Raw genomic sequence first — 70,235 nt, 5'->3', positions numbered from 1 at the left:
GGTCATCAGTATCAGATCTGTAGGGGTGCGACACCACAGACCCCCGCCTATCAGCTGTTAGAAAAGGCATTTAAAGGGGTTTTGCCATCTCAGACAATGGGGGCATATTGCTAGGATATGCCCCATTGTCTGATGGGTGAGGGTCCCACCTCTAAAACCTGCATCTACAATGAGACCGGAGCGGGTAAATGAACGGAGGGAGCACTGCGCATCTGCAGCCGCCCTCCATTCATTTCTATGGGGCCACCAAAAATAGCCGAGCGCTGGCTCGGCTATTTCCGTCTGCCCCATAGAAATGAATAGGAACAGGGGCCGCGCGTGCACGGTACGCTCCCATTCACTTCTATGGGAGCAGCGGAGAGCAGCACTTGGTGGTGGATGGACCCGGGAAATCTGGGGTCCTCTAGCCATAGCTCTCCCCGCTCCGTTCTCGTTGTAGGTGCGGGTCCCAATGGTGGGACCCACACCTATCAGACAATGGCATTGTATGTAATGGGAATACCCCTTTTAAGCGCCACAGCCTCTTCCTAGGTAATGTGACATCACTGTACATCAGTCGCATGGATTAGTAGCGTATCAATAAAGGCTGAGCTGCAATACCAAGTACTGCCACTATAAGATTTTACAGGTTTTAGAAGAGGGGAAAAAAATCAAATAAAATATATTTTTAATTAGACTGCAGATCAGACCCGTATATCAAAGACCCCCCATGTCAGACCTCAGCTCAGACCCCCATACCAGATCAGACCTCCGATCAGAACCCCCATATCAGAGGCCCATCAGAAATAAAATAAATAAATTCACTTACCTCTCCTCCTCCGCTGCTACTCTCCAGGGCCAGCGATCTCTCCGCTGCTACTCTCCAGGTCCAGCGATCTCTCCGCTGCTACTCTCCAGGTCCAGCGATCTCTCCGCTGCTACTCTCCAGGTCCAGCGATCTCTCCGCTGCTACTCTCCAGGTCCAGCGATCTCTCCGCTGCTACTCTCCAGGTCCAGCGATCTCTCCGCTGCTACTCTCCAGGTCCAGCGATCTCTCCGCTGCTACTCTCCAGGTCCAGCGATCTCTCCGCTGCTACTCTCCAGGTCCAGCGATCTCTCCGCTGCTACTCTCCAGGTCCAGCGATCTCTCCGCTGCTACTCTCCAGGTCCAGCGATCTCTCCGCTGCTACTCTCCAGGTCCAGCGATCTCTCCGCTGCTACTCTCCAGGTCCAGCGATCTCTCCGCTGCTACTCTCCAGGTCCAGCGATCTCTCCGCTGCTACTCTCCAGGTCCAGCGATCTCTCCGCTGCTACTCTCCAGGTCCAGCGATCTCTCCGCTGCTACTCTCCAGATCCAGCGATCTCTCCGCTGCTACTCTCCAGGTCCAGTGATTTCTCCTGCAGTCACACTCCCTGATCTTCTCTGGGCTCATGCCGCATGCAGCCTCAGGTCATAGCGCGCACACTACTTTCTGGCGATGTACGCAGTCAGGACACAGCAGCGCAGCCCAGAAAAGACCAAGTAGGAGGGGGAGTACAGCGCTTCACTGACTGCTCCCCTCGACTCCTGCATACTAGTGAGCTCTTCTATAATAAAGCACTCACTAGTATTCGCTTTATAAGATGCACATACATTTTCACTGACAAGTTGGGTGAAAAAAGTGCATCTGATAAAGCAGAAAATATGCTATAAATTTGGTATCGCCAAGATTGTACTGATCCGAGTAAGGCCTCCTGCACACGACCGTTGTGTGCACCCATAGCCGTTGTGCCGTTTTCCGTTTTTTTTTTGCGGACCCATTGACTTTCAATGGGTCCGTGGAAAAATCGGAAAATGCACCGTTTTGCAGCCGCATCCGTGATCCGTGTTTCCTGGCCGTGAAAAAAATATGACCTGTCCTATTTTTTTCACCGCCAACGGCTCACGGACCCATTCAAGTCAATGGGTCCGTGAAAGAACACGGATGCACACAAGATTGGCATCCGTGTCCGTGATCCGTGGCCGTAGGTTACTTTTTATACAGACGGATCCGAAGATCCGTCTGCATAAAAGCTTTTTCATAGCTGAGTTTTCACTTTGTGAAAATTCAGAACCGACAGTATATTCTAACACAGAGGCGTCCCCATGGTAATGGGGACGCTTCAGGTTAGAATATACTAAAAGAACTGTGTACATGACTGCCCCCTGCTGCCTGGCAGGTGCTGCCAGGCAGCAGGGGGCAACCCCCCCCCCCCTGTAGTTAACACATTGGTGGCCAGTGGGCCCCCCGTAGTTAACACATTGGTGGCCAGTGCGGCCGCCCCCCCCCTCCCTCCCTTGTAGTTAACTCGTTGGTGGCCAGTGGGCCCCCCTCCCTCCCCTGTAGTTAACTCGTTGGTGGCCAGTGGGCCCTCTCCCCTCCCTCCCCCTCCTAATTAAAATCTCCCCCCCTATCATTGGTGGCTCCGATCGGTAACCATGGCAACCAGGACGCTACTGCTGTCCCGGTTGCCATGGTTACTTAGCAATTTGTAGAACCATTATACTTACCTGCGAGCTGCGATCTCTGCGTCCGGCCGGGAGCTCCTCCTACTGGTAAGTGACATGACCTGTCACTTACCAATAGGAGGAGCTCCCGACCGGACGCAGAGATCGCAGCTCGCAGGTAAGTATAATGGTTCTACAAATTGCTAAGTAACCATGGCAACCGGGACAGCAGTAGCGTCCTGGTTGCCATGGTTACCGATCGGAGCCCCAGCGATTAAACTGGGACTCCGATCGGTACTCTCCGCTGCCACCAATGATAGGGGGGGAGATTTTAATTAGGAGGGGGAGGGAGGGGAGAGGGCCCACTGGCCACCAACGAGTTAACTACAGGGGAGGGAGGGGGGCCCACTGGCGACCAATGAGTTAACTACAAGGGAGCGAGGGGGGGGGGGCGGCCGCACTGGCCACCAATGTGTTAACTACAGGGGGGGGGGGGCTGCCCCCTGCTGCCTGGCAGCACCTGCCAGGCAGCAGGGGGCAGTCATGTACACAGTTCTTTTAGTATATTCTAACCTGAAGCGTCCCCATCACCATGGGAACGCCTCTGTGTTAGAATATACTGTCGGATTTGAGTTTCACGATGTAACTCAAATCCGACGGTATATTCTAACATAGAGGCATTCCCATGGTAATGGGGACGCTTCAAGTTAAAATATACCATCGGATTGGAGAAAACTCCGATCCTATGGTATATTAACTCCTGACTTTACATTGAAAGTCAATGGGGGACGGATCCGTTTGCAATTGCACCATATTGTGTCAACGTCAAACGGATCCGTCCCCATTGACTTGCATTGTAATTCAGGACGGATCCGTTTGGCTCCGCACGGCCAGTCGGACACCAAAACGACTTTTTTTTCATGTCCGTGGATCTTCCAAAAATCAAGGAAGACCCACGGACGAAAAAACGGTCACGGATCACGGAAAAACGGGACCCGTTTTTGCGGACCGCAAAAAAATACGGTCGTGTGCAGGAGGCCTAAGGTTACTTTCACACCAGCATTTTTGCTGGATCCGTCATGGATCAGTAAAAACACTTGTCATGATAATACAACCATCTGCATCTGTTATGAACGGATCCAGTTGTATTATCTTTAAAATAGCCAAGACGGATCCGTCATGAACTTCATTGAAAGTAAATGGGGGACGGATCAATTTTCTATTGTCTCTGAGAAAACAGATCCATCCTTATTGACTTACATCCGTCTTGCTTTGCATCTCAAGACGCACTCAAAAATGCCGCTTGCTGAACGCAATGAAACAGAACGGAATGCATTCTGGTGCACTCAAATCCCTTCAATTCAGTTTTGTCCCCATTAACAATGAATGGGGACAAAACTGAAGTGTTTTCCTCCGGTATTGAGATGTGCGAAAGTAGGCTATTAAAGCCACCTAGTGGCATATTAAACTATTAACATAGCAATGTTCAATAAACTACCTTCATTCCAGCAAGGGTCTTCTTTGTTTTATTCAAGTTGTCATTTTGATAAAAAAGCTATTTTCCAGATATGCTAATTAACCTTCAAGTTGCCCAGAGGGGCGTTATTTCTCTCCTCTAGTGCACAGTAACGCCCCCTGCAGTGCCCACCCCGCCTTTATTTCAAGCCCAGCATGCCTCCTTATAAATAAATGTACTTCCACATCTGAGCCGAACAGCGCCGCCCCCTCCGCTACGTCATGTAATTTATTCACCCCACGATCCTTGCATCCTCCTTCCATGCCCATGAAATCTCGCGCAGCTGCAGTATCGCCGACTGCCTGGACCTGTCCTTGAGGGCAACAGCCTCAATAGTGTCACTGGGCATGCTCAGAGCCCAGTAACCTAATCAGAGCGCTGTTGCCTCTGCGGCTGCGCGAGATTTCATGGGCATGGAAGGAGGACGCAAGGATCGTGGGGTGAATAAATTACATGACGTTGTGGAGGGGGCAGCGCCGTTCGGCTCAGATGTGGGAGTACATTTATTTATGAGGAGGCGTGCAGGGCTTGAAATAAAGGCGGGCTGGGCACTGCAGGGGGGCCTTACTGGGCACTAGAGGAGAGGAAAATAGCCCCTCTGGGCACCTTGAAGGTTAATTAGCATATCTGAAAAATCGCTTTTTTTATCAAAATGACAACTTGAATAAAAGAAAAGACACATGCTGGAATGAAGGTAGTTTATTGAACATTGCTATGTTAACAGTTTAATATGCTCAAACTAGGTGACAGATTCCCTAGTTAAAGGATATCATGTCATTAATTAGTGCACAGTTAAACCTTATTTGAAAGTTTAAAATGTAACTGTCATTTTATTTTTGTAATGTATCGGGGCAGTGATACTGACCATTTTTGTAATATAATTTAAATTGTACATTTCTATTAGAAAATTAGCTCTAAAGTGGCCCTTTCTCAGCCTTAGCAGCGCTCCTCTGTCTTCTGCTTACATAACACAGTCAGTGTTGAGCGCGTCTCCACAGTTATATAAACAGAAGACAGAGGAGCGCTGCTAAGGCTCAAAATGGGCCACTTTAGAGCTATTTTTCTAATAGACAATTTCAGTAATTAAAGTATATTATAAAAATGGTCAATATAACTGCCCTGATACATTACAAAAAAAAATAAAAAATGACAGTTACATTATAAATTTTCCTGTTCCTCAACCTATATGTGATATGTTTTTCACAGATCTGAGACAGCTAAGGGTCTTTGCTGCACATACCTAAAATGGATGCTGCAGGCAGTGCAAAGAAGAGAAAAATTACAGATGAGAACAGGAAATTTAATGAGACCTGGACAGAAAAGTTCTTCTTTATTGAAGAAAGAGGAAAGCTAGTTTGCTTAATTTGCAAAAGTGTAGTTGCAGTGCCGAAGGAATTCAATGTTAAGCGGCACTACGAAACCAAACATTCCAATTTTGAGCAATTTAAGGGAGAATTGCGCAAACAGAAGATCTTATCTTTACAGCGCAGCTTAACTGTACAGCAGACTATGTTCACCAAGATATCTAAAGAAAGTGAAATGGCTATGGAAGTTAGTTATGAAATATCAGAATTGATTGCAAAGTCTTCCAGACCATTCACAGATGGTGACTTTGTAAAAAAGTGCCTCGTTGTTTCTTCACAGAAACTATGCCCAGAGTCTGTTAAAAAATTTGAATCTATTAGCCTCAGTCGTATGACTGTTCAACGCAGGATTGCTGATATGGCTGCAGATGTTTCAGGACAGACAGAAGAAAAGGCAAAAAAATTTATTTTCTTTTCTCTGGCAGCAGATGAGTCAACAGATATCAGTTCCACTGCTCAACTACTGGTTTTTATTCGGGGGATCACCACAGATTTTCATATTTTTGAGGGATTACTTGGAATGATCTCATTTCAAGGGCAAACAAAGGGAAGTGATTTGTTAAGCGGTATATTGGAATTATGTGCCAAGATGGATCTAGATTTAAGTAAGCTAGTTGGAATTGTTACTGATGGAGCTCCAGCCATGATAGGCTCCAAAAGTGGTATGGTTTCTTTGTTAAGGCAACACCTCGGAGAGCACAAGCACCATCTGATTCAGTTTCATTGCATCATCCACCAACAATCCCTGTGTGGAAAAGAGCTTGGATTTGAAAATGTAATGAAAGTTGTTGTCAACGTTGTCAACTTCATAAAATCGCGAGGACTTAACCATCGGCAGTTTAAATCTTTTCTAGAAGAGATTGATGCTGAATATCAGGACCTAGTTTTTTATACAGAAGTAAGGTGGATGAGCCGGGGGAAAACATTGCAACGTTTTTTTGAATTGTTGGAAGAAATAAAATTATTTCTTGTTTGGAAGGATAAAATAGTTGAAGAACTACAAGATGACAAGTGGCTGTGTGACCTTGCTTTCTTGGTAGACATCACACAACATCTGAATGCACTGAATGCAAAACTACAAGGGAAAAATCAGTTTGTTAGTAATCTTTGTAACTATATCTTTGCATTTCAATCCAAACTAAAATTGTTCCAATCTCACCTTGAAAATGGCAATCTTGTGCATTTCCCAGCATGCAGACAAAAATGTGTCAGTGGCGCAAACATGTCTGAGTATGTCGCAAAACTTGCACATCTCCAGTCCATATTTGAGCACCGCTTCACTGATTTTAAAAATGAGAAAAAGGGTTTTGAAATGTTTGCAGACCCATTTTCAGTTATTCCTGATGAAGCACCCCCAGAATTCCAACTGGAACTCATTGATCTTCAGTCATGTGACAGTCTACGAAACAAGTTTAAGGAAGGGGATTTACTTACCTTCTATAAATGTGTGCCAGGAGATGAATATCCCAAATTGTGTGAAAGAGCAGCTATTTATGCCTGCCTGTTTGGGTCAACATACTCTTGCGAGCAGGCATTTTCTATTATGAACATTAGCAAATCAAAATTTAGGAGTAGACTTACTAATGAGAATCTTCAGTCAATTCTGCAACTAGCCACAACTGAACTGAGACCTAACATCCAAAAACTTGCGAAAAATATGCAACCCCAGAAATCACACTAACTCCTCTTTCACAAACTAAAATTTGGTGAAATCAACACCCAGTTGGTTTTATATTTGCAGTTCTAAAGTTTATTTTACTAATCTCTAATTAACATTTAATTAGTACTGTACTGTGCAGTATATGTTATTTAACTGTTACTGGTATGTAAACCTTGTTCTGTTTATTGTGAGCAGGATACATAAATAAACTGCATAACACAGCATATATTTGTACTCCCAATCCTGTTATGAGGAATTTTCTCATATTTTTCATGGCTTTTTAGTAGGCCTCTGTGCCATTCAAAACATGCAGTGGTGCATGAAAATTGTAGTATGAATTAATTGGCAATCCAATGGCGGGTTTACACAGCCTGATTGTAGGTTATCAGGTACGAATGTTACTATGAATGCTTGTTCCTGATAATCGGCCTATGTAAGTGTGCTGCCGATTGGGTGAATTGATCTGTCATGCAGCACATTAAATCTGTGAACAAAGCTCTGCTGTCCAGAAACAATGAATCTGTATGAGGATGAGAGATGGTAGTAGCAATGTAAATGAAGCTTTTCACCTCAACTGATGAGCAGGCAGTTATTGGGAAGGAACCGTTCATAATCAACTGCTCCATCTGCTCCTGTGTGGTATTGCTATATGAATGCATCAATGTATACTAAATATTAATGATGCAAAACAAGTTATAGTTTTCATGCAGTAAACTTTTACAGTTTAAGCAGCTCAATTTTTTTTTGTGGCCCCAGGAGACAGAACAATGCGACAATGCGGCCCTCAGACCAAAATAGGTTGTGCACCCCTGGTCTAGAGTCTAGACAGACGGAGGGAATGGCCTTTGGACAATCCGTTTTAAGTGCCGCCCTCTCCTGAGAGGGGAGTAGGGAGCCCTCCCAATTTGGGTGAGGTTCTTGCTACTTCCCCACTTGTGCTGCTGGTTAGGACGTAAGGGAAGCGTCAATTTTGACGTAAATTTGTTTTCCCTTAGTCCTAACAGCAGCACACAAATTTCCCTCCCCTTGTATGATTTCTTTGTCATTTACTTGTTATAAAGCAACCCCGTCCAGTTGGGGCCGGGTTATATGGGGTAGGGGCTTAATTGGCTAATTGTTAATTAAGATACTTAGGCAGAAATTTTTGTTCATTAAAATTCCGCCTGTCCTGACCAGCTTCACAGGGGCAAATACCCCACTTGTGCTGCTGTTAGGACTAAGGGAAAACAAATTTACGTCAAAATTGACGCTTCCTCTACACTATGAGTGACAGGTCCAGCCAGAAAAAACCTCATCACACCTGGACCTGTCAATCAAAGTGCAGAGGACGCGTCAGTTGCAGAGAGAGCAGAGCCTCTAGGAGGTGTAATGGTAACGCCCCCGTTGCACCTAGAGGCTCATTTGCATATGTTAAAATATCACTTTCTCAGCAATGCGGGCACATATGAACACAGGACCAACACAGATGCCTTCAGCTGCTAAGTGCACATGTAACAGGTCAGCCGGTGTCATAGGGACAAAACTGCTGACAGATGCCCTTTAACCCCAGGATCCTGCTTTCCCAGCAGCGTGCGCACAAGTGGTCCAAGAAGCTGAGATAGGAGGATTTGTTTGCAGCCTCCTCACAATGTAGATCTGCTTTATCTGTTAATGTCATGGAGATAACTCCTCATGTCCCAGCTTCCTAGACCCAGGTAAGTGAGACACTCAATGTCGTATTGCCCCCTAGTAGAGACAATCTGCAGGAGATGTCTGCAGCAGATCTCACCCAGCCAGCGCAGAGCCGCCTTCTCTCGATGCATGGCGCTGACTATATCTCCTCTTCCCAGAGACTTCAGCTGTTGTGCCAGTTTCCGCAGATGCTGGCAATGATCCGGATCACTCTCGAAGGCCACTAAGAAATCCTTCACACCTACGGGCAGGCTGGTCTGCGGGTAGATGTGAAATCTTTAGATATATTGCAGTGACATGTTCTGTAATGTAGAGATTCACACTGAACTGTGTCCCCAGTTTGAGTCACTTTTATGGGCCTAATGCCCCTGGCAAAGTGGGTCTGTGGAGCGTATAGGGTGGCACATGCAGTCCCGGACTATGGAGCCATGTCTCGCTCTGCAACCGCAGTTTCATCCTCCCCTCTAGTTTACCGCAGTATGCCCAACCTGCGACCCTCCAGCTGTTGCAAAACTACAACTCCCAACATGCCCTGATAGCTGTAGGCTGTCCTGGCATGCTGGGAGTTGTAGTTCTGCAACAGCTGGAGGGCTGCAGGTTGTTGGGCTTCCCTGCTTTATAGTATCCGGTGTGGCCTGCTGCCATACGCCAACCATTTAATCCCAGGAAACCTGTGCCTACCACTGAGCCAATATCAACCAAGACGGGTACTCTGCCCGAAAATTAGGTCGTATTATAAGAATATCTGAATAGCATCAGGTTATGCGACTAATGTCAGCGCTGCACTGGTGGACTGGGAGTCCGGTCATGAGATGGATGTCAGTACACATACATCACTGTGTCACGCCCCATTACATGGTATACTATGGCATACGAATGCATTACTCCACCTTCAAGAGGAACCTATAGAGAACCGCTTACCGATGATAAACCAAGGAGAGAGCCAAAAGTCTTCACGTCTTCAGACTTCAAAGCGGGAAGTTTGTCACAGGCAAAAAGAACATCTGGAGACCAGCGAAAATCTGAAGAGAAACTGCTCGAGTTATAAGGTGCCAAGCAAGCCAAGAGGCATACGTCACAGGGTGCCAATCGGCAGAGCAGCAGAGTTTTATACATAGTAACATATTACATAAGGCCGAAAAAAGACATTTGTCCGTCCAGTTTAGCCTGTCATCCTGCAAGTTGATCCAGAGGAAGGCAAAAAAAAAAACCCTGTGAGGTAGAAGCCAATTTTCCTCACTTTAGGGGAATAAAAATTCCTTCCCGACTCCAATCAGGCATCAGAATATCTCCCTGGATCAACGACCCCTCTCTAGTAGCTATAGCCTTGAGAAGTCCTCTTTAGGTCTCATGCCCCCGGCTGTGCCCGTATTGCGGCCCGCAAACATCGGGTCTGCAATATAAGAGTACCAGCCATGTGCGCTCCGTATTATGGATGTGGCCCCATTCACCTGAATGGGTCCCCAATCCCGATGGTGCGGGATCGGAAGCACTACGGAGTGCTTACGTGGGTTTTCTGTCTGCGCCTCCGCAGCGCAAAAAAGGAGTGCGGACCTTCAAATGTGGATCGCGGACCCCATTCAGGTGAATGGGTCTGCGTCCACAGACGGTGGGCACACAGTCAGTGCAAATGCATTGTGGACCGCAAAAGAAGGGGCATTGGGGCACTAATGGAGGAATTAATATTACTGGGGGGACACTAATGGGGGCATTATAAATTCTGGGGAGCACTAATGAAGGCATTAATATTACTGGGGGCACTAATAGGGGCATTATTAATACTGGGGGCACTAATGGGGGTATTAGTATTACTGGGGGCACTAATGGGGGTATTAGTATTACTGGGGGGACTAATAAGGGCATTATTAATACTGGGGGCACTAATGGGGGTATTAGTATTACTGGGGGGCACTAATAGGGGCATTATTAATACTGGAGGCACTAATGGGGGTATTAGTATTACTGGGGGCACTAATAGGGGCATTATTAATACTGTGGGCACTAATGGGGGTATTAGTATTACTGGGGGGCACTAATATGGGCATTATTAATACTGGGGGCACTAATGGGGGTATTAGTATTACTGGGGGCACTAATAGGGGCATTATTAATACTGGGGGCACTAATAAGGGTATTAGTATTACTGGGGGGCACTAATAGGGGCATTGTTAATACTGGGGGCACTAATGGGGGTATTAGTATTACTGGGGGCACTAATGGGGGTATTAGTATTACTGGGGGCACTAATAGGGGCATTATTAATACTGGGGGCACTAATGGGGGTATTAGTATTACTGGGGGGCCCTAATAGGGGCATTATTAATACTGGGGGCACTAATGGGGGTATTAGTATTACTGGGGGGCACTAATAGGGGCATTATTAATACTGGGGGGCACTAATGGGGGTATTAGTATTACTGGGGGGCACTAATAGGGGCATTATTAATACTGGGGGGCACTAATGGGGGTATTAGTATTACTGGGGGGCACTAATAGGGGCATTATTAATACTGGGGGTACTAATGGAGGCATTAATGATACTGGGGGGCACTAATGGGGGCATTATCAATACTGGGAGCCACATTATGACATAGCAACATTGTGCAGAAAAAGAAAAAAAAAACATCCTTTCTTTATACGTGAAATCTTTTATTTTTGATGGGAGAAAAAGTTCTCCTCACAGGACTTTTTCTTTGACAGAACTGACACAAATGGTTGCAAAATAAGCATAACGGATGCTCAAAATAAAAAAATTAAAAAATGTATTTTTATGTTCTTTTGACGGATCAGAAGAACGGAAAACAAATCGGTGATGTGATTGTGACCTAAGGCTACATGTAACGACTGCACCAATAAAAGTCTGTCGGGCTATTGACATGGCTGTTTTGTCAGCGCTCAGACAATGTCAGTACTGCTGTGCATGCGCTTAGAAGTCCTCTCCATTATGTTATCACAGCACAGCACCTTTTTTGGCCATTCTGTGTCTTACCGGCTTCCTCGGGAGGGATAGACAATGAAATTTGTAGACTTGTAGAAAGACTCGATTCATAAGAAATCAATGGACCGATGGTGAGGATACCCTGTGTGGGATCTTCATGCTCTTCAGCTATATTCCTGGCAGCTCCATAGTCCCCCGTCTCGTCATCCTCCACTGGACCACCTCTCACTGCGAGAAGAAGAATATATAGCATTACAGTCCATAGGGGCAGCTTACCTTAAAGGGGTTGTCTCGTCTCAGACAATGGGGGCATATAGGCATAGGATATGCCCCCATTGTCTTATAGGTGCGGTTTGGTGGTGGCCGGACCGGAGTCCTCCAGCCACCACTTTGCTGGGCTCTATTCCCAATATAGGTCCTAGCTATATGCCCCCATTATCTGAGATGAGACAACCGCTTTATAGGTTTCTCCCCACACAATATCCTAATAGCTAACCTATGGCGGAAGTAACTATAGGCGAAGAAGCTTCGCTTCAGTTTCCCTATGACAACACTTCCTGCCCTCTATATCGCTATGCATATAATGTACAATCTCTCACTGTCTGCCCATTGACTTACCTTGTCTGTAGAGATCCATGTCTTTCGTCTGCGCTGACTTCGCAGATTTGGGCTCTTCCTTACAAAAGTGAAACTAAGCCCTTGTATGTTCCTCATACCAGAACTGATGTTGTATGGGCGTGCAGACATCCCAACCTGCAAAAACTCATTTCAGGGAGGTGCACTTCTCAGTTCAGGGAGGTTTTCTTTTTTTTTTTCTTTCACAAACTTTTTATTACATTTTCCAAACATATGCAGTATCTGCACACTTTGCTCCATGGTGTGGAGGACGAGGCTCATTACCCTGCCCCAAATTATCCTATTTATGTATATGATTAAAGGGATTCTGTCACCACCTATAAGCCCTGTGAGCTAAACATCTGCTCATGTCCAGGGTGGCATTCAGATTTCTAAGGTGGCCTTATAAAAACTATTTGTGGCTTTATTCTGCGGAAAAACAGGTTTTACTAACCTGTCAATCATTGAATTGAGGTGCCCAAGCAGGGGAGGTCTGTGGATGCATGGTGCCCGGCCGCACGCATCGCCGTTCGTGCCCAGCGCCGCCTTCTACTCCTCAGTGCCGCCTCTCCCTCCCTCCCCCTCCTCCCGCTTTGAGATCCCGCGCGTTGCGCACAGGCTCAGCCTGATGCGCCGTTTGCAGACTGCTGGCATCGGCTTCTTCTTGCACTGTGCGCACGCGCCGAGAAGGGGACGCTGCTACAGGTTGCCGGAAAGGTTTACTGCGAGTAAACTAGAGATGGGAAGTTCGGATCTTTCACATGAATCGGTTCATTTGAATCAGTTAATTCAAATGAACCGAATCATGAATCGAATCTTCGGTTCACTCGCTGAGCTGACAAGAAGCAAGTGAACCGAAGCTTAGGTAGCGCAATGCGCATGCGCGGATGCTTCCATTCACTTGCTGAGTCGGCTCTTGGTCTGAGTCAGGAAGTTTATTCTTTAAAACCCTGTGTGTAATTATCTACCCCACTGTAGGAAAAATACAAGCATCCAGGGGGGGTGAATTTAACACTGGGGTAAATAATATAATTAAAATGGAAGGTTAAATGTGTAAATGTATTAAAAAAAAATTAATCTCTCTCAATAGTCATATAGCTACTGAATGAGACAGAAGGAGGGATGCCTTTAACATATATATCTCCTTGAGAAGCCAATTTGACCCTAAAGGGTTAATTCAACCTGTACTCTAAACTCTGTCCTGTCACTTCTCTTCTCTCTCTGCTCTGCTATCAGTGAACCTTTCCGGGATATATTGTCTCACATGCGGGTGTCAGGGAGCCGCTATCTAATAGCGGGAGACTCCCTGAACGTCCGGGAGACTTGAGATCCCTGGGCGTGTGTCCGCCTGTAAACTCTGCTTCATCAACCTCATTATGTATTTAAAGGGCACATGTACTATGATGGGCCCCTTTCATACAGACTAGTGGGTTCAATCCTTTAAATGGTGCTCCCATAGTGCCAGTCAGGGGCTGGGAAATAACTACCCGTTTACAACCTTCCCCGTTTTTAGGGCCTTTATAGGAGGGTCACTTGACACGCTTCCTTGTGCAGCGAGACCCTGAGGAAGGCAGAGCAGAGGATGAGAGTGGTGGTGGCCCGATGGTAATGCACCACAGTGTACTCTCTCAGGCCATTGCTCCCTGGGGTCAGTGCAGTAAAGGAGAGGCACGCTGTGTTACCTCGGGCGATCTCTGTAGTTGCGGGCTCCCTGGCTGATGGTAGCTTGGGGTCCATGTGGGTGCTAGGCAGGGCACGTGATTGAAATGTAATGGCCAGCTTGTGGTTTTAGGAGAGTTAGAGACTAGTCCAGATTAACCAAATTAAAGTCTCTCTTTACTGTGTGCAAACTAGGAGCTGTAGCAGGGGCGTAGCTATAGGGGGTGCAGAGGTAGCAGTTGCTACCAGGCCCAGGAGCCTGAGGGGGCCCAAAGACCCTGGTTCCACATAAGAAGACACTGGTATTAAAGACAGTGCATGCTGGTCAAGTTACACCTCTGGCTGGAGGGAAGGGGTTAGATCAAGAATTTGGCATTTCAATTTTTGCCTCAGGCAGCACAAAATATGTGCTCCCCTGCCCCTGGCCACAAAGCACTGAGAGAAGGGGGGCCCAAGCTGAACTCTTGCACCAGGGCCCATGAGCCTTTAGCTACGCCCCTGAGGTGTAGTACATCCAGTAGTTATCTGTACACAGTGCAAATTCCACCCAGATGTCCCAGCAGTTTGCAGCAATAGTCCTGTAATCACTTCTTCTCTGACTAAAGTCTCTGAGTCTGGGATCTTTGGCTAGCAATTACAATCTAGCACCTGTGGCTGTAGTGTCCCCTATTCTGGGATACGCAGGGTGTCTTAACATGCTATTCCTTTGTAGCAACAGGATCTGGATTGCTGAGTTTTACCTTGCTCACTATCATGCTGTGGCTAGGGCTGCAGTAAACGATTATTTTAGTAATCGAGTATTCTATCGATTATTTTATAATATAAGAAATAAATAATTAATAGACTGTTTTCCTTTATAAAAACTCATCAGACCCCAACACCCTTCGTTCCCCACTGTGCGATCAGCCCAAGTGCATCAGTTCCCCCCAGTGCCATCAGCTCTGTTCCCCCCAGTGCCATCAGCTCTGTTCCCCCCAGTGCCATCAGGTCCGTTCCCCCCAGTGCCATCAGCTCTCTCCCACCAAGTGTCATCAGCTGTCCCCATTCAGTGCCTTTAGCTGTCCCGACCCCAGTGCCATCAGCTCTCCTTCACCCCAGTGCCATCAGCTCTCCTTCACCCCAGTGCCATCAGCTCATCCCCACCCCATAGCAATCAGCTCTGCTCCCCCAGTGCCATCATCTCTCCCCCTTGTGCCATCACTCCCCTCCCTTGTGCAATCAGCTTTACTCCCCCAGTGCCATCATCTCTCACCCCTTGTGCCATCATCATTAACCCCCTTGTGCCATCATCATTAACCCCCTTGTGCCATCATCCCTAACCCCCTTGTGCCATCAGCTTTACTCCCCCATTGTGCCATCAGCTTTACTCCCCCATTGTGCCATCAGCTCTCCCCCCATTGTGCCATCAGCTCTGCTGCCATGCTCCTCCTGACGCCCGGATTGCACAGTGTCATTGGTTACTATGACGCTGTGCACTCCAGGCGCCCGGCCTTAGTCGCGCCCCCGCCCCCTCGGTTTTACTAACTTACCTTTCCAGCAGGGGCGCTGCAGACACTCCATCGTTCCGCGCTGCTCTGCGCCTGACGTCACACAGTGCGTCAGGTCATGGCGTGCGTACGTCAGGAGGTCAGAGCAGCGCGGGACCATGGACGTGCTGTAAAGTGTCCGGAGGCCCCCTGCTGGAAAGGTGAGTATTCCAAGCGCAGCGGGAAACCACGGAGCGGGAGTAATAGCAAGCGCTTTACTCCCGCTCCGTGGTCACATGACACAAACGAATCTTCGATGCAAAAAATTTGCATCGAGGATTTTTTTGTGTCGAATTACTCGATTTAATCGAGTAATCGTTTCAGCCCTAGCTGTGGCTATGCATTACAGTACAAACCAATTGCAGATACCCCCTGGTGTACTCGGGTACTGAACTTGTAGCCCTGAGTCATGTTAACTAAAGGCTGTATTACACTGGCCGATATTTCGGCCACTAATCGCTAACGGGCGTTCGCACGAACGCTCGTTAGCTATAATCTTGAAGTGTAGTACTGCCGTTGATTGCCCGATGAACAAGCAACATTCATCGGGCAATTCAGATTTTTATGAATTCTGAATTCTTATAGTTCCAGTCCAGTTTTCTCATGCTGTCTTGTTTCTAGTCTGTTTCTTGCCGGATCGCTGGTGTTCAGGTCTGCTTAGTTTGGTCTTTTTGTCTACGGGTCCTTCTGCCTACCTGTAGTAAGTCAGGGTCAGTATGGTAGATTGGGATGTCTATTAGGGACAGATTTAGGGTCGGCGTGTAGGGACAGATTTAGGGCAAGATTCTGGGAAAGCTAGAGTCCGGGTCAGTTATCCGCTCAACATCAGTGATGAGCGGCAGGGTCAATATTCGAATTCGTGATATTTTGTGAATATTTGGGCAAATATTCGTCATATATTCGCGAATTTGAGAATTCGTAAACTCCAGTCATTATTTTCTTGATTGCGAAAAATCGGCAATCAGAAGATTCGGGATATGAAAATTTGCGATCAACACTATTTCTTAGTTTTTTTTGGTTATTTTTAAACTAGATGGAGGCTAGGAGGACACTCTTTTGTTCTCCATTTAGCTAAGGTAACCCTATGGACATGTTTGGTGTGTATGTTGAGAGCTTCCTCAGCATACATGCTAAGTTTAATGTGATGCTAAAAAACTGTTTGGACATCATGATGGCGGCTGGACACAAAGCGGCAGAACGGACCTCAGCTATAGCAATCACTTTTCCTGGGTGCTAACAGTGTCTCCTGATTCTCAGTAATCCCCAGACTTACAGTAGGGCCAAACTGTGTACCAGCCGGACAAGAAATATGACAAATCACAGAGTTAGCAGAGAAGTGAAGGAAATACGAACTCACCGACCGATGACTGGTGATGGTAGTCAGAAGATGGAAGAAACGGATGTTGTGGATGATATGGTAACTGCCAACTTTCCTATTGGTTGCTAGGGATGTTGCTAAGGGCCGATATTCGCAATAAATTTGCGATAAATTTGCGATTAGAATATTCGTGAATACGAATATATAGCACTATATTCAAAATATTCGCGAATTCTCGAAGTGGCGATATTCGCGATTCGAATATTCGCACTCAACACTTGTAAGAAATAGTGTGGGGGACTATGCTACGCCATACAACCGTATCCAGTAAAAAATAAAAATATATATATCTATACAGTATATATAATGATCATTGTTGTTGTTTTTACTGCGGTACCCTATGAGTGACGTTGGTACTGTATGGCATCCATTGGGGCATTTTTTACTGTGGGACCCTATGAGTGACGGTTGGTACTGTATACTGCACGGTATTAATTTCTTAACATGGAAGCCTATGGGTGATGGACCTTCCAGTATGGCACTTGTCACAGACGTCCATTGGATGTATACGTCAGGAACATATACCTCTGATGGAAGGCTGCCTATACAGAGCCTGGCCCCTACAGATCTGCTCTATTGGCAGCATAGGATGGGATTTTGTCTTACCCCCTATTATCATGTCGAATTTCCAGATCCATTTTCCATAACCTTCCCGATGTGTGCACAGACGGTAATAATGACAGGCACTGGATACGACGGAGAAAACTTTAATAAACTATGCAAAACAGAAATAAACCCACTCAAGGATTATTAACCCTTATGTTGTTCTCTGCCTGGAGAATGTGAATAGAATACTCCTGGGAAGGAGGGCGACCCCCTTACTGATCTTCGGTTGGGGCTCATCTGCAGGAGCCGGTGACACCAGAGGCAGCTTCCTTTCGGCATCTTCCAGCCACGATTTCAGCCTGTCATCCACAATACACACAGGACTGGTTATAGACAATGCAAAATATATAATTGATGCTAAAAACGGATTGACTTTAGGAAGCTGCTGTTTTTACAAAGGCTATACAGAATGAGTTGGGGGAAGGGGGGGGGGGGTCAGGGAAAAGCCTATGGTTTTGCACGCAAAGTTAATAAGTTTTGTCTGCGATTGTGTTCAGTGGTTCCGTTGTTTTCTTTTTGTGTGAATGCAATGAGTTATTGATGCGTGAAGAAAAATTGAAGAATAACCCCCAACATCTCCCAGCAACCATCAATGAAAAACACATTGCATCCGGATGCCTTCTGAACGTCCATTCATTTCTATAGGGCCCGGGCTGAGTGAGAAACGTACAATATAGAACATGCCGCGCAGAGATGATCAGTGATAAACGGCGCTCATGTGCACAGACCCGTTGATGCTAATTGTTTACAACACGCATTGCATCCAGAAAACTCGCTCGTGTGAAAGAGGCCTAACTGGGAAGACAGCTCTGGATGTGACAATGGGACTTAGAATTTGAGCAGCAATATGGTTGTGGTCATGACCTTACACCTAGAAAGCCTGATGATAAACTTGTGGGTTATATGTGATTATGAATTGTAAAGCAACATTCCTACATCTTAATAAAACCCGTCTGACAGGTCAGAAGACACAATAAAGCGCCTATAAGATGCTTTTTTTTTTTTTTATAATTTTTTCCCTTGCACATAACCTTGGTGCACTGCCACGGAGACGGGTTACTGCCTCATGCAAGTTACTTACCTGTTATATTTGTTTTCTACTTCCGTCTGCCGCGCTGTCGCCTCCTCCAGCATGACCTTGGCACGTTCGTTTTCTTCCTCAAATAGCTTTCTGTAAGGTCATGACAGATACACATCAGAGCCATGCAGGGGGATATTTAGTATAGGACAGACCACAAATTACTGTTCCCTTTTTTCATGGGCCTTCTGATGTAGGCACCAAAAATGCATAATTCAAGTGGCGCCTCCAGACGCCCTTCTCTGCCTCCAGCACAATGGGATATCTGTGTATATTTTTTAAGAATTCCCTATACAACACATTGCACTTCTAAGACCTCTAAAGTCTGATTTTCGGGACCCTAGAATCAGTTGTTCAACACAGTTATATCCTGTCATTTAGTGCAAACTGTCACGATTAAAATCCCGCGAGGGCGCTCTTCATGTCTTACATTGCACATTTCGCTTCTTCGCTATGCAGGAAGACGTTTTCTGCAGTCAGGACACCTTCCTCTCTCAGTTTGGCCTCAGATTCTTCAAGTTCTTTCAATTTGGCTAATTTCTCCTTCTCTATAATTAGAAATGATATATCCAGGAACTGATAAGATAGAAGACCACTTTTTGAATAGTAAGTTGCTGACCACTTACCTTCCTGTAGAAGCTCATTTTTCCGCTCCGTCATTTGATCAGTCTCTGCTTCAAGTCTTTTTGCATCCTGTAACCAACATATATGATTTTTGATGAAGTTGTCTTTACAAAGTGGTTTATAGTATGGGGAATCTGCAGCTGCATTTGTAATTGGGTCAATATACTGAGGGGCCCATAGGTCCCTACTAATACCAGTGCTATATGCTAGAATGATGGACCCAGCATGGTCACCCCATCCACCCTATATGGTGAAATTAGAATCTGAAAACCATTGCTTTAGCTAGGATTTCCTTGTCCCGCATCTCCTTACGTAAAACTCTGCCAGAGCCTTGTGCTTTTTCATCAGATCTTCCATTTGCTCCTGAAATTCCATCCTAAATCAGTACAGAAAACAATAAAATAAAAGTGATTCATTGTAAGGGTAAATCCGGCCACTATGGCGGAAAACAACAGGGATCTGCTCAATGCAGCCCTACATCCCTCACCGCTGGTCTCTCTGCTTCTGCTTCTCTTCCTTCATTTTGTTGGCCAGATTGTCAATCTTCTTTTTGATCTCCTCTACTTGCTCCTGCTGCCTGCAACGATTGAAGGCGATGGAGGGAGGCTTTAGATGTGTGTGCTAATAGCAATATTATTTTGTGTAATTGCTGTTGTGTCGGCTCTTAAATATCAGGTCACAACCTCTACTTACTTCTGTTCCTTCTTTAACTGATCCTCACGTCGTAGCTTCAGGATCTGGATGGTTTCTGAAAATACAACCGCATTCTGGTTCTTTCTGTGCCATTTTATGACATAATACAGTGGGTAACGATGCGCCCAAATAATAGCAATATAAGGTGTGCCCCGAGGATGCCACCATAAAGTGTCCGAATATTACCAACATAGGGAATGCCCCACAACGAAATACCTACAGTACCTATGTAATAATAACCTAATGTGCACTCAATGATATAACTATATGGTGCCCAGAAGTTACCACTTCACATGGTCCAAATAATACCGTCATGTGGTGCAGGTTTCTATAATTTGTCCATAGTTTTTCCTTAAAGGGATTATCCAGGCATTTGACATTGATGACCTGTCCTGAGGATAAGTCATCAGTATCCGATCGGTTGGGGTCCGATTATCGGGACCCCTGACGATCAGCTGTTTGAAGAGGCCACACATCGGTCAGTCCCACTTAAAGGGAACCTGTCATCAACTTTATGCTGCCCATACTAACGGCAGAATAAAGTAGAGATGGGTGAGTTGATTTCAGAGGTCTGTCATTTAATAGTTAAAAGTAAGTGGTTGCTGAGAACCAACATCACAATCATTGCAGACTGGGCCTGGAGAAGAGTCCCGGCCACCTGAGAAGAGTCCTGGTTACTCATGAAGTCCGGCTGATGACTGACCGGCTTCTACCTAGTTTTCTCCCTTTCTCTCTAGGAGAGAACTGCCAGTCATCAGCAGACGGGGGGAGAGCAGGAGATTATAATAACCAGGACTCTTCTCAGGTAGATCTGACTCTTTTCAAGGCCCGTGCTGCAATGATTATGATGCTGGTTCTCAGCAACCACTTACTTTTAGCTCATGAGTGACGCACCGCTGAGATCAGCATTTCAGTCACTACTTTATACTGCCCTCAGTGAGGTCAGCATAAAGGTGATGACAGGTTCCCTTTAAGTGAACGGGGCTGAACTGCAATACCAAGCACAGCCACTATACAACGGAGGGAGCTGTACTTGGTGAGCTATGAGAAGGCTGCGGCACTCACCGGAGCTCTGGTAACCGTAGCGGTCTCTTCGAACAGATGATTGGCGGTGGTCCCGGGTGTCGGACCCACGCTGATCTGATATTGATGACTTATCATGAGAATAGGCCATCAATATAAAATTCCTGGACATTTGTTTTGCATTAGAAGTGTTTCAAATATAGTAGAGCGCACAGTATCTTCCGTAAACCCATTCTCACCTTGCTTTTTCACGAGTATTTCTTTCAGCGACGCTTTTTCTGCATATACTGTAAGACAATAGGATAACACACAGCCCCATATACAATACATTCACAGAACGACGCACACCACGTCCAGTCCATCGCGGCCGCTCACATTTCTGTAGTTCACTCTGTGCCGCTTCTATCTCCTTGTCTAATTCCTGCTTCTCGGCCGCTACCTGCTCTCCATCTGCAGATGTAAAGATCCCGCAGTGAGCTGGAAATATAGGAATCACTATAGTCTTACATTGTGGTGCCAGATTATCAAATATTCCACACTGTCAGATGAACAGGGATGGCCAAGATGAATGTGTACTTTACTGCTCTAGGGTCAGCAGGTGACGCCCCCAAGGACCAGGCCAGGACTGTCGGAAGCAATACTTTGTAGCATGCCGGATTATCAGGACTATAATGGATGTAACAGGACGGACTCTCTACAGAATTTCTGCAGCGACATCTATCCGAGTGGGTGAGATTCTAACAAACCATTTATGCTGCACATTTGCTATACAGATGTCAGCCATAGCAATGTATAGGATGAAATCCGCCTGTAATGCCTGCATCTCAGAACACCTCTCGTCTCCTACTTACCTTTCTGGGCGGTGGTGATCTTCTTCAGGACATCGTCCATCTTTGGGCCCTTACTTCCAGCTGTGTAATAAGAGGATACATGAGGTCAGTACTCTGAAGAATCGTCACCTCTCCTCCATGTTCTCAGTGTATACGGGACGCACCGCCTCGCAGGTCTTCATACTGCCGCAACAACTGCTCCATGGCACTGCAGAAGAAGGAGAGAAGAGCTCAGAAATCCAGAAAACTACTTCACCCATCATGTGCCATACTGTCTGCTGAGCTGCTGTATCTACCATGTGTGATACTGTCTGCTGAGCTGCTGTATCTAATCCTATCCTCTGTGATACTGTCTGCAGAGCTGTGTATCTAATCCTATCATGTGTGATACTGTCTGCTGAGCTGCTGTATCTAATCCTATCATGTGTGATACTGTCTGCTGAGCTGCTGTATCTAATCCTATCATGTGTGATACTCTGCTGAGCTGCTGTATCTAATCCTATCATGTGTGATACTGTCTGCTGAGCTGCTGTATCTAAGTCTATTATATATGATACTGTCTGCTGAGCTGCTGTATCTAAGTCTATTATACAGTCCTGATCAAAAGTTAATGGGCAATAAATCCCATTTTACATTGCTGGATCATAACAAGGTTCCAAGTAGAGCTTCAACATGCAACAAGAAGAAATGGGAGTGAGACAAAACATTTTTTGAGCATTCAATTAATTGAAAATAACGATTAAACTAAAACAGGCTGTTTTTCAGCTGATCCAAAGTTTAGGACCACATGCCTTTAAAAGGCCAAATCTGTGCAAAGATGTGGATTCATTGTCATTCTCTGTCACGTAGTCACACGTTGTGATGGCAAAGGCAAAAAAACTCTCCCTTTTTGAACGTGGTCGGGTTGTTGAACTGCATAAGCAGGGTCTCTCACGGCGCGCCATCGCTGCTGAGGTGGGACGCAGGAATTTCTTAAATGATCCTGAGGTTTATGGAACAAAAAAGTCAAGTGGAAGACCCAAAAAAAAAATGTCACCAGCACTGAGCCGGAGGATCCAATTGGCTGTCCATCAAGACACTGGACGATCCTCGACCCAAATGAAGGCCCTTACTGGTGCTGACTGCAGCCCCATAACCATCAGACGGCATCTGAGACTGAAGGGCTTCAAAAACAAAAAACGTCTTCAAAGACCTCGTCTCCTTGAACGCCACAGAACTGCTCGTTTGGACTTTGCAAGAGAGCCCCAAACATGGGACACTCAAAGGTGGAAGAAAGTTTTATTCTCTGATGAGAAAAAATGTAACCTTGATGGTCCTGATGGTTTCCAACGTTACTGGCATGACAAGCAGATCCCACCTGAGATGTTTCCTACGCTCCACAGTGGAGGGGACGCCATAATGGTCTGGGGGGCTTTTTCCTTCAGTGGAACAATGGAGCTTCAGGAAGTGCAGGGGCGTCAAACAGCCGCTGGCTATGTCCAGATGTGGCAGAGAGCATTCCTCATGACTGAGGGCCCTCGTCTGTGTGGTAACAGGACAACGCTACAGTACACAATGCCCGCAGGACAAAGGACTTCTTCCAGGAGAATAACATCACTCTTTTGGCCCATCCGGCGTGTTCCCCTGATCTAAATCCAATTGAGAACCTTTGGGGATGGATGGCAAGGGAAGTTTACAAAAATGGACACCAGTTCCAGACAGTAGATGGCCTTCGTGCGGCCGTCTTCACCACTTGGAGAAATGTTCCCACTCACCTCATGGAAACGCTTGCATCAAGCATGCCGAAACAACAACGGCCGAGCTACTCATTACTGAGTTCATGTTTGGAAGTTGGATTTCTGTTTTGGGGGGGGTTTAGGTTTTTTTTGGAGGTGTGGTCCTAAACTTTTGATCACCTGAAAAGAAGCCTGTTTCAGTTTATTCGTTGTTTTCATTATATTGAATGCTCAAAAAATGTTTTGTCTCACTCCCATTTCTTCTTGTTGCATGTTGAAGCTCCACTTGGAACCTTGTTAAGATCCGGCCATGCTACATAGGATTTTTTTGCCATTTTTCAAGTGGTCTTAAACTTTTGATCAGGACTGTATATGATACTGTCTGCTGAGCTGCTGTATCTAATCCTATCATGTGTGATACTGTCTGCTGAGCTGCTGTATCTTAATGTATCCTTTGTGATGCAGTCTGCTGAGCTGCTGTATCTAAGTCTATCATGTGAGATATTGTCTGCTGAGCTGGTGTATCTAAGCGTATGAGTGATACAGTCTTCTGAGCTAAATCTATCATAAGTGATACTGTCTGTTGAGCTGGTGTATCTAAGGCTATCATGTGCGATACTATTTGCTGAGCTGGAGTATCTAAGTATAAGTAATGCAGTCTGCTGAGCTGGCGTATATAAGCATATGAGTGATACAATCTACTGAGCTGGGCTATCTAAGTCTATTATGTGTGATAATTGCTGAGCTGGAGTATCTAAGCTTATGAGTGATACAGTCTGGTGTATGCTAAGCTTGTGTATCTAAGTCTATCAAGTGTGATACTGTCGGCTGAACAGGTGTATCTAAGCCTATCATGTGTGATAATGCCTGCTGAGCTCGTTTGTGCTCGGATCGGCTCATGATGAGAGGGTCCCCTACCTAAGCCTATACTCCCCCTCCTACCTAGAAGCAGCAGAGTTATGCCGGAACTGCTTATCGAAGGGTAGCCTAAAGGGGCCAAAAGAACCATGCATAGGAGTTTTGAAAAGACTTTGATAACAGAAACTACAAAACCAAAACTCGAAAGCCAGTGACATTTCGTATTAAGGATCCGGGATATAACGCATGGAACACTCGGAACTGCGACGACCCAACCGTTTGATGACATGTACTGGCACCTTATGCATGGACGCCGCAGCTGCCGCGCCCATGCGGAAGGAATGTCCTGTGATCCAGAGAGGACCGACCCCTGAACCTGTCAACTAAACCTGAATGTACGTAAGAAAGGCCGCGGTGGTTAGCCGGGCATTGCCTAGTTCGAGTACGGGAGAACATGCCGGCTTGGACTAAATACTACGCAGCCAAGCCTCCAAGGCCTGCACCGGACACCATCTGCTGTCCGTGGGAAAGTATCTGACCGCCACCGATTCCCCCGGCCGTGACGTCTTGGACGAGGCCAAGGTGAGGACATAGATGGACCCGCGCCGGATGAGCTGACCTTTCTGCAAGCACCCAGCCAGCGTATTGGTGCCCATGAGCTCGCCTGACCTGAGGAATCCATTGAAGGCCAGGTACAAGACTGTTTCTACCAGAGCGCTAACCTGCGGCCCGAACGGTTTACCCTGCAGTTTGTCTGTCACGGCCTGAACAAGCTATCGGTAAATGGCTGACGCACATGTCGTTTCACAACAGACATCTTGCGCAAACCCTTCAACGCCGCTTTGATCGGGTGGGCGGAGAAGAGTGACGGTAGGTCCGGCTGTAGGATGTACCAATGGTGCTGAATACCTGCCAGGTATAGTTAACAGTGCTATAGGACAGGTTTAACCACCTCAGCCCCCAGTGCTTAAACACCCTGAAAGACCAGGCCACTTTTTACACTTCTGACCTACACTACTTTCACCGTTTATTGCTCGGTCATGCAACTTACCACCCAAATGAATTTTACCTCCTTTTCTTCTCACTAATAGAGCTTTCATTTAGTGGTATTTCATTGCTGCTGACATTTTTACTTTTTTTGTTATTAATCGAAATTTAACGATTTTTTTGCAAAAAAATGACATTTTTCACTTTCAGTTGTAAAATTTTGCAAAAAAACCGAGATCCATATATAAATTTTGCTCTAAATTTATTGTTCTACATGTCTTTGATAAAAAAAAAATGTTTGGGTAAAAAAAAAAAGGTTTGGGTAAAAGTTAGAGCGTTTACAAACTATGGTACAAAAATGTGAATTTCCGCTTTTTGAAGCAGCTCTGACTTTCTGAGCACCTGTCATGTTTCCTGAGGTTCTACAATGCCCAGACAGTACAAACACCCCACAAATGACCCCATTTCGGAAAGTACACACCCTAAGGTATTCGCCGATGGGCATAGTGAGTTCATAGAACTTTTTATTTTTTGTCACAAGTTAGCGGAAAATGATGATTTTTATTTTTTTTTTCTTACAAAGTCTCATATTCCACTAACTTGTGACAAAAAATAAAAAGTTCTATGAACTCACTATGCCCATCAGCGAATACCTTGGGGTCTCTTCTTTCCAAAATGGGGTCACTTGTGGGGTAGTTATACTGCCCTGGCATTCTAGGGGCCCAAATGTGTGGTAAGGAGTTTGAAATCAAATTCTGTAAAAAATGACCTGTGAAATCTGAAAGGTGCTCTTTGGAATATGGGCCCCTTTGCCCACCTAGGCTGCAAAAAAGTGTCACACATCTGGTATCTCCGTACTCAGGAGAAGGTGGGGAATGTGTTTTGGGGTGTCATTTTATATATACCCATGCTGGGTGAGATAAATATCTTGGCAAAAGACAACTTTTCCCATTTTTTTATACAAAGTTGGCATTTGACCAAGATATTTATCTCACCCAGCATGGGTATATGTAAAAAGACACCCCAAAACACATTCCTCAACTTCTCCTGAGTACGGAGATACCAGATGTGTGACACTTTTTTGCAGCCTAGGTGGGCAAAGGGGCCCATATTCCAAAGAGCACCTTTCGGATTTCACAGGTCATTTTTTACTGAATTTGATTTCAAACACCTTACCACACATTTGGGCCCCTAGAATGCCAGGGCAGTATAACTACCCCACAAGTGACCCCATTTTGGAAAGAAGACACCCCAAGGTATTCCGTGAGGGGCATGGCGAGTTCCTAGAATTTTTTATTTTTTGTCACAAGTTAGTGGAAAATGATGTTTTTTTTTTTTTTGTTTTTTTTTTCATACAAAGTCTCATATTCCACTAACTTGTGACAAAAAATAAAAACTTCCATGAACTCACTATGCCCATCAGCGAATACCTTGGGGTCTCTTCTTTCCAAAATGGGGTCACTTGTGGGGTAGTTATACTGCCCTGGCATTCTAGGGGCCCAAATGTGTGGTAAGGAGTTTGAAATCAAATTCAGTAAAAAATGACCTGTGAAATCCGAAAGGTGCTCTTTGGAATGTGGGCCCCTTTGCCCACCTAGGCTGCAAAAAAGTGTCACACATCTGGTATCTCCGTACTCAGGAGAAGTTGAGGAATGTGTTTTGGGGTGTCTTTTTACATATACCCATGCTGGGTGAGATAAATATCTTGGTCAAATGCCAACTTTGTATAAAAAAAATGGGAAAAGTTGTCTTTTGCCAAGATATTTCTCTCACCCAGCATGGGTATATGTAAAATGACACCCCAAAACACATTCCCCACCTTCTCCTGAGCACGGAGATACCAGATGTGTGACACTTTTTTGCAGCCTAGGTGGGCAAAGGGGCCCATATTCCAAAGAGCACCTTTCGGATTTCACAGGTCATTTTTTACAGAATTTGATTTCAAACTCCTTACCACACATTTGGGCCCCTAGAATGCCAGGGCAGTATAACTACCCCACAAGTGACCCCATTTTGGAAAGAAGAGACCCCAAGGTATTCGCTGATGGGCATAGTGAGTTCATGGAAGTTTTTATTTTTTGTCACAAGTTAGTGGAATATGAGACTTTGTATGAAAAAAAAAATAAAAAAAAAAATAATCATTTTCCACTAACTTGTGACAAAAAATAAAAAATTCTAGGAACTCGCCATGCCCCTCACGGAATACCTTGGGGTGTCTTCTTTCCAAAATGGGGTCACTTGTGGGGTAGTTATACTGCCCAGGCATTTTACAGGGGCCCTAATGTGTGGTAAGTAGGTAAATGACCTGTGAAATCCGAAAGGTGCTCTTTGGAATGTGGGCCCCTTTGCCCACCTAGGCTGCAAAAAAGTGTCACACATGTGGTATCTCCGTACTCAGGAGAAGGTGGGGGATGTGTTTTGGGGTGTCATTTTACATATACCCATGCTGGGTGAGAGAAATATCTTGGCAAAGACAACTTTTCCCATTTTTTTTATACAAAGTTTGCATTTGACCAAGATATTTATCTCACCCAGCATGGGTATATGTAAAAAGACACCCCAAAACACATTCCTCAACTTCTCCTGAGTACAGAGATACCAGATGTGTGACACTTTTTTGCAGCCTAGGTGGGCAAAGGGGCCCAAATTCCTTTTAGGAGGGCATTTTTAGACATTTGGATACCAGCATTCTTCTTACGCTTTGGGGCCCCTAAAATGCCAGGGCAGTATAAATACCCCACATGTGACCCCATTTTGGAAAGAAGACACCCCAAGGTATTCAATGAGGGGCATGGCGAGTTCATTGAAAAAAAAATTTTTTGGCACAAGTTAGCGGAAATTGATTTTTTTGATTTTGTTCTCACAAAGTCTCCCTTTCCGCTAACTTGGGACAAAAATTTCAATCTTTCATGGACTCAATATGCCCCTCAGCGAATACCTTGGGGTGTCTTCTTTCCAAAATGGTGTTATTTGTGGGGTGTTTGTACTGCCCTGGCATTTGAGGGTCTCCGCAATCATTACATGTATGCCCAGCATTAGGAGTTTCTGCTATTCTCCTTATATTGAGCATACGGGTAATGAGATTTTTTTTTTCCGTTCAGCCTCTGGGCTGAAAGAAAAAAATGAACGGCACAGATTTCTTCATTCGCATCGATCAATGTGGATGAAAAAATCTCTGCCAAAAAAAGAAAAAGGAGGGGAAAGGCGTCTGCCAGGACATAGGAGCTCCGCCCAACATCCATACCCACTTAGCTCGTATGCCCTGGCAAACCCGATTTCTCCATTCACATCAATCGATGTGGATGAATAAATCATTGCCGGGATTTTTTTTTTTATATATACAAAGTGTTTGCCAAAGTATATGAACACCGCCACCTCCTCAGCTCATATGCCTCGGCAAACATATCTTTTACTGCAGAGGAGAAATCTCGTCTTGCAGCGCCGCATACACCGACTTGCGTGTAATCTGACAGCAGCGCAATGCTTCTGTCCGAATGCACATCAGTGCTGCAGCTGGTCGATCGGATGGTCCACCTGGAAGGTAAAAAAAACAAAACAAAAAAGAAAAAACCAGGCCGCAAAGCAATAACTTTATTAACTTTAGAACAGAACATATTAACTTTTTTACTTACCGGTAATTTTTTTTTTTTTTTTACCTTTATAGAACAAACCTCTCCTTCCCCATGGGACAATGTGCAAAGCGCAAATCGCCCAAAGATGTGGCGAAGTACGTTATGCACTTTATCCCAGGTGAAAGGAGAGGTTTGCAGCAGCTGTGAGAGAAAGGGCCCTAATAGCCCTGTGTGCCTGTCCTGGTGAGATGTGATCCCTATGCTAGGTGTACCTGTGTGTGGTACTTCCGGAAACACTCTCCTAAGCATAGGGCAGGGTGGTCCGGACAGTCAGGACAGAAATAGCGGGTGTCACGCCTTATTCCACTCCTGCTACAGACACGACATTTTTTTCGGGGTGGCGGTTGGGTTGAGGTACCAGCAACGACACTGGGGAAATGTCGCTCGTGTAGACGGCTAACTACACTGGTGGATGGGGCCACGGAACCTCCTGGGTAAAGGAGGTTCTCGATGATCTCTTCCTGGAATTTGAGGAAGGATCGTGTTCTCCCAGCCTTACTGTAGAGAACAAAACTATTGTAGAGCGCCAATTGAATTAAATATACAGACACCTTCTTATACCAGCGTCTGGTTCTGCGGGAAACTAAATAGGGAGCCAACATCTGGTCATTGAAGTCCACCCCTCCCATGAGCGCATTATAGTCGTGGACTGAGAGGGGCTTTTCAATGACACGGGTTGCCCTTTGAATTTGTATTGTCGTGTCTGCGTGAATGGAGGAGAGCATGTAAACGTCACGCTTGTCTCTCCATTTCACCGCGAGCAGTTCTTCGTTACACAAGGCAGCCCTCTCCCCCCTTGCAAGACGGGTGGTTACAAGCCGTTGGGGGAAGCCCACGCGACTAGTTTGCACGGTGCCACAGGCGCAAATCCGTTCTAGAAACAAATGCCTAAAGAGGGCCACACTTGTGTAAAAATTGTCCACATAAAGATGGTACCCCTTGCCGAATAAGGGTGACACCAAGTCCCAGACTGTCTTCCCACTGCTCCCCAGGTAGTCAGGGCAACCGACCGGCTCCAGGGTCTGATCTTTTCCCTCATAGATCCGAAATTTGTGGGTATAGCCTGTGGCCCTTTCACAGAGCTTATACAATTTGACCCCATACCGGGCACGCTTGCTTGGGATGTATTGTTTAAAGCCAAGGCGCCCGGTAAAATGTATTAGGGACTCGTCTACGCAGATGTTTTGCTCAGGGGTATACAAATCTGCAAATTTCTGGTTGAAATGGTCTATGAGGGGCCGAATTTTGTGGAGCCGGTCAAAAGCTGGGTGGCCTCTGGGACGGGAGGTGGTGTTGTCGCTAAAGTGCAGGAAACGCAGGATGGCCTCAAATCGTGTCCTGGACATAGCAGCAGAGAACATGGGCATGTGATGAATTGGGTGCATTGACCAATATGACCGCAATTCATGCTTTTTTGTCAGGCCCATGTTGAGGAGAAGGCCCAGAAAAATTTTAAGTTCGGAAACTTGGACTGGTTTCCACCGGAAAGGCTGGGCATAAAAGCTTCCCGGGTTTGCGGTTATAAATTGTGTGGCATATTGGTTGGTCTCTGCCACGACTAAGTCCAAGAGCTCCGCAGTCAAGAACAGCTCAAAAAATCCCAGGGCCGTACTGATCTGAGCCGTCTCAACCCGAACTCCAGACTGGGCGGTGAAAGGGGGAACTACTGGTGCGGCTGAAGTTGGTGACTGCCAATCAGGGTTTGCCAGCACCTCAGGGATTCTAGGGGCTCTACGGGCCTGTCTGTGTGGTGGCTGCGACGGGGTAACTAGTGCACGTGCCACCGTACCAGCTTCAACTGCCCTTCTGGTGCTCGCTACTTCACCATGTTGTACGGCAGTGCTGGTACTAGGTCCAGGAAGGGCTGCGCTGCTGGTGTATGCCTCACCACGTGATCCGGCAGCGACAGCCCCACTCTGCTGCTCTTGAAGCGGATCCTGCATAACCTGTGGTCTAGCGACACGGGGCCGGGTACGCCTGGTGCTGCCAGGGACCTCAACCTCCTCGTCCGAACTTTGGGTCAGAGAGCCACTGCTTTCTACAGGTTCATATTCTGACCCGCTAGATTCGTCAGATGAGGGTTCCCACTCCTCATCCGACTGGGTCAGAATCCTGTAGGCCTCTTCAGAAGAATACCCCCTGTTTGACATTTGGACTACTAAATTTAGGGGTATTCCCTGAGACTACCCAAGAAAAAAAGCAAGCCTGTCTTACAAAGGGGAGGCTAGCGAAGTACCGGAGGCCGCTGCGGTTGATAAAAAATATCAAAACTGATTTTTTTATCGCCGCAGAGCGTGTAAAGTGAATGTGCAGTGATCAAAAAAAATATATTTTTTGTCACTGCGGTGGGGCGGGCGTGGGTGAACGCACGTGTGGGCGACCGATCAGGCCTGATCGGGCAAACACTGCGTTTTGGGTGGAGGGCGAACTAAAGTGACACTAATACTATTATAGATCTGACCGTGATCAGTTTTGATCACTTACAGATACTATAAAAGTACAAATGCTGATTAGCGATACGCTAAACAGCGAATAAAAGTGACTGCGGTGCGGTGGGGTGGGCGCTAACTGACGCTAACTACCTAACCAAGGGGCCTAAACTATCCCTAAAACCTAACAGCCAATACTAGTGAAAAAAAAAAGTGTCAGTTTACACTGATCACTTTTTGTCTTTCACTAAGTGATTGACAGGGGGCGATCAAGGGGTTAATTTGGATGATGGGGGTGATGGATGGTGATCAGGGGCTAAGGGCAGTGTTTGGTGTGTACTCACAGTGATGTCTGCTTCTCTGCTGGATCCAACCGACGAAAAGGACCAGCAGAGGAGCAGAGAAGCCATATAACAGATCATATTTACTAATATGATCTGTTATCTGGCTTGTGATTCGATTTTTTAAAAATCAGCAACCTGCCAGCGACGATCATTGGCTGGCAGGTTGCTGATGAAATACTCCTCGAACTTTGGCTGTGACCGAAATCTCGCGTCTCGCGAGAGGACGCGCCGGCGCGTCCAGGAGGAATTAAACAACCACCTCCAGGACGCGTCTGTGCGTACAGCGGTCCGGAGGTGGTTAATTGAGAGTGGCAAAACCCCGACAAAGCCCAATAGGTGAGTGATAGGCCCCCAGAGTCATCTGTGTAAATCTAAAGCGGAGAAGCCATGCGCGAGAGACTAATGGCGGAGCCATGCGCGAGAGACTAATGGCGGAGTCATATGTGTAAAACTAAAACGGAGAAGCCATGCGTGAGAGACTCAGATGGCGGAGTCATATGTGTAACTAAAACGGAGAAGCCATGCGTGAGAGCCTCTAATGGCGGAGTCATATGTGTAAACCTAAAAAGGAGAAGCCATGCGTGAGAAACTCTAATGGCGGAGTCATATGTGTAACCTAATACGGAGAAGCCATGCGTGAGAGACTCTAATGGCGGAGTCATATGTGTAACCTAATACGGAGAAGCCATGCGTGAGAGACTCCAATGGGGGAGTCATATGTGTAACCTAATACGGAGAAGCCATGCGTGAGAGACTCCAATGGCGGAGTCATATGTGTAACCTAATACGGAGAAGCCATGCGTGAGAGACTCTAATGGCGGAGTCATATGTGTAACCTAAAACGGAGAAGCCATGCGTGAGAGACTCTAATGGCGGAGTCATATGTGTAACCTAATACGGAGAAGCCATGCGTGAGAGATTCTAATGGCGGAGTCATATGTGTAAACCTAAAACGGAGAAGCCATGCGTGAGAGACTCTAATGGCGGAGTCATATGTGTAACCTAATACGGAGAAGCCATGCGTGAGAGACTCTAATGGCGGAGTCATATGTGTAACCTAAAACGGAGAAGCCATGCGTGAGAGACTCTAATGGCGGAGTCATATGTGTAACCTAAAACGGAGAAGCCATGCGTGAGAGATTCTAATGGCGGAGTCATATGTGTAAACCTAAAACGGAGAAGCCATGCGTGAGAGACTCTAATGGCGGAGTCATATGTGTAAACCTAAAACGGAGAAGCCATGCGTGAGAGACTCTAATGGCGGAGTCATATGTGTAACCTAAAACGGGGAAGCCATGCGTGAGAGACTAATGGCGGAGTCATATGTGTAACCTAAAACGGGGAAGCCATGCGTGAGAGACTCCAATTTTATTTTATTTTTTTATACTATAAACCACTTAAGCAGCTCCCGTATGGGCACAGCTCTGAGTACGAGCATGAAGAGCATGGTATAACGCAGATCACCTGCACGGACTAACTAACATCCTGTGCCTAAATGACCCCCTTGGAACCTTATGTACGGCCGGCAGCAGGAAGCCAGCCACCGCCTATGATCTGCTCCCCCTGACCGAGTCTAGTACTCCTTCCCCTGATCTCTGCCTACCTAACGGCACGGCGGCCCGTGCCAGACTTTATTGAAGATGAGGAGCCTTTACCCCCAGCCGCGTGGGGAGCTCACGCTGCTCCCTGGTAATGTGCACCGGATCAGAGGGAGCCCTTCCTTTACCGCTGGTTTGAATCGTGTGCCGCGTGAGGAGCCACACAGCTCCCTGACATTGTGCGCCGATGCGGGAGTGCCCCCCCTCACCTAGGGGCTGGTTGTTGTGACTGGAACCCACTGGGAGACTGAAGCCTGACCGGACCTACCTGTGACCGTGAAGGCTGACCCGCGTGCGTAGACGTGACGCAACTACCCGTAGATGCCCACCCAGTGCCTGTAGTCAACGGGAGTGCGACCGAGTCTGTGGATGTGACCGACTAGCCCCTGTAGTCGTGAGGGGACCCTACATCGAGAGTAGCGGTAACAGACCATTGCCTGTAGACGTGGTAGTATTACCTCACGAGTCTGTTGACATGAGACTAATGCCTGCAGTCGTGGCAGGGCTTCATAACAAGTCTGTAGTCGTGACAGACTAATGCCTGCAGTCGTGGCAGGACTTTATAACGAGTCTCTAGTCGTGACAGACCTGGCAAACCAACAATTATATATATATATTTTTTTACAACTTCCCACCAAAGGCAACGACTGTAGGCGCCACCCTGCAAGACATGCGTCAGTGGCCTGAGCTTAGATAGGCCACCATACCCAGTCCCCTAAGTCCACGCGGGAGTAAAGGGGTGGCCCACGCATGCGCACCACACCTGACTCACCTGGCGGCCATGACAGCCACAAACCCTGCAGAATGGAAAAGTAGCCAACCACCTGTGGACCTGAATAAACAAGGACAGACATGTGAGTGCGCGAACCCCGGCTGAGTGATCCTTCACCCACGCAACTGCTCCCTAAATATCCACCGGCTTATCGCGGCTGTGCCCCGACCCGAGCCACTAACTCCCCACGTACCGTATGTGCTATGGGCGGCCAGGCTACGTGCCCGAGGCGTAGTGGCAATCCCCCTTCCTTGAACCCCCTTATTTAATAAAGCCCTTTTTTTTTTTTTTTTTTTTTAACCAACTGACGCCTGCCTTAGTACCTAGACACTAGTGCTGAGCAAGGAGCCCAGTACCTGGACTGCAGTACCAGTAACTGGTGACACTTTCACCTGTCTCAGGTGTGTTAAGACCTATGGCATTTCCAGCTTACCTCATGTTTTTAAAAAAAATAAAAAATTACTCATTAACTTAGGTGGATATAGGTTAGGAATGTCACTACCACTGTGTCAGGCCCTACATGACGAAACACTGAGTGCATCTGGTTTTATAGAGCGGTACCAACATGTTATCTGCTTCTTCCTACTGTTTACTAGTTATCTAGTTCATCCATTAACCAAATAGATCTGCAAATGATGTTGCATTCTGGTATTATGTCCCATACATGTATACAGTTTGATAAATCATTGAATTCAGAGTATCATTCCTGATCTGTTTGCTATACAGGATGCATGAAAATTTAACTAGTTATTTGGGCCGATGGCACATTATATAAAATCCACCCACTCATATGTTTTACACTAAACCTGTAAGAATGGTCTCCCTGTAGGTGTCGCCCTCACTCAGCTAAGAACCTGCTGGAGCGCCGAAGGGCAGTAAGCCACACTGTGAAGCCGGTGGGCGGCGTGAGCGATGCGCTGCGCGCCATGGTATGAGCGGGAGTGCGACTGGCCGCAGCGGAGCAACAGGTGAGGGGTGACCGAGGAGGCTATTGCACCGTTAGCCTGGGGGGCGCTGCATGTGAGCAGGGGAGCCTTAAACCGGATCGGAAAGTGCGGGCAGTCCCAGGTGCGGCTGGGGACCGCGGCCACCCTCGGCCGCGTAACATGACATAAATAAACGAGACGGATGGGCATCCCCCCGGCCTACCTATACTCCGCAGCGATGAGCCCGACGCAGCTGACCACACGAATTAACAACAAGACACGCGACCTCTCTGGAAGGACAGCCAACCCACGAGCTGATTCGAAAGCATTCGAACCAACAAGTGGGGGCAGGAGAGCCAGGTTTAAATAATTAAAGCCCCGCCTCCCCTCACACAAACACGGCACTCTTAATTGCCTACCACTTATCAAGGCCTATCATGTATGATACTGTCACTTCAGCTGTGTATCTAATCTTATCCTATGGGATACTGTCTGCTGAACAGGTGTATCTAATCCTATCCTGTGCGATACTGTCTGGTGAGCTACTGTAGCCGTACTTGCCAACCATCTTGATTTTGGCCGCACAGTCCTACAAACCGCACCATAAAGGGTGCCATTTAACTGTGCCAATTTGGCATTGTAAATACTGGTCTCTATGCTGTATCTAAGTCATGTGAGATACTGTCAGCTGTACCTAAGCCTGTCATGTAAGGTACTGTTTCTTCAGCTGTGTATCTAAGCCTATCAAGTGAGATACTGTCTGGCGTACCTAAGCCTATCATGTAAGATACTGTCTCTTCAGCTGTGTATCTAAGCCTATCATGTGAGATACTCACTGGTGTACCTAAGCCTATCATGTGAGATACTGTCTAGATACAGTTGTATAGATACAGTTGCGTATCTAAGCCTATCATGTGAGATACTGTCTATACAGTTGTGTATCTAAGCCTATCATGTGTGATACTGTTTCTTCAGCTGTGTATCTAAGCCTATCATGTGAGTTACTCACTGGTGTACCTAAGCTTGTCATGTAAGGTACTGTCTATACAGTTGTGTATCTAAGCCTATCATGCGAGATACTCACTGGTGTACCTAAGCTTGTCATGTAAGGTACTGTCTATACAGTTGTGTATCTAAGCCTATCATGCGAGATACTCACTGGTGTACCTAAGTTTGTCATGTAAGGTACTGTCTATACAGTTGTGTATCTAAGCCTGTCATGTGAGATACTCACTGGTGTACCTAAGCTTGTCATGTAAGGTACTGTCTATACAGTTGTGTATCTAAGCCTATCATGCGAGATACTCACTGGTGTACCTAAGTTTGTCATGTAAGGTACTGTCTATACAGTTGTGTATCTAGGCCTATCATGTGAGATACTGTCTCAGAGAACTGACTAGTTGGATTACTGGTGAGACCGGAGTGTAATAATGTACAGTAACAGGGAGGCTGTGTGTAGGTCGGTATGAGACATTTGTCACCTGATGCTGTGGTCTACAGCTGCCGATAGTGAGCACACAATGGGAGTTGTAGTTTTATAGAAGGATAACTAGCTATCTGCACCAGACCGCACCAACCAATCAGCAACCAGCTTATAGCCATAAACCTTAGGGGAGAAGATAAAAAGCTGGCGTGTGATTGGCTGTTAGTTTTACCTCAGGAATATCAGTGACCACCTCCCAGTATATGTATGCCCTCTCAGGCCTCATGTCAGGGGGTAGAAGACCCCACAGAATGACCCCCATCACCCCTCCTGACCCTTAGCAGGAGGAGAGCGCCTGTCCCTCAGGAAATAATCATCTGCGTCTCCCTAGGGATGTCCTACAGTCCAGGGCACCGTGTGAGGACAGAAGCCATTAAACTATGGTTCTGGGGTCCATCTATGTTATGTTAGTAAAATGAGAACTGGAATCTGGTTGCTATGGCGACTGCCGCCCTTTTATATTACTCCATTTTGGATAACTCCCCCCCCTCCCTGTCTATTGGATACAGGTCCACGCTGTTCACCATATTGGCTCAATTTGAAATCATTGCCTGTGGCACAAATTTCACATTTTGCTCCAGTGACAAAACGCTGATAAAGTATAAGTGTGGTCAACGTGGAACGGCCCGTGGTATTTTTTTAAAATTATTTTTATTTAAAAGTTGCTGCCAGCACCCCGCCAATCAGCTGCGGCGCTCCGGTGACGTCATGTCCATGGGTCACATGGCCAAGGCGCAGCTCAGTCATGTGACTGCAGTACCGAGCACAGCCACTATCCCGTGCACGGCGCTGTGACCCGAACAGAGAATACCATTCACATCAATGAGCAGAGAAAACGTCAGCTGCGTAATTTAATAGAAGTTTATTAGAAAAATCAATAAATCTTCAAAAATAGATTTTTATATTAAACTGCTGCAAAGCTTCATGAAGTCAAAACCTTTGCCTGTCTACAATGGGCGAGACCACTGGGTGTGGGACTTGGCATTTCTGGACCCCTGTCTCACTGTTAAGCCCCGCCCCACTGCACAGCTAAGCTCCACCCCCATCAGCTCACTAAGCCCCACTCTCAGCTTAGCTGTGCATTTCTGCTACAGCTTTACTGCTGGGAAGGGGGCCCCCAATGGGCCCCTGTAGAGCTGAATTGGCTGCACAGGCGGTATGTATTCAGCCAACAGAGGTGGTAAAGTCCACCCAGGAGACCACCCTGACCAGTGTATAGAAGGGAGTGCTATTTAACGTAGCTTAGGAGAATGGCGGTCCAGCGTGGCGCTATGTAGGCTAGCTTCACATCTGTGGCAGAGGATTCGGCGGGCTGTTCTGATAGGGACCAGCCTTGCCTGCAGGACCCCACTGATTATAACGGGGTCCGGCGGCCGCTACCCGGAAAATACGCCAAGAATCGGCCGGGCAGAAACCGCTGCAGTTCCTGCTCAGCCGATTCCCACAATTCTCTGCTGGAACTGGAGGTCGGAACAACCAGCCGCAGACGCGAAAGCGACTCGTAACTTTCCAACGGACCTGAACGCGGAGCTCATGTTCCTTAAGGGTCCATTCACACGTCAGTATTTTCTCTTCCGCTCCGAAAATTTGCGGACCCATTTATTGCAATGGCCAGTTGTTCCGCTCCATTACGCAAATCCACAAAAATAGTAGGGGCTTGTCCTCCTATTGTCCGCAAAATGCGGTCCGTGGTCCCATTGTAGTGATCAGGTTCGCAAAATTGCAGAACGCGTCAATAGAAAAAATAATAAATTTTGTACCCTAGCAACATATATTCTTCCGCCTTCCGTTTATTTGCAGAAAAACGGAACGGATGCGGATGCACAATTGGTAAAAACTGAAGGTTTTTGCAGAAACACGAATCCGCAAAAAACAGAAGTCTAGAAAAGAAAAATACTGACGTGTGACTGGACCCTTACGGAGCTTCACGTGCTAGAGGGCCGCCTCGCTCAGTCTGCCGTGCACCGGATTTATTATTGCACCTAACGAGATATGACTGAAGCGTCCAGAAAGGTAGTGTGGCGAAGAGGAGGCCTGAAACGCTCCAGATTTGGGAATGGTGCGCACCATAATTTGGGGGCAATTTACTTGTGCAAAATAAGTCAGGACATGGTGTCGGGAAAAGAGCCCAAGATGCGCCAAACCTGTAACACAGCGTCTGTCCAGTTCTGGGGTGGATTAGTTATGTCTGTGGGTGCGATATAGTCTAGTGTCATGTGACTGTTTCGTCCATTCCCATTGCCAGATCACGAGAGATATCGACCAATCACAGGCGGGCGGTGTGGCACGGGCACCACAGCGGTCAGCTCTGCTGGTAAGAAAGTTTATTGTCTAGCGGTAGAGAGCAGCCAGGAGCCAAAATAAAGAGCCCCGAGCTTCACAGGGGCCACAATCTGCATCCCTCAGTCCGGTGATCTTCAACCTGCCGCTCTCCAGCTATTGCAAAACTACAACACCCAGCATGTCCTCACAGCCTACATGGCATGCTGGGAGTTGTAGTTTTGCAACGGCTGGAGAGCGGCAGGTTGTAAGTTACTGCTTTAGACGAACAGGGACCCAATGGTCTGAGGTTTCAGCTTTCCAAGGGCCACGGATCAGGAACCAGAAAGAGCCCTCAGCTTTCTAGGGGCCACAGTCCAGATCCCTGAGACTAATAGGGACCTAATGGTCTAGAATCTTCAGCTACACAGGGGCCACAGTTCAGGAGCCACAAAGTCCCCTCGGCTTCAGAGGGGCCACAGTCCTGAACCCTGAGACTAACAAGCACCCAACGGTCTAGAGTCTTCAGCTTCAATTGGGCCACAGGTAAAGAGCCCTTAGCTTCATAGGGGCCACAGTCCAGATTCATGATACTAGCAGGGACCCAATGGTCTAGAGCCTTTAGCTTCACAGGGGCCACAGAGAGACTTCAGCTTCACAGGGGCCACAGTTCAGAACCCTGAGATTAACAGGGACTCTTGGTCCAGAGTCTTCAGCTTCACAGAGGCCATAGTCAAAGCTCCAATGAGGGGCCACAATACAGCCTATAGCTTTCCAGGGGACACAGTCCTGGGTCCCAAATTAACAGAGACCCACAGTCCACATCTTCACGCTGGGCCCCGGGCGGATATTACACAGGCAGGGCTTTGGAGACTCCTTTCCGCATCAGACTCCCGCACAGGCCGCTGATGTAGCGCCTCCCAGCGGCGCCGCCCGGTAACATTCCCAGCAGGAGGGCAGCGCCGGCGATGACCTGAACCACTGCTCCCAGCAAGGTGAGCGGGGTGCTCCGGAAGCCCAGGGCCGCGTACAGCGTGCCGCCGAGAGCCGCCAGGTAGAAGAAGGTCCAGGGGTCCGGCTCCCGGAGCAGGCGGCTGGGGCCCCGCAGGAGGCTGACGGAACCGAGACCCAAAACCGACCCCATAGACCAGAGCATGGCGAACTTCCGAGCCCGGAGTAACAGCAGCGGCACATACAGCGCGGCCAGGCCGAAGCACAGAGCCGCCATGGCCGCACACACAGCAGCCGCCATCAATCTCTGCGTCCCGGACATCCCCGGCAGGAAAGGGTCCGGATCCAGAGCGCTCCAGGACCAGGACAGGCCGCCGCTGGGAGGCGAAAACCAGGCCCTCCATCCCGGCTCAGAACTCTGCCGCTCCCCCGAGGAAGAAGCCGCAGAACTGCCACTGCCCCCGGCTTTATTCTGAGCCACGTACTCCTGTAACTGCCGGCCTAGGTCCGCCATGTCAACGAAAACATCCGCCTTTGTCAATCTAAATAAAGTTATTTGAATGTTTCCATGACAACGACACTTCCGCTGTCGTTAGCTTAGGGGACCTGCGTCTGTGTTAGTATAAATAAAGTTTGGTGAAAGTCTTCACTTCTAAAACTAGAGCGCGAATCCTATAGGGCGGCCATTTTGTTGGAGGCAGACCGCTATAGAGGCTGAAAGGTCATAAGCCCCGCCGACAGATTTCTCTGCTGTCTGAGAGCCACTGCAGGAGGTGAGTGCATGCTGTACCGCACTGAACCCCAGGATTTTACTGAACCCCCTCTTCCTTTCATGTATGCCGCTGTTACCTGCCACGTCCCATTATTTATAATGTACACTTTCCCCAAGGTTTCACAGAGGATTGCTTAGGCTGGTACATTGTAACAACTCCTCCAGCAGTTAGCAGGACTAGCTCAGCATGTAAACAAGAGTGCTTCCATTCACAGACAGCTAGCAGAGGTTCTTTAATATCTGCTTAAATTACTCATATCTCACCTGTAGAAAGAAAATTGTTATATACTTGCATGGATCGAACGCTCGGGAAGCGTTCATGTGGCGCTCCTCTCCAGAAAATCCTACATCTGCTGATGTTCACGTCCTTCGCCAGCTTTCCGACCTGGGCTGTGGCACATGCGCCGATGAGGTGGAGTCAGGACCAAGGAGAGGAGTAGATCTGTCCCTGTCCACAGCGGAAGTGACGTCCTGTCCATAGCCCAGGCCAGAAACCTGGTAAAGGACGTGACGTCAGCGGATGTTGGATTTTCAGAAGAGACCAGGCCCAGACCAGCCGATGCGTGCAGCTTCAGGCTGGTAAGTATATTGGAGACTGTCCTCTGCAGGTAAGATATATGTGCAGTTAAAGGGGTTGTCCTGCCTCCTTGGCCCTAACAACCCCTGGGGTCCTCCCCTGACCATAAAAAACCCCACACACTTGTCCATTCTCCCATCGCTGCTCCGTTGCCTGCCGGACCAGAAAGCTGTTCGGTCCTGTGACCGCTGCAGCCAATCAGTCACACTGACTTGACTGCTTTGACGTAGTGTTCAAGCCGCTGAGGCCTGTAATTGGGACCAAACTGCTTCCTGGTCCTGCCGAGGCCAAATATGGAGGAGTAGCAGCAGCACCGCAGACGGGTGTGTGGGTTTTTTAATGTTCAGGACGGCGGGAGGATGCTCCAGTGCCAGACAACCCCTTTAAGGTCAGTTTGTGGGGCCCTTACATGTAGAGGGACATGGGGGTTGTTATTGATATACTACAGTATATACATTACAGGGACTTTTCCCCTTCTAGAAGGGACATCATGGGTCGGTCTTCGAAGGACAAGAGGGACATTTACTACCGACTGGCCAAAGAAGAAGGCTGGCGGGCGCGCAGTGCCTTCAAGCTGCTGCAGCTGGACGAGGAGTATCAGCTTTTCCAAGGTATTCGGTGGTGTCTCTTCTGTCTGATTCCGTGCACCCAGCTTTTCCAGATTCCTGAACGGCAGATCTGCCTCTTATGTCTATGGACGCTGATACGTCACAATGACATGGGGACAAGTTGAGCTGAGTCTTGTGTTTCTCTCGCAGGAGTCCAGAGAGCGGTGGACCTATGTGCGGCCCCTGGCAGCTGGAGCCAGGTCCTCAGCAGGAAGCTCAGGTGAATGGCGCTGTCTCTGTCACGTCTAACACACGAGGGTTGTAGGACCCGCCGGAAATAACCAGTGCATCGTCTCTCCTGTCCCCCCCCCCCCTGCCAGGTCCAGCAATGAGACCTCTGAGGTGAAGATTGTAGCAGTGGATCTTCAAGCCATGGCTCCTCTGCCTGGAGTAATCCAGATCCAAGGAGATATTACCAAGGTCATTTTATTTTTTTTGTGAAAGAATCCTTCATCGTCTTAAAGAGCGTTCCCAATTGGAAGAGAATGTCTGCTTTATTCTAGAAACAGTGCAACACCTGTCCACTGGTTTTGAGTGGTATTACAGCTGCGCTCCAGTCCCTTCAGTGGAGCTGTGCTGCAGTACCAGACACAACGTATATGGACAGGTGTGGCGCTGTTTTTGGAAGAAAGCCGCCATCTTTTTAGAATCCTGGGCAACCCCGTTAAGGCCTTAAGCACATGACTATGTCCGTTTTGCGGGATCGGCAATATACGGATGTGGACCTTGTGCCGTCTACCTTTTTTTTTTTGGCGGACCCTTTCGCTTCAATGGGTCTGTGGTCCGCATTTCTGTCTTTTTGCGGATGATCTGTGTGCTCTTCGTATGTCCATTCTACAAAAAGATGGATCAAGTCCTAAACTTGGCTGCAAAACGCAGACCATGGACCCACAGAAGTCGGTGGATGCGACATGGAAGGTATCCGTTTTTCACAGATCCCCAATTTGCAAAGTACATATGGTCATGTGCATGAGGCCTAAAGGAAACTTATTACCAAGATACAATGTAAATTGTAAGCTCTTTTGGTTTCCTACTTCTTTCAGGTTTCCACAGCTCATGAGATCATCCGACATTTTGAGGGCCAGCCTGCGGATCTTGTGGTGTGTGATGGGGCACCCGATGGTAATAATGGATATCTCTCCAAACCCCCTTCTCTTTACTCCCCCCACCATCTCAGCTTTGTTAGGATGACATTATTTTACTTGATGTCTCTCTTCCGGTAGTTACTGGACTGCATGATATCGATGAATACATTCAGGCACAGCTCCTGCTGGCGGTGAGTGTCCTACCCCGATAACTTACCCCGTCCATCCTCAGGGAAGTACTTGGATGGATGGCTTCTGTTAAGGCTGTAATCACCTCTCGGTAGTGGCACAGCGCAGAACCACAACACAAGCCTGTGGCCATCTGTGCGCTAAGATGGCAGGTCTAGGGGCAAGGTAGTATTATATGGCAGTCATTCTGATGATAGTCCCGTCTTGTTATAGCTCAAGCCTACCAGAACATGAGCCACTTGGATGGAGCTTGTCTTTATTCTGGATTTTTGAGGGAGGAATCTCTATTGTGTCCATGTGCCCTAATAGAGAGAGGTTGTCTTCATGCAAAAACTCCTTTAAAGGGATTCTCCAGTGATGTGCCCTTAATGATTTTTTTTTTTTTTTCAGGTATAATTTTTATGTGAAGGTTGTCGGGTATATAAAGCAAATGATCTATATATATATATATCTCTGATCAAAAGAAAAATTATGCAAATGATATTGATCCGCAAGGTGGACATATATACACCTCCAAGAGTTCGATCGAGAACCTAATTATTTTGTGCAATCAGTAAAACAGGGTACAAGCATCTATGCAAAAATATAAATGGTTTATTATACAATAGTTTAAAATACAATCAAAAATTTATAAACGTAAATTTCAATAATATACAATGATATGCAGCACCCAGAATTCGCCACTATATGATGCCAACAAAACACTACTCAACCAACACAAGAATATTATGCAATACGGCTTTAAAATTGTGAGAGATATAAATATGCGCAAAAACTCAATCAAGAAAATGACAGATACGAGCCCTTGCTCTGCCCAAAATGATGACCAATCTCAGATATGGGGTAGTATTGCAACAAAACTTATAAATTATTGGCTTGATATCAAACCAGGGAATATAAATATTCCCAACAGAGAGTTTCTCCAATATTATCCCCTTTATTCAGTTATATGCATCGTAACTGAAAATAAGAGAAAATATTGATGTAGCAATCAGCGTTACACGTCCGCAAATGGGCAGGTATCTGGCTAAGTATCAAGCCAATTAATTTACATCAATACTACATAAAACCAAAAATATACATTACCCAAGGGTCAAGTGATGTGCAGAGTCTTGGGGCAGTCAGCTCTCAAGAGTTTTTCTGATAATCCAAATCTTTCTCCAGAGATCTCCCTTTCTTTCTTTGTTTTTTTTTTCTCTTTCTGTCCTCCTCTTCTTTTTTTTTCTTTTTGGAATCTGGTTTATTAACCCAAAACTTATCAGATGAACACACCTTCCTAGTTTGGAACTTTCCAATCATTGTTGGATAGGCGTGTGCATTGATAAGGAACGTGACGTCATAATACTACCCAGAATACACTTTTGCAACTGGTGTAGTATTAACTGCTCATATCTAGGTGGCACTGTTGTATAAGCTATAAGCATCATACCATTAAGGGTTAACTCATACATGCCTGATATTTTTAATACTACACACCTCTGACATCTGGAGGCCTTGTCTTAGAGCCGAGGGACAAACTTTGGTACATGAATGTATACTTTGAGGAACATCTAGACATTTCTCACACTGTGGAATTCATGTCCAGATAACAAATGCAATGAAGCCTCTACATCTGCAGGTGCCGTGTATCTTCTAACTGTCTAAATGTATAATAGATTGTTAGAATAACACTAGCTCTTTGAACGGCGCAGTAATCTTCGCATGGACTTACTTCGGCCTACATGAAAATCCATACAAAATAGTGAATATAAATCAACATTGCTCTTAAAGGCAATGAATACCCATTATAACTAAAATAAGTAGATATAACTGTTTACACTTATGAAAAAGCACAACAAGGTGGACGACAACCAATAAGAACACAAGTTGTTATCCAGCTTTTCCATTATGCTGAATGGTATTTTGGCCGAGTTATGCAGTATTATTGGGGGGGGGGGTTATGATTTCTGTTCAGAACGCTCCAATTGTAATAATGCCGTATCCGATTTTCTCACAGGCTTTAAACATCACAACCCATGTTCTGAGAGCAGGGGGCACATTGGTGGCTAAGGTGGGTAACCTGTTAACTCCGATCTCTCGTCCCTTCCTGAGAAAATCGTGGATTTAATATCCTGTTTTTAGATTTTTCGTGGAAAAGACGTCACGCTCCTTTACTCCCAGCTCAAGATCTTTTTCCGCGAAGTTACATGCGCCAAGCCTCGTAGCAGCCGGAATTCCAGCATAGGTAAGCCACGTGTTTATGCTGGGGAAGCCGTCATTCAGGGGAGGGACATGCACAGAAATCTGAGGATTTTATAACAAATGGAGATCACCGCCACATGTACTGTAATAAGAAGCCGCTATAACTCTGCAGGTGATCTGCTACCACACGGGCTGCAGCACTGAATACAGAGCAGTCATGTAGAAACAGAAGTGACCCTCTGCTCTAGATAATAATAGGTGGTCTTCAGCCAGACCCTCCCTTTATTACATACATATAGCTTAAAGGCTCCCGTACCAATTTTCCAGTAAGTAGATTATGATGATCTGTCCTCAGGATGGGTCATCAATATCAGATTGGTGGGGAGCTGGCACCGGGATCCCCACCATCAACTGGTAGCAGCAGATGTCCTACAGTGGACGGAGCTGTAGGTTTTGTCCGATGTGTAGTAGCTGTGCTGGGGTACTGCAGCTCATCTGCCATTCAAATGAATGAGAACTGAGCTTCACTACTCCGGAGCTGGAAACTATACAGTGGACGGAGCCTTACGCTTCCAGCACGTCCTTGATATAGTATAGTTTTTGCAGCTTCTAGTCCCTGCATTAACATGAGGAGTTGCATACTCTGTACTGGACCTGCACGATGATGGGCACGGCGATTCATGTGGGAGGGGAGTGACCTGATGGATTCTCCCCTCTCCCTATGGTTCGCTGTATCGTGGGTTCGGTCCTGAGGATTGGCGGGACTTCACCCCATAAAAGGATTCGGTTCCGGTGGCCGCCTTACAGCCACAATAGTACCGGAGGTGCTGGCACTGAACATGTTAAGTGGCGAGCGCAATGTTGCTTTGTGAATTTATTACTATCTTGGGCTACTTTCACACTAGCGGCACGGACCTCGGGCAGACTGTTCCGTCGGGTGAACAGCCTGTCGGATCCGTCCTGACTATAATGGGGGCGGAGGCACGGGAGCGCACGGCGAGAGGCTGCTGGAATAAAACTACGACATTTATTCTGGCAGCCTCTCGCCGCGCGATGCCGTGCCCCCGCCCCCATTATAGTCAATAGGGACAAAGCGGCAGACTGGGGGCACACATTCACTAGCGGCAGGGCGGATCCGACAGGCTGTTCACCCGACGGAACAGCCTGCCGGAGGTTCGTGCCGCAAGTGTGAAAGTAGCCTAAGCTCAGGGGCTCCTGATGATACACAGTCTTAGTGCAGAAAAGCGTAGAGCCATGTAGATAGAGTGAGCATCACAGATAAAATGGATTGACTTTGAGATAGACGAGCGACAATAGCAACCCTGCACATCAGTTGGCGGGGGGGGGGTTAATCAATTACTGGAAACTGCACCCCAACACAGGAACGAGGAGGCGATCGTCTCTGTGCCCTGTGGTATAACTGGACCTGCACGACTCGCAGTTAAAGGTCCCTTTACACAGAACATTATTACAGCAGATTGTCGGGAAGGAAGCGTTACTTCCCGACAATCTGCTGATCGCTAGTGGAGGAGACCGCTGCATTTACATCCACCAATCTCCTCCAGAGTATGGGGAGGAGCGATCGCTAATGCCGTCACTCTTCCCCATAAGGACTCGTCGTTTGCCGGCAGGAGATCGTGTTTACACGACATGATCTGCTGCCGGTAAACAATCTCTTTTGCGTACTATGCTCGTTGGCAATAATCTGTGCCGTTCTCGGCCCATGTAAAGGGCCCTTAAGGCTGGTGATTGAGGGACTAGGAGCGGCTGCACCCCTGTGATTCATTAGTTGTGGACACAAGGGAATCGCTTTCCCCCCTCTGACCCTTTCCTTGGTTCTGCAATAACACCCATCAGGCTTAGGGGTGATGATGACTTGGAGGGTTAAGTGTCCACACTAATTTGGGTAATTTTTTAATTAATTAACCCTTTGGTTGGCGTTAGTTACTTGCGGGTAGTACCTGCCCTTTTAAAATATTTATTAAATAAAGTTTTTTTGTTTTCATTTAAGCGTCTAATTCTCAACAGTGATTATAGTTTTTGCAGGAAACCCCCCCCCCCCGCTTTTCTAAGGTCCATTCACACGACCTTATATTTCTGTCCTTGCGGAACGGGTGCGGACCCATTCATTTCAGTGGGGCCGCAAATAATGCGGGAAAGCACACTGAGTCCTGTCCGCATCCATACTTCCGTTCCGTGGCCCCACAGAAAAGATAGAACATGTCCTATTCTTGTCCGTAATTGCAGACTAGAATAGGCATTTCTACACAGGAGAAAGACAATCTAATTGGCAACATGCAGAAGGCACACGGCCAGTATCCGTTTTTTTTGTGGATCTGCGATTTGTGGACCGCAAAAAACTGATACGGTTGTGTGAATGAGTCCTTATATGGATGATCTATCTTGAGGATAGATCATCAGTATCTACATACTGGAAAATGACTTTAATATCTATGGGGGGCCTTTAGGATATATGTATGTGATAAAAGGAGGGCCTGGTGCACTATTATGCAGAGCAGAAAAGCCCCGCGCTTGGCCGGTGTATTGAGGCTTCTTGACTGACTAATAGACATCTATTAGAACTGTATGGGCCCCTACGTAAGTAAACCACTTGCTTGTAGCAGCCAGTATGGTTTCCATTTATAAGCTGATGCTTCACTATTCTGTTAACTTTTCTCCTGTACAGAGGCGTTTGTTGTATGTCAGGGATACAGCCCACCCGAGGGATACATACCCAACATGTCTAATCCTCTGCTGGACCACTGCTATGGTGAGTGCTGAATACATAGGTGTCATGTTGACTCGGACCAGAGCATAGAAACGTGACCTTTATAGATCTGGTTATATAACCTTATCATGACCATTTGGAATTACCTGCTGGTGGGATCGTGGGTGTAGGTGGATGTACCTTGAGAATGTGATTTTTAAGTTCCCACTGTTGGAAGCCCCAGCAGGTAGCTTATACACCATTATAACGGGTTTTTCTCATTAGATATGGATTTCAACCAGCTGGAGGGTCCTAACCGTGTGATCGTTCCCTTCTTGGCCTGCGGAGACCTGAGTGCATATGACTCGGACAAGACTTATCCTCTACAGGTAAGAACCTCGTCCTCGTGACTTCTCTCTGCCTATGATGATACCGGGACTACATTCTTCTCGTCTCTTTCCCCGTAGCTGGATACTGGAAAAGAATACAGCTATGTGCCCCCAAATCAACCTCCTATCCGTCCGCCCTATCAGGAGGCCTGCTTTTTGAAGAAGAACAATCTCCTTGCTAAAGAGAGACCACCGTCACCCGTGAACCCGCCCGCTACCACAGCCTCCGGTGAAGACCAGGCCTCAAGTATTTGTGAGGGAGCCGCCATTCAACAACTGTCCCTTTCCACTTGATGGACTTGTTCTTAAGGGTTAAAGATTTTAAGTTTTAAGATGATGGTTTTGTTCTTCAACTTTTTTTTAACAAAAAATTATTTTATTTATTACAGTTTTTATTGCAACGAATAAACAAGGTTTTATCCACCCGTATGATCACTTGGAGTGTATATATATATATATATATAGGAGTGTGTCATGTAGCTGCCCGATATAATCTTGTAGATTTCCCGCTAAAATACAAAACTCATTGGAGTTATCCTCAAAGTGTTCAGTTCTATTCAGCAGTTTCTTAGCAATTTGTCAATCGGGCAAAGCTGGGTGACAACCAATATGGCCGCTAGTATATCTGCTGAGCTTTATTACGGGGGGGGGGGGGGATATTTATTGGCATAACTCAGCAGACTTGACATGTAGGAGTCCTGGGAAGCTGCTAAGTTAAAGTCTAAGTAGAATTTGTAACAACCATGACCCAGGAGGGCTCCATTGCATAGACTGCCAATTTACCGCAATATCTGTGCCACCTTGCACAGGGAATAAGGGTAGGGCTACATGGTGACTTGTGACCACACAACATTAAAGGGATTTTCCAGCCTTTACTAAAGTGGTGGCCTATCCTCAGAGTAGGCCATCACTAGCTGATCTGCGGGGGTCCGACACCCTGCACCCTTGTCGATAATGGTGTTCGGGTGTAGCACCATCAACTATGTAGCACTGCTCTCACTGGGTGAGGGGTTTTGGACCCTCGCCGATCCTGCGGATAGGCAATTACTTAGTAAAGGCTGGACAACTCCTTTTAAGATTACAAATGTCGCGCTGCCCGTTGCAGTTTATGATGAGCCATCTTGTCTCTCAAGGGGTTGCAGTCGCAGCAATCTCATGTGGCCCTCAGTCCTGCGGGGTCAAACCACTGTTGCATCATTGATACCAATATAATTAATCTGTGCTTGTACTTGTAGTCCACCCTTGGCCGATGTTGTCGGAGTTGCAACTTCATAGGTTTCTGGAGGAGTCAAGTTCATGCTTCTCATTTCGATACCTGTGCTCCGGGACTGAGGTTTGGCGGTGCTTCGCCGGGGCAGAACCACGCTGCTCTCCTGCAGGAAGTCGTACTTATCCAGCGGCGCGTGCTCAATGTGGCAGAGAGTCTCGTCGCCCTCGCTCATGTAACCAGCGTTGACGCCCATTCCGTACTCCTCGAAGAGGCTGCTCATGTCCGCAAGGTTGGTCTGAGAGGACTTGTTTTGCATCTCCTCCCGGGTCATAGAGTCCCTTTCCGTACACGGCTCCACTCTCCGGAAACAATAACGGGCAAAGAGACTGATGAAAAACATCTCCATGGTAACGGAATAATTGTAGATGGCTGCGGAGAGGGAACGTGTTCTCACATTAGTCATGTAGTCGTAATATTATGCCAGTGTTATATTGAATATCTCCTGTAGTTTTCTACCCGTGTCACTCTTGGGCAACCATTTTTTCAAATTGTGTAGCCACCACCTCTACCAAATCTGATGAGATGTTTTCTCCCCAGGGATAAATGTATCGTAATTAGATAACGGTTCACAAGAAAATTGTTTGACAAAGGATGAAAGTGGAACATCCCTTTAAGTGTTAAACAGGTATTCTCGCCAGAGCATTTATCACCTAGCCACTAAATAGGTGACAAATACTAGATCCGTGGCGTTCCGGCTGCAGGGACCCCACTGATTGGCAGAACAGAGGACCCAGCCGCAAGGCCGCACAGTGCTCAGCTGTTTCTGTCAGTGCCACGGGCACTGAATAGAGTGGCAGGGTGCATGTTCCACCACTGCACAGTTCCTTGTGGCTGGAGGATCCAGCATTTATCACTTGAAGGGGTTGTCCGGGTTCAGAGCTGAATCCGGACATCCCTCCATTTTCACCCCAGCAGCCCCCCTGACATGAGCATCGGAGCAGTTTATGCTCCGATGCTCTGCTTTGCCCTGCGCTAAATTGCGCAGGGCAACGGCATTTGTAGGAGTTCCGGTGATGTACCGGGCTGACAGGAACCCCAGTGACGTCACCGGCACTGATGGGCGGGATTTAGCTCTGCCCTAGCCAGTAAAACGGCTAGGGCAGAGCTAAAGCCCGCCCCTCAGAGCCGGTGACGTCACCGAACACTGCCGGGCGGAAGTTACCGCCTGGCAGTGTGTTATTGAAAACAAAAGAGCCCGTGCCCTGCGCGATTTATCGCAGGGCAGGGGATCGCATTGGAGCATGAGATGCTCCGATGCTAGCCTCAGGGGGGCTGTCTGGGTGAAAAAAAGGGTATGTCCGGGTTCAGCTCTGAACCCGGAGAACCCCTTTAAAGGGGTAGTCTCACTTCAGCAAAAAGTTAATACAAGGCACTTACTAACGTATTGTGATTCTCCATATTGCCGCCTTTGCTGGCTTCATTCATTTTCCCATCACATTATACACTGCTCCTTTCCAGGGGTTATGACCACTCAGCAATCCATCAGTGGTGGCCGTGCTTGCAAACTATAGGAAAAAGGGCCAGCCTCTGTGGTGGACAGGACTTTGGAAGCACACCTAGTCGCGCATGCACAGCAGCAGTGGCCGTAAACACTGGAAATGAGCAGTGCATCACAGAGCTATGATGGCACCGTATTACCTCATCGTGGCTCTGTGTAGATTCTGCACCAGGAATATCCCCAATGACGTCCCACCTTTTCTAGGTAGGCTGGCACTTACTCTGTGAGCGTGTCTCCACCGTGAAGGGCGGTACACAAGGAATGGCTCCCAGGGCTGCCATGGTCTCCAGGATCCCGTTCTGCACTCCGCACAAGATGAGCACCAGAGTGATGCAGATGAACTTGGATCTCGGGCTGTAACCCTCCAAGGATTTCTTTGTGGCTTTGTAGAACAGCAGATAGCCGTAGAAGGAGAGGAACGTGGACAGGGTGATGATGATGTTGATGTAGGAGTTGGGGTTGGTGTATTCCAGCTGGAAGTCAACAGACAGGCTTGAAGAAATCCTGGACCAGTGGACGTCTAGGATTACGGCCATCGCCTACAGGTCCTGCCATTAGACCTTACTGGTCCAGTCCCTGGTACCCATATAAGTATAACATGAATTTTAGATTCAACCTGGAATGTAAACCTTTTTGGTTGCACAGGGGCGACGATAATTGTCATTCCCCTCTCCAGTGCACTGCCAGAGAGGACGAAGCATGACACAGGGGTCTTCTAGCTCCTGTGTGATACTCCGGCCCCAGCACCATTGTTCAGTTATTCGTGTGGCCACTAGAGGCGCTGTGATAATGGAGTCAAAGCTCACCGCGTGCTCATACTCACATCCCCGTAGTCGTACTTCTCATCAGCCCATAGAGTGAGGCCCATGAAAAACAGAAGGGTCCGCACCGCCGACAGCTGGTACACGGCAATATTCATCCACCGCAGATTGCTCCTGAGACAGGGAAAATGACAGGCTGGATCGTTATGTAATGCATCATTCACATCCAGGTCAGGGAAAGGGTTAAAAAAAAAAAAGGGTTTTAGAAAAGCAAATTGACTCTATAATTGACTCTATAATTGATGCTGTAATCTTCCCGCATTACTGCAAACCAATCTAATGGTAACTTTCCCTGTATTTCGTCATCTGATGCCCACCATGGGGGCATCAATATAAGGTACCCACCTGTTCACTATAATGTTGGGGAAACAACAGCAGCAGCAGCACGGTGGCGGGTTCGGGGAGACAGTCTGACCCCCCAGTTCTTCTAACATTCTTGCTTTACCACCAAAGAAATCGGTTATCAGGTCCAAGAATTTCCAGAGTGTAATGGAGTGATATCTTAAAACAAAGAAGAACAGCGATGAAGACGCCGGGTCCGTGGGTATGGTAGTGGCAGATCAGCTCAGGGTAGGACACGAGTGGCACCTGTAGGGAGCTTCTGTGGGAGACTGGTTTTAAAATGCGGACACGATGTGGATGAGATTTTTACATTATGTAACCTCTACTTGCTGAGGTTAAATTCTGCATGACCACCAAATGTGAATGGGGCCTAATTCAACCATAAAACACGGCACTAGGGGGCGCTGGTTTACTGTGGGTATCCAGGAATGTCCGTGTGCTTTCCCTCTTAGTGTACGGTATCATGTGTGTAGACACAATAGACTCATCCACCTACCCCAGAGCAGAGACTTACATGGAAGCCACAAAGTTACAGATTGAAGAGGAGCGGGGGATGTACATCCCTATAATGGAGGAGACACAGAACACCTGGCCAGGAGGAAAAAGGAAATATTAGAGAAGCCATAAACGGCCAGACTGAGCACCACAAGTACATAAAATGCACCAGCGTCACCCCCTCAACTTCCGATAAATCATTTAAAGGGTTCCCTCAGAAATATCGTCCTGCCATCATGGAGATGCAGTACCCCCTTCCCATCATACGGCATAGTTAACTCACCGGATATACTCCCAGAATCCACAGGTACAGGCAGGTCCTCCGCGTGCTCCGAATATTCCGCAGGAAAAATCCCATCTCCTCCAGGAATAAAGCCAGCTGAACGAACCCGACCAGTACGGGGATGAGGAATATCCACAGGTCCTTCTTTATCACTAATGACACACAGAAACACTCATGGGGGTATATGGGGGGGGGGGGGCACCCTCCTGAGATTAGGGTCGGGCAGGTGACACACCAAGGCCTTATGCACACGAATGTATTTTCCGTGTCCGTTCAGTTTTTTTTTGCGGATAGGATGTGAACCCATTCATTTCAATGGGTCCGAATGAAATGCAGACAGCACACCGCGTTCTATCCGCATCCGTATGTCCGTTGAGTAGCCCCGCCAAAAAGATAGAAAATGTTCTATTCTTGTCCGTTTTGCGGACAAGGATAGGCATTGTTACAATGGATCCGTAAAAAAAAAAACGAAATGCCACACAGACGTCATTGTTTTTTTTTGCGGGCTGCAAAACACATACGGTCGTGTGCATGAGGTCTAAAGCTAGACATAGACGTTAGAAGAAGGTCTGCCATCTCTGTCGTCGTCCGACATGTCACCCACTGAAGATGGCAGCATCAATAAAACGACATAAGGGAAACCAAACTATCCGTAAATTGTGCGCAGGAAAGAAGCGTCGGACTATCAGATCGATTGGAGCAGAATAAACCAGACATGCTCGGCCCAATATTTAGAAGTATGAGCGCCCTATTGGGTGTCAGTCTATAGGCCACTGTATAAGAGCCATATTACCTTGGAAGAACTCTGAGGACAGGGGGAAATTCCCCCCATCCAAGGAACAGTTGGACGCCTTCACCATGGCGAGCTCCCGTCTTCTTCCCTGTTATTCTTCTCAGTCCTCCATGTTTTGTGGGCGGCCGCTCCCCACTTCCTGAGACATCCTTCTCCACCTCCTCTTTCCTAGATCCAGAGATCTCCCTCCAGTCCTGAAGATGCTCCTGACCTCAGAGCATTAATCATTAATGGAGGCTGGTGCTGGCGCCCAGGTAACTGACTGAAGTCCACAGGTGATCTACCTGGAAAAAAGTAAAATTCACGCCCCGTCTCCATTGTTCATTATTATGGAGCTTCGTTATCAGACTATTGAACGGTTGTGACGTGACCCTAAATCCGTCCGTACTAATCATTTACTATGGTTTTGACAGATCATGTATTAGTGTGAATAACAAATAAAGTTTATTGAAGTGAGAAAAATAAAGCGGTGGTCCAGGACTAGAAAAAAGATGGCTGCCTTCTTCCAAAAACGGCACCGCACCTTTACTTCAATGGTGCAGAGCTGCAATACCAGCACAACCCAGGGACAGGCTCTGAGCTGTTTTTGTAGGAAAGCGGCCATGTTCTTCTAGTCCTGGACAACCGCTTTAAGGATTTCTGGATATAGACACCCAAAAAAAAAAAAAAAAAAGTTGCTCCGTCTTCTGAGATTCCAGAATACTTCCACCTATAGGTGTCGGATTATTGGACTTTCTGGATTATCGAATGCTATGTTTAGAAATACTACTGAACCGACCTATAGGGTGAATTCACACGCAGAAGATTTTGTTGCGGAAATTTCAGCGTCTGAAAATCGGCTGCATTGCTCTGAAGGGCATTCTTTTGGCGTCAAGTATACGGATTTCCCTGCAAGCCCCGTTCAGATGAGTGGGACAATCGGTGAAGTTTCTGCAACCAATCTGTCCAGTGTGAACCCTTAGGGCTGATGCACACGGCCATTCCCAATGCACGGGCAACAGCCGTTCGGATTCCGCAGACGGATCCAGACCCATTCAACTTGAATGGGTCCATGATCTGTCCACATGTTCTATTTTTTTGCGTTGCGGAGGTACGGAGAGAAACCCCGTAGTGCTTCCGTGCCTTCATTCCGCACCGCAGCTTCCATATCACTTGAATGGGTCCGCATCTGTGATGTGGGGTGCACACGGCCTCGGCTGGGCAACGGCCGTGTGCATGAGCCCTTACAGATCCAGGAGTCAATAATTAACCCTTACATACATGTTTGTGGTTACGCCCCTTCCGGGCTCCTGGATTGGCCTGACTTCAGCGTGACCCCATTTATGACCGTTATGTTATTGCAGCAGAGTATAGTAAGGTGTGTTTTATGTGCATTCGTGTCTGCAGATGTATCCAGCCATGCAGGGAAAAACGTAGACAACAACCGCAGGCTACACGCACAAGCCAGGTTGGATAAGGATGGTGGTTTGGATCCATGCAAAGTTCCTATGTGATAACACCGAGCTGTATGAACAAAGAACGGTAGGTGTTGTCATGGGGCCCCAATGGGATGACCTCAGTTGTACAACAGGGAGGCTGAGAAGTACGAGCTGCTGTTCTATAACGTGCCCTTTAGCTGATGTGACTATTTTTACATAGCTTACTCCTGTACTGGCTCCCGTGCCCCCATGACAACACTTATTGTTCTTGGTTCATACAGCTCAGTGCTATCACACAGGAACCTTGTCTGGATCCAAATCATCATCCCTATCATTATCCTCAGCCAACCTGGCTTTTGCTGTGGCCCTTATCTATGTGACCTATGCAGCGTCCCTATGATAACACAGAAGCACCGGTGCACAGAACCAGAATGGTTGTCGGAATCGGGACGCATACAGATCCTGCAGGCTCCTGACCAGTTACTACACAAATACTGCCATCATAAAGCAGGGGGTCCAGATCAATTTTTGGAGGGCAATTTTTAACATTTCCTTGGTCAGCATCAATTTCATATAAAAATAATATATATAGAATTTTTTATAGAACTGTGACCTGCCAGTGGTGAATAGTGTCCTCTGGCCATGCAGGGGTTAAGGGAGGGAGCGCCTCTCTGTGCCTGGGTCAGCACATCTCTCCCTGAATACGCAGAATGTCTGCCCAGTTCTGGAATCTACCCCTTCTCTCGGGCACAGTGGGGGCATTCAGGGAATAAATGTGGGTGGTGCCAGGATCGGGGCGTTCAGTGCGCAGAGACCCTCACACTCAATCACCCAAACCCAGCCACTGGGGCAAGATGCCAGAGGGAAAAGGTAAGTAGTGCTGGGCGAGCGGGGCACGGCAAACCTACCTGAGCACAGGCAGAGCGACTTAATGGGAAGCTAAACCCAGAACATCAAATCCAGGGGGGACCCCTGTACAGGCGCTATAGCACAAGAGGAGGGACCCCTGTACAGGTGTCTACAGCCCAAGAGGGGGGACCCCTGTACAGGTGTCTACAGCCCAAGAGGAGGGACCCCTGTACAGGTGTCTACAGCCCAAGAGGGGGGACCCCTGTACAGGTGTCTACAGCCCAAGAGGGGGGACCCCTGTACAGGTGTCTACAGCCCAAGAGGAGGGACCCCTGTATAGGTGGCTATAGCGCAAGAGGGGGGACCCCTGTACAGGCGTCTACAGCCCAAGAGGGGGGACCCAATACAGGCGTCTAAAGCCCAAGAGGGAGGACCCTTGTACAGGCGTCTACAGCCTAAGAGGGAGGACCCCTGTACAGGCGTCTACAGCCCAAAAGGGGGAACCCCTGTACAGGTGGCTATAGCGCAAGAGGGGGGACCCCTGTACAGGCGTCTACAGCCCAAGAGGGGGGACCCCTGTACAGGCGGCTATAGCCCAAGAGGGGGGACCCTGTACAGGCAGCTAAAGTCCAAGAGGGGGGACCCCTGTACAGGCGGCTATAGCCCGAGGGGGGACCCCTGTACAGGCGGCTATAGCCCGAGGGGGGGCCCCTGTACAGGCGTTTACAGCCCAAGAGGGGGGACCGCTGTACAGGCGGCTAGAAGGAGGTACACTTGTACAGGCGGCTATAGCCCAAAAGGGGGTGCCCCTGTAAAGGCGGCTACATGCCAAGAGGAGGGACCCCTATACACAAGAGGGGACTCTTTATACTAAAATTGGGAATCCCTTTATTGACTTCAGAGGGGAACTCCTTGAGTGTTATAGTAAATTTAGGGGACGCCATCACCAGGGTTACATAAATTAGCCACATTAAAGAGGTATTCCGGTTGTTTAAAGTTGTCCTGTGGATATGGGATAACTATTAGATCAGTCGGGTTCCTACAGGGGCACCATACCCCCTGCAGCCCCCCCTTAAATGAACGGGCTGGCCAGTCGGGCATGCACGTGGCTGCTCTATTCATTTCTATGGGAGTTCCGGACATAGCCGTGTAGAGCGCGCTGCTATCTCTGAAATTCCCTTAGAAATGAATGGCTGCACGCATGCCCGACTGGCCACTCCATTCATTTCCAGGGAGGTACGGGGCCCCCGTTCTCATGATGGGTGGGGTTCCCAGTGGTAGGACCCCACAGATCTAATAGCTATCCCTTATCCTGAGGATAGAGGATAACCTTAAACAACCGGAATACCCCTTCAATATTGGGCCTCCCCTAGGAAAGCTCGATGATAGCCACTGTAATGGCAGCCATATTGGTTGTGACTCAGCTTTCCCAGAAGAGGACGATGCAGTGCCGTATTTTAGAGATTTCAGGGCTATATACTCTTTATTGTGTGGAGGAATTTGGGTTAATTGGTTCTGTTTTTTTCTCACAGGGGACAAGTCTGAAAGAACACTTTACAAGGTAAGAGGCAGTTTAATACAATGGGGAAGATTTATGAAGTGGTTTTGTTGCCCATAGCAACCAATCACAGCTCAGTTTTCATTTCATATCTTGCTCTGGGAAGATATAAGCTGCACTGTGATTGGTTGCAATTTATGAAGCACTTTATGTGCTGTGATTGGTTGCTATGGGCAACAAGGACAGTTTTATTAATCTGACCCGTCTCCACCGCGACATTTGTAAGAATACTTAAAATTTATCATCGAAGAAACCTCCCTGGTGAGGACAGATTATTACAACTAGAAAACAGGTGAAAATTGAGCTAAATTTCTCACAAAAAAATAACATATTTTGGGCAAACTTGCGCCACCATACACCAATATTATCAATCACAGTAAATCTTCACTGAGCGGCAAACATGGAGTCACATAACTAAGGTGATAGCGTAATCATGTATTCTTAAAGGGACGGTATTATAAAAAAAAAATGTTTTAGTAGGCCTCATGCACATGACGTGGTTTGGGTCCGCATTTTTTGCAGTCTGGATGCGGGCTCATTCACTTCAATGGGGCCGCAAAAGATGCGAACAGCACACAGTGTGTTGTCCGCATGCATACTTCCGTTCTTTCGCCCCACAAAAACGATAGACATGTCCTATTCTTGTCCGTATCACAGACAAGGATAGGACATGCGCTACTGAGGACTGGACCATCCGTTCTGCAAAATACGGAACGCACATGGGCGGTATCTGTGGTATGCGGATCCGCAATTTGTGAACCGCAAAACGGACACGGCCGTGTGCATGAGGCTTTAAGGCGAGAAGGAAATGATTAGCAGAAGGTCACACGGTGCATAGTAATGTAATAAGAAAAAAAACGTAATCTGGGAATCTCGCCCACCAGTGTGACGCTCTCCCTGCATCTCCTTTATGACGGTCTCTACCTTTATTCTTTCCCCAGAATCTCCCAGAACACAGGCACCGGGTGCAGGAGAAAAAAACACATGTTAAGAAGCAAAGAGGTAACAAAGTAAAAAATCTTAAACTTTTTATAATATTTTTTTTTTTTTTAAATGAATGCTCACTGATATACCTTAGGGGGGCGGAGATTGTGGGAGGAGCTAGTCAGCCCAATAAATGTGTGGCGTGTATGTGCAGATTCAGACACGAGGGGGCGTGCACCCGGACAGTGGTGACGCTCGCCTCATATATTGTTTTCATGTACCGCTATACCAGTGCTTTCTGCCCCTTTGTTTCTACTGTATATTGTCCCTAAGGCAGGCCGTTGTTTTTCATCTGTGCCTGTTTTTAACCAGTTCACGACCGGGCCATTCAGCTCCACCACCAGCCCTCCTGCACCCGCCACATTTAACTTTTTTTTTTTTACTCTTCAAAGGCCATAACTTTTTTTTTTTTTTCTCTGCTCATTTATATGAATCATATTTGCATCTTTTTTCAGTGACACATCGGGCTTTATTTTTTTAATGTCAGTTTTATACCTGGGAAAATTTAAAAAATATATATATATATTTTTTTAATAGCACAAAGTGCCACTCACATGATTGGTAGGACTGGAACAGTAAGTGGCGTCCCTGCTCCTGCACCATCTCCACGCAGCCTGTAACTGCAAGGATGTCCAGAAAGTCCTTGCAGAGTTAGGCCTAGTTCACACGAACGTGTGTGATGATCCGTGGCCGTATTGCGGCCCGCAATACACGGCCACAGTTCCGTGTGCATTCCGCATCACGGATGCGGACCCATCCACTTCAATGGGTCCGCAAATCCGGAATAGCGGAACGGGACCCCTCGGAAGCACTACGGAGTACTTCCGTTACGCAAAAAGATAGAACATGTCCTATCTTTTTGCGTAACGGGCGGATCGCTGACCCATTAAAGTGAATGGGTCCGCGATCCGATGCGGCTGACCTACGGCCGGCGATCGCGCATTGCGGCCCGCAATTTGCGGGCCGCAGCACAGGTCACACACGTTCGTGTGAACTCGGCCTTAGGACTCATGCACGCGACCGCATCTGTTTTGCAGTCCACAAATCGCTAATCCACAAAACAAGGATCCTGGCCACCATTTGTTTATTTTTTTACTTCTGTAGAAATGTGCTATTCTTTTTCCGTGAAACGGACAAAAATAGGACCTGTTCTATCTTTTTTTGTGGAGCCATGGAACGTACGTGCAGATGCGGACAACACACAGTGTGCTGTCCGCATCTTTTGCAGCCCTATTTAAATGAACCGGTCCGCAAAAAAAAAAGTGGATCAGATGCGGACCTAAACTAAGGTCGTGTGCATGAGCCCCTAAATGCAGACTGGCCAGACATATTGTCAACGGATGGTCCGCAACTGGTTAAGAAAAAAAATAAAACAGGTGGATAACGGCAGATGAGAGGAGAAATCAGTTTAATTCCAGAGGAATGTCTGTCTGTCTTAGGCCTCTTGCACACGACCGTATGGCTTTTTCAGTATTTTGCGGTCCGCAAAAAATACGGATGACGTCCATGTGCATTCCATTTTTTTGCGGAACGGAGCAACTGGCCCCTGATAGAACAGTCCTATCCTTGTCCGTTATGCGGACATTAATAGGACATGTTCTATCTTCGAACGGAAAAACGGAAGGCACCTTCAGTTTTTTTTGCGGATCCATTGAAGTGAATGGTTCCGTATACATTGAAATGTATACGGTCCGTATACAGAATGCAAAAAACCTGAAAAATAAAACGTTCGTGTGCAAGAGGCCTTATAATTATTTCTCTTCCATGTCCATTTTTCCTTATAGGGGCTGCCTCACCATTTTGTTAGGACATGCCACCAATATCAGATATCACCTCTGTCTTTGGAACGGGAACCCCAAAGTGAACAGATGGCAGCCGCACATGCGCAGCCATCCTCCATTCATTTCTATGGGAGTTCCGAAAATATCCGAGCAGTGGCTTGTCCATTTCTGGCAGTCCCATAGAGGTGAATGGAGAGGTGGCCGCACTTGCGCGGTGCCATTTCAATGAATTTCTATGGGACTTCGGAAAAAATAGCCAGGAGAGCTTGCTCAGCTAGTTTCAGAACTCCCATAGTAATAATTAGCGAGCATGGCGCGTTACCCTTTACTTTCAGGGGCCCATTCTGGATATAGGTGCGGGTCCCACATCTGACATTGGTAGCATATCCTGCAATATTCCACCAATGTCCGAGCCCTTTAAAGGAAATCTACCGGAAGAAATGGATAATCAATCTTTAATGTCGATATTTGATCACTTCGGGTTACAGGCCCAAAGCTTGAGCCTGAGGCTGCACTACTGAGATTCTGACAACACGTCTTGTCATGTAGACCTGTGGATCTAAGGCGCACCCAAATCAATGTCCACATACTGACTGGCTTGATCAGCAGAAGTTATATGTGGACATTCATGTGGCTGTTGGTCTGAAACTGTTTTCACTGAAGGGTCTTTCATGACTTTTCATTAGATAGGTCGCATTCAGCAACGGGGATGGACGCGTTCAGAAGGAAAAAACAGATAGGATAGGACCACACAGTGCGGCTGGACGCTCGTGGCCAAGCTCCACCCTCCTGTGACGGTCAATAGCCACATGGTTTTACCGCAAAACCGTGGTGCAGTGGGTGGCCGCCTGCAGCACCACCTCCAGACCCTTTTTACACTGCTCAAAAAAATAAAGGGAACACTTAGGCTTAGTTCACAGGAGCGGATGCCGTGCGTGACTTCCGCTCCGTGAATGACAGCCAAGACCCGATGCAGACTGCAGAGGCACGGAGCATTAACATGATTGATAATGCTCCGTGCCTCTCTGTGATCTCTTTACTACGAAATCACAGTGACGGCTTTATCTCACTGTGATTTCGTAGTAAAGAGATCACAGAGAGGCACGGAGCAATATCAGTCATGTTAATGCTCCGTGCCTCTGCAGTCTGCATCGGGTCTTGGCTGTCATTCACGGAGCGGATGTCACGCACGGCATCCGCTCGTGTGAACCCAGCCTTAAACAACACAATGTAACTCCAAGTCAATCACACTTCTGTGAAATCAAACTGTCCACTTAGGAAGCAACACTGAGTGACAATCAATTTCACATGCTGTTGTGCAAATGGGATAGACAACAGGTGGAAATTATAGGCAATTAGCAAGACACCCCCAATAAAGGAGTGGTTCTGCAGGTGGTGACCACAGACCACTTCTCAGTTCCTATGCTTCCTGGCTGATGTTTTGGTCCCTTTTGAATGCTGGCGGTGCTTTCACTCTAGTGGTAGCATGAGACGGAGTCTACAACCCACACAAGTAGCTCAGGTAGTGCAGCTTATCCAGGATGGCACATCAATGCGAGCTGTGGCAAGAAGGTTTGCTGTGTCTGTCAGCGTAGTGTCCAGAGCATGGAGGCGCTACCAGGAGACAGGCCAGTACATCAGGAGACGTGGAGGAGGCCGTAGGAGGGCAACAACCCAGCAGCAGGACCGCTACCTCTGCCTTTGTGCAAGGAGGAGCACTGCCAGAGCCCTGCAAAATAACCTCCAGCAGGCCACAAATGTGCATGTGTCTGCTCAAACGGTCAGAAACAGACTCCATGAGGGTGATATGAGGGCCCGACGTCCACAGGTGGGGGTTGTGCTTACAGCCCAACACCGTGCAGGACGTTTGGCATTTGCCAGAGAACACCAAGATTGGCAAATTCGCCACTGGCGCCCTGTGCTCTTCACAGATGAAAGCAGGTTCACACTGAGCACATGTGACAGACGTGACAGAGTCTGGAGACGCCGTGGAGAACGTTCTGCTGCCTGCAACATCCTCCAGCATGACCGTTTGGCATTGGGTCAGTAATGGTGTGGGGTGGCATTTCTTTGGAGGGCCGCACAGCCCTCCATGTGCTCGCCAGAGGTACCCTGACTGCCATTAGGTACCGAGATGAGATCCTCAGACCCCTTGTGAGACCATATGCTGGTGCGGTTGGCCCTGGGTTCCTCCTAATGCAAGACAATGCTAGACCTCATGTGGCTGGAGTGTGTCAGCAGTTCCTGCAAGACGAAGGCATTGATGCTATGGACTGGCCCGCCCGTTCCCCAGACCTGAATCCAATTGAGCACATCTGGGACATCATGTCTCGCTCTATCCACCAATGTCACGTTGCACCACAGACTGTCCAGGAGTTGGCAGATGCTTTAGTCCAGGTCTGGGAGGAGGTCCCTCAGGAGACCGTCCGCCACCTCATCAGGAGCATGCACAGGCGTTGTAGGGAGGTCATACAGGCACGTGAAGGCCACACACACTACTGAGCCTCATTTTGACTTGTTTTTAAGGACATTACATCAAAGTTGGATCAGCCTGTAGTGTGTTTTTCCACTTTAATTTTGAGGGTGACTCCAAATCCAGACCTCCATGGGTTGAAAAATTTGATTTCCATTTTTTTATTTTTGTGTGATTTTGTTGTCAGCACATTCAACTATGTAAAGAACAAAGTATTTCAGAAGAATATTGAATTAATTCAGATCTAGGATGTGTTATTTTTGTGTTCCCTTTATTTTTTTGAGCAGTGTATATTTTGCTTATCCCTCTAAGGCCTCATGCACACAACCGTTCTGTTTTTTTGCGGTCCGCAAAAAATGGAAGCCGCCTGTGTGCCTTCCGCAATTTGCAGAACAGGCGGCCCATTGTAGAAATGCCTATTCTTGTTTGCAAAATGAACAAGAATAGGAAATGTTATATTTTTTTTTGCGGGGCCACGGAACGGAGCAACGGATGCGGACAGCACACGGAGTGCTGTCCGCATCTTTTGCGGCCCCATTGAAGTAAATGGGTCCGCACCCGAGCTGCAAAAAACTGCGGCTCGGATGCGGACCCGAACAACGGTCGTGTGTATGAGGCCTAAGGCTGGGGCTGTACGGCAACTTTGCACACGTAACATGAGGATCGCAGCGTCGCAGCTATTGATTATGAATGTGGTCATACTGCAAGATGCGACATAATGTGACCGGCTTAGCTTAGACTTCAATGTAAGTTTGTGATTTGCTGTCTCGTGATCAAAGTCGCCATGTAGCCCCAGCCCTGCGCAGCCCGAGTTCTCCGTAGCCCCTGACATTACTTGCCATGAACCTGTTTGTGCACGTTACTATCTGATCCTGCCCCCTCTTCTCCCCCTCAAGGACAGCCGCAGAGAACGAAGCGGTAGCTTCCAGTCTTTCGTCCGCATGGCGCTGGAGACGCTGCTGGGTTCATGTCGTAGAAAACGCGGGATTCACCACACGTCCACAGAGAACGTGCAGCCCAGCAAGACCTTGATGTCCTGGCACCGGCACAGTCTTCCAGTCAGACCCTTTCTATTGGTTCGAGCCAACCGAGGGGTCCGAGCATGAGAATGATCACAAACGTGTGCGTCTGACTTACGACCTGCCTGACCTGTGTGAATGAAGATCTGGCAGTGAGATACAAGTCGTGAGCTTATGACCCCTCCGAAACGGATGCAGAGGGGAGGGCACATTTGTGTAGAAGGTTTCCTGTCTATTCATGATGTTGGGTGGCTTCTGGAATAAAGAACTTGCTGGAATGTCACCCGCGTCACTAAACTTTATGGATCGTACACCTGAAAAATCCTTACAAAACAACTTTATTAGTAGGATGGGGACAGAGAGGTCATGACTTTTTCTTTTGGGACTCTCCCTATAGCAAAGGAGACTTCCAGTCCATATCAGCGGAGGAAATATATGACAATGTGGTACATGGAGTTGGCTGTTCCTAACAATGTCCTCCAAGAGGTGGCACCAGGCTGCTGGCGGGATGCCCATATACACCCTCCGCCCCTTATGTACCAGCTCCAGCGCCCTCATCTGCTCAAACACTGAATGGCAGAATTTGGTCACACCGTAATAGGTGGAGACAGATGGCACCAAGTGAGTCGTGTAGAGGTCTTCCTTTCAGCCAATCAAGCGATAGACCACCCAGCTGCCGAACGTGAGCCAGTGGCCAGCCCAGCTCAGCTCGGACCACTTGTTAACGGTATGTGCCATCCCATAGCCCTGAGAAATGACAAGACAAGATGTTAGCACAGTGACTGCCATTAATAGGTTGCCACCCAGCTTTCTCAGGCTTCTGAATGGCAAACGTGCCTCGATAACGCAGCAATTTCTTAACGCTACTTTCACACTAGCGTTTTTCTTTTCCGGCATAGAGTTCTGTCACAGGGGCTCTATACCGGAAAAGAACTGATCAGTTTTATCCCCATGCATTATGAATGGAGAGTAATCCGTTCAGGATGCATCAGGATGTCTTCAGTTCAGTCGTTTTGACTAATCAGGCTTTATACGGTTTTATCTCCGGCGAAAAAAAAACTGAAGACTTGCCTGAATGCCGGCATTTTTCCCCATAGGAATGTATTAGTGCTGAATCCGGCGTTCAAAATACCGGAATGCCGGATCCGTCCTTCGCATGCGCAGACCGATAAAAATATGGAAAAAATAATAATACAAGACGGATCCATCTGTCCGCATGACAAGCGGAGAGACGGATCCGTTCTTGCAATGCATTTGTGAGACGCATCCGGATCCGTCTCACAAATGCTTTCAGTCACATCCAAATCGGCGGATCCGGCGGGCAGTTCCGACGACGGAACTGCCCGCCGGATCACACTGCCGCAAGTGTGAAAGTAGCCTAAGATCTATCACTGCATCTACTTGCCATTCCAAAGTCTAGAAAATGAGCTGGCGCTAGTGGTCACAAGGCCAAGAAGACTTTTTAAATCTTACAGAATTTAGGAGGAAGAGTGGTGACCCCTAGTGGACAACTTATCATGAACACATTTAAATAGTTTCCTCATGCACTGCTTTACCTCTTCCTCATTGGTATCCTCTGAATCTGTGTCAAATAAAGACCCCAGATATGTCAGGTGAAATATAGCCAAGACCCCGAATAGGATGTTAAGCAGGTACACCAGGACGCCCTGTTAACAGGAAACATAAGTAAGATGGGCGTTATAGTTTTACACAATTTTTACATAAAAGCCTATGACTGTTTATGGCAGAAATGCTGCAAATTGCAATGGAAACTTTAAAGCATACCCCATTATAAAATAGGCAAACTATAAAAAGGGTGGAAGAACCCTTTAAGTGCTATGATCCTCCTACCTTTTTATTGTGGTGGGTGCAGGACGGAGAACATTTTTTGGACAGTATGCAGGCACTGAAGATTACAGCGAGCCTCTTCCGGAGCACTGATACAGAAGAGAGGGGTATGAGCAAATTAGGGGGTTATAAAGTAATATCAAAAGAGGCAATCATGGAGTCATGGATAGGCCATCAATATCAGATTGATGTCGGTCCCCTGCCAATCAGCTATTAGACGAGGCTGGTAATGGGACTTGGATCCCCGCCGGTGTCCTGAGGATAGGCCATTAATATCCGTTAATGTATAACCTCTTCAAAATGATCGTCCGGGAATACATGTGGAGAAATCCATACTCGCCTACTCCCCACCACTCCGGTTCCCATTACTGGTCTTGCAGTCCAAGTCTATCAACTTCCACACAGACAGGGTCACGTGCACCAATGCAGCCAATGACTGTCCCCTTAGCAGAATGTCACTGCTGGGTCCTCGTACTTTCGGAAGTTGACATACCGAGACCAGTAAGGAGAAGCAAATAGCTGGAACTGTGTGGCAGGCGGAGTATGGAGTTTTTCCAACCCCAAAGAAGGTACATCTAGGATGGGGAGGCCTCGGGAGCTAGCCTTCAATGAAAATGTCCCCGAACTAAAACATTGGGGACAATAGGTCCCTGCTGGGTCTCAATTATGGAGACAGAAAACTTACCGTGTTCGACATACGTGATGAAACCCAGAGATAAAAGCACGGCCGCCAGGTGGAAGCTGAGGCCCTGGAAGAACCCATTAAGAAGACTTGTATTTGAACCCATATAGCCATAGTAATATATATATATATATATATATATATATATATATATATATATATATATATATATATATATATATATAAAATGTGACACTCACATGAAGTAAAGCGCTGGCGGCATACGTTACGATGATGGCGTGAAAAGTGCCCAGCTTCAAAGCGTTCTTGAACACATCTGGTGAGAAAATTTAGAAGGTTAGGAAAGGATATGAAGATTTTATTATGTCATGTTAAAGGGGTTTTGCCATCATAGACAATGGGGGAATATCACTAGGATATGCCCCCATTGTTTGATAGGTGCGGGTCTCAGAGGTGGGAAAACGAAGCGGGGAAAGTAGTGGAGGGCGCGCTGCGCATTTGCAGCTGCCCTCCCTTCATTTCTATGGGGCCGCTGAAAATAGCCAAGCACTGGCTCGGCTATTTCCATCGGCCCCATAGAAATGAATGGGAGCGGGGGCCGCGCATGCGCGGTGTGCTCCCATTCACTTGTATGGGAGCAGCGCTTGGTGGTGGCCAGACCCCGGGAAACCCGGGTCCTCCAGCCACAACTCTCCCCGCTCCGTTCTCGTTGTAGGTGCGGGACCCAGAGGTGAGACTCGCACCTATCAGACAATGGGAGCATATCCTAGCGATATGCCCCCATTGTCTGTGATGGGAATACCCCTTTAAGGGACAGAGTTGTGTCTAGTATTAAGAGCTTCCCTACAGGAACATGGCTGCACATCTTATAGGCGAGACGTGCTGTAGAAATAGGGTTGTGGACCCTTTGCACTGTATTTAATGGGGGGTTTCCAGAGTTAGAAAAACATGGCTGCCTTATTCCAGAAGCAGCGGCACACTGGTTGTCACAAACGCTGTAGAGATGCGGCACGGTTTCAGAAAAGGAGCAGCCATGTTTTCTAAACTTGTTAAGACTGTGTCCCAGGACGGGAATCGCTTTTCTGCGCGCACTTACATGTATGTAGCCATCGAGACATGGGCAGGTTCCAGTTTGTGACCACATCCACCATTGAGCGAGGCATTTCCACATTCAGAGGGTGAGAAACTGAGAGATCCCTGAGGGAGAATCCAAGAGACAGTTCACCCCCATGTTATAGAATAGTGACCGGGGCTGAGGAAGAGAGAGAGAGAGGACCACAAGGAGTGGACAGGTCATGGCCTTAAGGGTAATAAAAGGAGGGACAGGCCACGAGTGAGAAGAGGCCACAGATGTACTCACCAGTGAACATGATCCTTCTCCTCTGTGAACCCAGCACCGGATAGGACGGCGGTCACCTCGGACAAAAACCCCACAAAATAATTACTAAAATGGAAGGAGGACGAGTTCTCGTAGGCCCGCAGCCACCTGCAGGGAAGACAGCGCCGATCAAGAGGAAGGGGTTAAAATTGCACCATGAAGTTCTGTAAGGTTACAATCCACCAAAGTCGCTTGGTATTTGGTCTGGGTTTTTGGGCTTACAGTAAGGTTTCTACATGTAACCCCAGCAGGTCCTGTATGTCCCCATCCTATAGAGGTGCCAGGTGTATAGTATGTGACGTATAGGCCAACAACGGCCCAATCATCTGGATTATACAATACGTAAAAAAAAGACGCCACTTACCGCACAACAAGACCCCTGCCGCAGAGAGAAGCAGAAACCAAGATCATTAAAAATGACAATAAACAAGACAAGAGACGCTGAGAGGTCAAGGTGGACGTCGGGGTGGAAAAGGGCAAAAGGAGATCTGATGGGGAGGGCACATTAATACGGTGTGGGGGCCAAAAATGACATAGTATCACTGATGACTGGAAATGAAAGGAATAGCACAGCAAGACAAAACCAATCCAAATGTCCTCTAAGGGCTCGTTCACACGAATGTGTGAAGCCCGTGCCTGTTCTGTGGACCGCAAATTGCGGTCCGCAATGCACGGGCACTGTCCGTGGGGATCGCAGACCCATTCACTAGAATGGGTCCACGATCCCTCCGTTCCGCAAAAAGATAGAGCATGTTCTATACTTTTGCGGTTAGGAACGGAACAGAACCCCAGAAAGCACTCCGTATTGTTCCGTTCCGTGCTTCCGTTCCGCATCTCTGGATTTGCGGACTCTTTGAAATGAATGGGTCCGCCTCCGTGATGTGGAATGACCACGGAATGGTGCCCGTGTATTGCGGATCCGAAAATGCGGTCCGCAATACGGGAACGGGACACCAACGCTCGTGTGAACGAGCCCTAATTCTGTGTAATCTACACAGTGTTTTGAACTCCTCTCTATTATTAAGAGCTCTGCTTGCTGTTAGTGAATGAGAACAATCACAGAGGCCGAAAACCCACCCTAAATCACGTCCAGCTATCACGGCTGCAGGGCTCGTTACAGTGTACCGGAGCACTGTAGGTAACAAGCCCTGCACCCGTGTCAGCAGGACACAATCCTCAGATGGAAGAGGGTTCAGGAAGGTCGGTTTTGTATCGTTGTTCACACTTAGCGGATTTAGCGGAACGAGTGCAAAGAAGGTGGTACTTGGGGAAATGGCTCCACTTTTCCTTTGCAACCGTTTTGATAAATCTGTTCTATGAAGGAAGAATAAGCGGTGAGGATGAAGGAATACCTGGCTTTACGCTTCTTACTGCAGGATCCGCAAAAGCATCGAGAAGAAGGAAGAAGAAAGAAAAGTGCTGAGAAACATATAATAGTAAGAATGAACAACGGATCGGGCCAGCGGGACCGGCCGTCCATGTAATACCAAGGGAGAGAAGGGTTGGGCATGTTGAATTTCACCATACCCGATTATTTTGTTCTTACAAGCCACTTGTAGATGTGTCTGCAAGTAACTTATTTCTCTCTCCCCATTGAGAATACATGCATGCTTGACTGAGCATGCATGTATGGGGGGGCGGGGGGGACAGCTGTCAGAACGAGCGCATGGCCTTCTGCATCTCCCTCTAGTTGCCTCTTCGAATTGCTGCCATGAACGAAATATCTGAAACGTTCTATTTGCATCTTGTTCTCATCATTGTTTAGATCTCCGCTTGCTGTCAGCAAATTGTAACATTCTTGCTTACAGCCAGAGTCCCGAAAACCCACGCTGACCTAGTCCTGCTGACACAGCTATACGGCTCGTCACAGGGCAGCCGTGTAGCTGTGCCAGCAGGACGAGGCCAGGGGTGGGTGGGTTTTCAGGTTCTGGATATAAACAAGAAACCGTTCACTGGCAGGAGACAGAGGTATTAAAAACGGCGTAGCAATGAAGAGCACGGTAATTGATCGACAAGGTCATGCTTTGTGTGTACTCACTTCCGCAGCAGCTGGTCTCCATAGATGGGGATGAAGTAAGGGAAGAGATACGGTGCCACGCAGGTGGACACCAGGAGACAGAATATGCAGAGGATCAGACTGCGGCACACGCGCCGGAACCAGCTGAACGTCTACGGAACAAGAGAGGTGACATGCTGACCTTCACAAGAGACTGCCCAAAATACTGATTACCATGATGGGAACCCCAACTTCCTGCCCCCCCCCCCCCCCCGTTTCCTGCAGTGCCATACACATGACACCCTGAAATCAATAGGTACCCCCCAAATACAGAGGGTGCTAGGAGACCCCCAGTACAAGCCTAACACGCCTCTGCTGTGACTAAGGGGGTTCCTGACTACTAGGGCAATCACAGGGTAATGCACATAAGCACTCTTGGCATTTCCAGCATGTAGAACTGGGACAGAACATGGAGGGCAGAGGTGACCAGGGCAGCAGTGGGTGATTGGCAAAGGTGCCACCAATTTATATTTGACTGGAAATTCCCTTTAAAAGGAATTTTCCAGGACTTAGATATTGATGGGCTATCCTCAGGATGGGTCTGCCACCCGCCACCCCCACTATGTACTTTCCGATTCTGTGGCCCAGCTCCCATTCAGTTGAAAGGGTGCTGAGCTGCACTACGTTGGCACAGTTA

General features: G+C 47.4%; 6 protein-coding genes across 6 annotated transcripts in view; 2 read left to right on the top strand and 4 right to left on the bottom strand.

Moving 5' to 3' along the window:
- Positions 1-8,171, top strand: part of LOC121009202 — an 11,798-nt gene extending 3,627 nt beyond the window's left edge. The window contains exon 2 of the mRNA XM_040442149.1: positions 7,799-8,171. Coding sequence (XP_040298083.1) covers positions 7,799-7,866 — 68 coding nt within the window. The 3' untranslated portion in view covers positions 7,867-8,171. The remainder of the gene's footprint in view (positions 1-7,798) is intronic.
- A 9,307-nt stretch (positions 8,172-17,478) lies between these two features.
- On the bottom strand, positions 17,479-40,923 carry SYCE1 (synaptonemal complex central element protein 1). Its single transcript, XM_040442153.1, has 13 exons — positions 40,751-40,923; positions 40,643-40,720; positions 21,792-21,835; positions 21,649-21,708; positions 21,173-21,247; positions 21,037-21,084; positions 19,775-19,829; positions 19,569-19,658; positions 19,394-19,457; positions 19,084-19,150; positions 18,888-19,005; positions 18,461-18,550; positions 17,479-17,678 (listed from the first exon to the last, which is right to left on the bottom strand). The coding sequence occupies exons 2-13, from the start codon at positions 40,672-40,674 to the stop codon at positions 17,531-17,533; spliced, it is 891 nt and encodes a 296-aa protein (XP_040298087.1). The 5' UTR covers positions 40,675-40,720; positions 40,751-40,923; the 3' UTR covers positions 17,479-17,530.
- SFT2D3 (SFT2 domain containing 3) lies at positions 37,530-40,181 on the bottom strand. The gene has a single exon (XM_040442154.1). The coding sequence runs from the start codon at positions 40,093-40,095 to the stop codon at positions 39,481-39,483; it is 615 nt and encodes a 204-aa protein (XP_040298088.1). The 5' UTR covers positions 40,096-40,181; the 3' UTR covers positions 37,530-39,480.
- Positions 40,258-48,518, top strand: FTSJ1 (FtsJ RNA 2'-O-methyltransferase 1). Its single transcript, XM_040442152.1, has 11 exons — positions 40,258-40,354; positions 41,411-41,541; positions 41,689-41,758; positions 41,859-41,958; positions 42,582-42,660; positions 42,762-42,814; positions 44,809-44,862; positions 44,934-45,036; positions 47,680-47,763; positions 47,986-48,089; positions 48,168-48,518. The coding sequence occupies exons 2-11, from the start codon at positions 41,421-41,423 to the stop codon at positions 48,381-48,383; spliced, it is 984 nt and encodes a 327-aa protein (XP_040298086.1). The 5' UTR covers positions 40,258-40,354; positions 41,411-41,420; the 3' UTR covers positions 48,384-48,518.
- Positions 48,519-48,718: 200 nt separating this feature from the next.
- Positions 48,719-53,738, bottom strand: LOC121009203 (organic solute transporter subunit alpha-like). The gene is made up of 7 exons (XM_040442151.1): positions 53,592-53,738; positions 52,799-52,950; positions 52,535-52,608; positions 52,024-52,179; positions 51,681-51,792; positions 51,078-51,330; positions 48,719-49,728 (listed from the first exon to the last, which is right to left on the bottom strand). The coding sequence occupies exons 1-7, from the start codon at positions 53,656-53,658 to the stop codon at positions 49,268-49,270; spliced, it is 1,275 nt and encodes a 424-aa protein (XP_040298085.1). The 5' UTR covers positions 53,659-53,738; the 3' UTR covers positions 48,719-49,267.
- Positions 53,739-64,005: 10,267 nt separating this feature from the next.
- PORCN (porcupine O-acyltransferase) overlaps positions 64,006-70,235 on the bottom strand; it is an 8,456-nt gene continuing 2,226 nt past the window's right edge. Inside the window, exons 6-13 of the mRNA XM_040405431.1 lie at positions 69,581-69,711; positions 67,525-67,650; positions 67,261-67,361; positions 66,404-66,480; positions 66,207-66,270; positions 65,525-65,610; positions 65,230-65,340; positions 64,006-64,420 (exon numbers count right to left, since the gene is read on the bottom strand). Coding sequence (XP_040261365.1) covers positions 64,319-64,420; positions 65,230-65,340; positions 65,525-65,610; positions 66,207-66,270; positions 66,404-66,480; positions 67,261-67,361; positions 67,525-67,650; positions 69,581-69,711 — 798 coding nt within the window. The 3' untranslated portion in view covers positions 64,006-64,318. The remainder of the gene's footprint in view (positions 64,421-65,229; positions 65,341-65,524; positions 65,611-66,206; positions 66,271-66,403; positions 66,481-67,260; positions 67,362-67,524; positions 67,651-69,580; positions 69,712-70,235) is intronic.

The sequence above is a fragment of the Bufo bufo genome, chromosome 8 (genome assembly GCF_905171765.1).
Source record: "Bufo bufo chromosome 8, aBufBuf1.1, whole genome shotgun sequence".
In the NCBI taxonomy this organism is placed as follows: Eukaryota; Metazoa; Chordata; class Amphibia; order Anura; family Bufonidae; genus Bufo; species Bufo bufo.
This window is presented reverse-complemented; position numbering and strand designations above follow the sequence as displayed.

Excerpts from the sequence above, each read along its gene's own strand:
- SFT2D3 (XM_040442154.1), bottom strand. The coding sequence starts at position 40,095 with ATGGCGGACCTAGGCCGGCAGTTACAGGAGTACGTGGCTCAGAATAAA.
- SYCE1 (XM_040442153.1), bottom strand. The coding sequence starts at position 40,674 with ATGAACGCTTCCCGAGCGTTCGATCCATGCAA. Across the intron at positions 21,085-21,172 it reads ACAGAGTGAACTACAGAAAT|TATATGCAGAAAAAGCGTCG; the intron begins GTGAGCGGCCGC and ends ATTGTCTTACAG. Across the intron at positions 17,679-18,460 it reads GTAGAAAACAAATATAACAG|GCTGAAATCGTGGCTGGAAG; the intron begins GTAAGTAACTTG and ends TGTGGATGACAG.
- FTSJ1 (XM_040442152.1), top strand. The coding sequence starts at position 41,421 with ATGGGTCGGTCTTCGAAGGACAAGAGGGACATTTACTACCGACTGGCC. Across the intron at positions 41,759-41,858 it reads GTCCTCAGCAGGAAGCTCAG|GTCCAGCAATGAGACCTCTG; the intron begins GTGAATGGCGCT and ends CCCCCCTGCCAG. Across the intron at positions 42,815-44,808 it reads AGGCACAGCTCCTGCTGGCG|GCTTTAAACATCACAACCCA; the intron begins GTGAGTGTCCTA and ends ATTTTCTCACAG.
- LOC121009203 (XM_040442151.1), bottom strand. The coding sequence starts at position 53,658 with ATGGTGAAGGCGTCCAACTGTTCCTTGGATGGGGGGAATTTCCCCCTG. Across the intron at positions 52,609-52,798 it reads GGATTCTGGGAGTATATCCG|GTGTTCTGTGTCTCCTCCAT; the intron begins GTGAGTTAACTA and ends CCTCCTGGCCAG. Across the intron at positions 52,180-52,534 it reads TGTAACTTTGTGGCTTCCAT|ATATCACTCCATTACACTCT; the intron begins GTAAGTCTCTGC and ends CTTTGTTTTAAG.